We start from the raw sequence: 72,089 nt of genomic DNA on the forward strand, positions 1-72,089 counted from the left end.
TTGTCCTGCCCACCCCATACCCAGGGAACAAAATAGCGAAGTATCGTTCTGTCTCTGTAATTTCCCTTTTGGGTCGGTAATGGCGATGATCTGCTAGGGAGGGCAAGTAATGGATGTATGGTACCACATATTCCAAATAGCAGGACCCAGCCCAATTCTTGGGTAACCATGGATACGCCTTGTTGCCACATATAAAATACGTGCCGTTATAAGCGCCCCGGTTCTCCTCAGGTTGGTCAATTTTAAGTACCATGGTTAGATCGCCCTTTGGTCCGTTCTTGTTCGATATAGTGAGGTAGTTTGGCACAACGATACTACCTCCTGGCGTCTGGGTCTTATTTATTATATGGTTTCACTTACTATCTCCCATTGGGATTCCCTTGGAATCATTGTGTTGCAGATATAGTTTCCTCTGTGGTGTCTTAGCTCCTACGATATTAGTTAGGGCAAGGAATGGGGGCTGTTCTGTACGATTATACCATCGTTTGATACCATCCTTCGAAACTGTCAGAAACGTATCCACCATCCTTAGGTTGTCCGACATGTTTGTTAGTGGAATGTCGGTTATAGTCCCATGAAAGAGATTCACTCAGATTAAGAGGTATTGGTGTTAAAGGTATGCCTCCCTTGGAATGAGTAGGGATATGGGAGCACACCCAGCAGGAGGACATGTTTAGGCGTTGGGCATCGAGATGAGACATGCAAAGGAAGGTGTTCAAATGCAGTTCCCTGGATACCCGACCCACAGAGCGCCTTACCCCTTCTTTAGAGCATGAATTTAGGGCTGGGAATTCACTTTCGTTTCTGCGGCAAACAAAATCAAATTTGCATTTAGTCCGGTAACATGGTAAGCAACTGTTCATTTCCCGTTGTTCTCCCAATACCAGTGTTCGGTGGTGCTGCCGCAGGAGCCCGGTATAGTCGTCTATCCGGGTGACGTTCCACCTTCCGAATCCATCTGGGTCATTGCATCGAAGTACGTCTCCTGGGCATAGATGATATATGCGTTCAGGCCGGTTACAGGTTCTCTGTTTGTTCACTCCCAGGGTCAACCAGAGTACGAAATAGGAGATCCGCAGTAAGGCTTTCATGGCTGGTCACGGCACCTGTATAGGAAAGATTTCTTGAAAGAAAAGAGAAGTTAGCATTTTAAATTTGAGATGTGGGACTGATAGTTTTACAGTGGTGGAGGTGAACCCAAGCACTCTTCCCCTCTACTTTCACAGCGGTAGGGGTGGTGAGTAATACTTGATAGGGCCCCTCCCAACGAGGTTCCAGTCCTTTCCTTGTCCAATTCCTGATTAACACATACATTCCGGGCTCGATTTTAGATGGACTGATTATAGGAGGAAGATCGACGTAGGCAGCCCGTACACGAGAGTGGAGGCTTCTCAATGCCTTAGTTAATGACAAAATATAGTTAGTCATTTCTGTTGTCATGTGGTGAAATTGGACGGTCTTCGGAACGTTTTGATTCCACGGGGTCTTGAGGGGTCTACCATATATAATTTCAGCAGGACTTAACCGCATTGCCCCAGCCGGGGTAGTACGTATCTGAAATAAGGCGACAGGAAGAAGTTTGAGCCAAGTAGTACCAGTTTCTGCCTGCAGTTTAGCCAGTTTATTTTTCAAAGTCTGGTTAGCACGCTCAACCAACCCAGCGGCCTGTGGCCTGTAGGCACAATGTAGCTGTTGTTTGATGCCCATCTGGGTGCAGAATTCCTTATTAACCTGACCGACAAAATGAGGGCCGTTATCAGAACTCAATTGATTTGGGATTCCGTATCTAGGAATGATCTCTTTCATCAGAACTTTTACAACAGTGGAGGCTTTATTATCCGTTGTTGGATAGGCCTCTATCCATTTACTAATTACATCAACAATAACTAAAACATATTTATAACGCTGACATCTAACCAACTCAATGTAGTCCATTTGGAGGGTCTCAAAGGGACCTTCAGGTAAAGGGTTTTTTTCCCTTTTGCAAGACACTGCCTTTCCAGGGTTGTGTTTCTGACAAATAAGGCAACGACTGCTGATGCTCTGGGCTAGGGCTTGCAACCTAGGATGCCACCAAGTGGCCAGCATTGTATCGCTAGCAGCTTTGGCCCCACAATGAGTTGCAAAATGTATACATTCAATAACCCATACTGCTAATTCATCCGACATACAAGTCTGCCCCGCAGGGGTGAGCCACAATTTAGATACACAGTCATAAGTACAACCAAGTTGTTCCCACAATTGCTTGTCATAGTCAGGAGCGTCCTCCTGTAATTTAATGACGTCTTGGATGGTTGGCATTGGCTTTTCAGAGGGAGACTTGATCTGGTTTGAGCTTTTAGTCCGACTCATCATTCTAGGGACAACCACCCTCTGTGTCTGGGACACTTCCTTAGCTTCCTGATCAGCATATCTATTCCCTATATCTACTGGTGTCTGTCCTGTCGTGTGGGCGGAGCATTTTATAACTGAGATCTGTCTTGGTAATATAAGGGCTTGTAATAAATCTGAGACTAACTTCTGATGGGAAATCTGAGTACCTGCAGAAGTCAGAAACCCCCTGTTTTTCCATAACTGTCCGAAATCGTGAACTACCCCGAAAGCCTATCTCGAATCTGTATATACGTTCACTCTCAAGTCTTTCCCTAGAATGCAGGCTCTTATTAATGCAAACAATTCTGCTTGCTGGGCAGAATATGGAAATTCAAAAGCAGCAGATTCAATGGTTTTACCGTCCTGATTCACTATTGCATATCCAGAAAGTTTCTCCCCAAAGGAACCAATAGAGGCTCTCCCATCTACATACATGGTTATGTCCGGATCCTTTATTGGGACATCAGACAGATCGTCTCTGACAGAAGTATCTTCCTTAATTAAAGATAAATAATCGTGTCCTGGGTCAGTCTGTTCAAAGGGTGGTTCTGTGAGAAAACATGTTGGATTGATGGTAGTACAATATTTAAATCGCAGCTTAGGATTGTTCAGCAGATATATCTCATACTTATTTTGTCGAGCCATGGTAAGATGTTGAGTCTGTAGCTGGCCTAATAATGCAGTTACCGAGTGTGAACTGTATACAGTGATGTCCTGTTGTAAAGTCAGATTAGCAGCAGACTGTAGGCTGTTGTAAATAGTCGTTAAAATCTGAGTACAGACTGGGTGTCCTAGCGCTACGGGATCTAGTTTTGAAGAATAGTACGCCACCGGTCGATGCTTATCTCCGTGTTTTTGAGTTAAAACAGCAGTTGAGCAATCAATGAGGATAGTACAGTTCAACTGAAATGGTCTGTCATACAGGGGTCTCCCCAATGCGGGTGTTTGTGACAAAGCTTCCTTCAATCTTTTAAATGCTCCCAAGGCGTCGGAATCTAGTTGAAATTCGCCCTCTATGCTGGTGTATGGCGTTAATAATTTAGTGTCCAAGGCAACGTTAGGAATCCACTGTCTGCAATAGTTTACCATTCCCATCCACTGACGTACCTCCTTTGCAGTGCGAGGTACAGGGAATTGACAGATTGGTTCAATCCTGCTTCTTTATAAGCTTCGCTTGGTTGCTGAGAGCATGACTCCAAGAAACTTAACCCTCTGTTGGCCCACCAGTACTTTCGATTGGGATACCATGTACCCTAGCGAGGATAAGTGATTTAGCAGTTGGGCAGTGTCTTCCCGGTTACTATGCTCATCAGGGTTGGCTATCAACAAATCATCCACATACTGGACTAGAGCAGACCCTTGTTTTAAAGTCAATGTCTGTAATTGCTCCTGGAAGCATCTAGAAAACAACGTTGGGGAATTAACGAAGCCTTGTGGCAGTCGGGTCCACGTATATTGCTGTCCCTTGTAAGTGAAGGCAAAAAGATACTGACTTGATGGGTCTAGCGGCAAAGCGAAAAAGGCGTGTTGGAGATCGACTACTGCAAAGACTTTGGCTGCTGCAGGAACTTGAGCCAGAATGTGAGCTTTATTGGGCACTAGTGCATGCAGCAGCTGTACAATGGCATTGATTGATCGCAAATCCTGTACTAATCTGTACTGGTTTGGCTTGCCTGGCTTCGGAACTGCCAGTATGGGCGTGTTACACGGGGACTGACATTTGATCAAAATCCCTTGCGTTAACAACCCAGCGATCAGTTTGTCAATGCTTGGTATTGCCTGTTGCTTTCGTGGATATTGTCGAATAGAGGGTAGTACAACATTGCCCTGCAGGGCAACATGAATAGGAGTCATTTTAACGCATCCTACCTGTGTGGGATCCTCTGCCCACGCTTGCGGATTAACATATTCTGGTTTCTCATTGCCCACATGATGTCGCAATTGTGCCCTGTTAACCCTTGGTGTCTGGAAAAACAGAATAGTCCGGCCGCATGACAGGGTCTGTTTCTGTCGGTTATTTGGATCAGCTTGTTCGACTGTCTGTTTTACCATGGGTCCTAAATCTTTCGCATGATACGGGTAATTCACCTCCCGGGTAATATGTGGGACTCCCCTTATTTCAAGGTATCCTGGATCACATCCCATTGTCTTCGCAGCACCCCGAGTGATGTAACATGTAGTTGGTGCTTCCTTCCATAACTCTGAGGGGATCTCAACATACTCTGCTCTCCCTTCTGGACCTGTAACCATAGCCCGACGGATAACTTCCCATTCCGTTCCTACATAGCTTCGGTAAAAGTCCTCCAATTCCTTATTTTTCACACTCATATCGTAAGCCAAGGTTACATGAAGGGAACTCTCATCTTTGAAGTCTCGAGACCACCATTGTGGGGTAATGGAAACATAACACGGCATTTTAGGGGCCCATTGTTTCACAATCAGTCCCACGTCCCCGCACTCAATGCTCAGGCGGAATGCACATAGCAAGTCTCCAGCCATGAGGTTACAGTCTAGTCCACTTGTAATTATAAATTGGTGTTTTACTGAGTCATTTCCAAATTGTACTTCCACTGGTTCAGATATCGAGTATTGGTTCACTTGTCCCTGAAAACCAGACAGACTCTGTTTTTCCCCGGACTCAGGGAGATTGAGTTCCGATCGGACAGATGACATGGTTGCTCCGGTGTCTACCAAGAATGTATGTGTGTTTCCTTTAATCATTAGTGACAGAACGGGCTCCTGCTCTGACTGGATCCCGTTTACCACAAGGTTAGCTAGTCAATACTGGGGGAACGGATTGTTTTGGGAAAAGTCCGTATATCTTCCTCGTCCTCGATTCCCTTGCCGATTCCCTTGCCAACCTCCTCTTCGCTGCCCTTGCATATGGCCCCCTTTTCCTTGTCTCCGGGAGGGACATTGCTTGCTCCAGTGGTCTGGCTGACCACAATTAAAACAGGCATCTGACCCTGTTTTTCTCCCCCCTCCTCCTCTTACTTCAAAATCACGTCTCGGGGGAACGTCGGGTGGACCGTAATTAGGAGCGGTTGTTCCGTTAGGGTGTGTAATGTATCCATTCCCTTCTCCATCAACCCATCCTGGGACACAATACTGAGGCTCCATCTGATATCCTGTTCTGTCTGGGGTGTGTTTTGGCTCTTCCTTTTTTACCACATACTCAGTTTTGACTCTAACCTGGGCTTGACCTTCGTGGTGCTTATTTTCCGTCCAGTAGTATTTCACTGCCCTATCCATCTGATTGGGAGTATTCTCTGACCAGTTCATATTATTAGTCTTAATTGCTTGAGCAACCTGAGTCGGCAGGCAGTTCAGTAGTGTAGCGCAGTACAGTGGTGAGTTTCTTCCCTCACGGTATGCTACATCTCCTGACTGATTCTGGTATATTTCAGAGAATCTTTCCAAATATTCGTCTGCTCCCTCGCCCTTTTTAGGCCTGGTGTCCAAGATCTTATTTAGGTCAATTGGTTTTTGTAGGGTGGTGGTCAAGGCGTTGAGTATAGACTGTTCGCGATCACCATTCTGTGCCTGAGCGTTTGCCAATTCAGTATAATTCGCATACTGTATGTGACCCAAAAACCGAATGCGTTCAGCAGGGGTTAAAATTTGCTGCACTAATGCCCACAAGTCTCTTGGTTCTGCAGTATAAACGGAAATGGTAGTCCGAAGAAAGTCTACAAACAGGGTCGGTGATTTCTTTCTATCCGGCATCCCGGCGAGAATGGCCATCATCTCGTGGGGTCTCCAGGGACAGTACACATTTATCAATTGGGGGTTGCCGGGTGCTCCGACTTTAGCCAGGTCATAGGCGGGATTAGGCACCTGTTTCATCGGTAACTGACGAGGGGTCGATTCATACTTAACTAGTGTCTCAGTACGAGGTTCTGAGTCGAGTGATGTCAAGTCGTCTCCTGCTGCTCCACTGTCTGTGTCTCTAAGTTCCTGACTGTCCAGTCTCTGATCTCTCTGCTTTCTAAAACTAAGTGGGCTGGCTGAGAATTGAAATGTTGGAGCCAATAATTCCGTAGTTTTACTTCTGGTACGGGAGGAGACCGGGGAGACAATTTGAGGTCTTATCGCAGGGGTTTGAACAGCCAGTTCCGTCGGCACCGAAGGATAGAGATTACCGTACTCAGGAGGGGCATTAGGACCCTGGGGAGCTACACGGGACCTAACCTGAGGAGCACGAGGACCCTGGGGAGCGACACGGGACCAACAATTCCACTCATCCAAATCATCATCGTCTTCCTCAGCCAAGCAAAGGCCAATCATTGGATTACGTAATCCACTTTTCTCAAGCCCTTTTGGCTCACCCGAAGTCTTTTCAGACTTCTGTTTAGACTGCCTCTCATTTTTACATTCTCCTTTTAAGACCTCCACAGACTGCTCCCTCAGTGAGTGTTATTCCTAACTTCAACGCGTTATCTTGCCAACTTGCTAATACCGAAGCTTCTTTCAATTCTTGACAGTACTGTCTCCATAAAGCATATTAACCCTTTGGCTGGTTTAGCTGCATTATTTTTCCAAATTAATTCCTCTGCTTTTATGGCAGTATCTAGGTCTTTAGTTCATTTTATCTCTCGTTTCCCTTACGCTTAATGATCACCGACCTAAGTTTAATTACTCCCTCAGCACGTACGCTGACCCTCAGCCGAAGCTGACCCTCAGCACTTATGCTGACCCTCAGCACTTATGCTGACCCTCAGCACTTATGCTGACCCTCAGCACTTATGCTGACCCTCAGCCGAAGCTGACCCTCAGCCGAAGCTGACCCTCAGTGATGTCGAATCACTGACCTATCTCGGTGTATTCGCCAGACTGACCTAAATCTCGTAAGGACGCCACGCGAGTGTTAGCGATTGGACGATTCGTCGTCAGACTTAACAGATTCAGGAAAGCCGAAGTGGTAAAAGAAATCTTTACTCACCCCGGGCGCGCGCTCTCCTTCGTCCGTGTCGGTGACAATCCGCCTCTTGCTCCGCGAACTCTCGGTGATCGACCGTTGAGATCCTGCCGACTATGCCAAATGATGAACTCGATTCTTTTCCCTCAGTCTGGTTCAGCAAATTCTGAGTCGAATACACCGTTGCAGTTCAACAATAACTTTATTAGAGTCGAACTTGGAACTTGGTCTGCAGCATTGATCTGGACTCCCGATAGAGTCCCACCTATGCTGGCAGAACAAGACAAAGAACATACAGAAAATACACACGTTTATACAGTTCAATAGGGGTTGGAACATTGTTAGCATGAGGGTCAATACCAATCATAAGCCTGGCAAAGGTTGGCCATGAGGGGTTACCTCACTACAGGCCAATCATGGACAATACAGTTAGCTGATCACGCCGCAGTGACAGACATAGATGAATGTCTCTTCATCTCCTAGCTTGGAATGTTTTCCCCCAATCATCCCACATCCTTATCAGCTAACCTGGAATGGTCTCTGGCTTCACTAAGCTCATTATTTCTATTGATCACCCAGCTGCACAGAGACACCTACACCAAACTCCCTGCTCCCAACATGTCAATGATGAGCATAAGCAGACCCCAACATCTAACGAGTTACTCATCTCACTATTAGCCTTGCAGGGGCCCATTGTTCTAACCTAGGCAGCTTCTAATTAACCCTTGCTTGTCCTATTACTATTTTTCTACTTTGCCACTGAGACATTCTCATTCTACACTTTGCCACTTATACATTCTCATACTTTTGCCACTTAGACGTTCTCATTCGTGAGACATTCTCAAACACACAGCCTTTTGATCTGGAGTCAGACCTTTGCGCCACGCACTCTGAAGACGGGATCCGAGATGCTATTATATATATGAATGTTTCTTAAACACCGTTTCATTTATCCCACCTTGGTCAAATCTCCGCCAGGTCTCACCGGGTGTGAGACAGTATTGGAAGCAGCCTTCACCCCAATATCACGCTGGCATTCATCGCCTGCTCTCAGCGGACTGCAATAACAGGGCTGGGAGATATGGACTTTGTTCACATTATTCAGCAATGTGAATCGTTAAATATTTCATCATTTTTAATTGGATCAAGGTTTACAAAATGCTTTCGACCGGTTTCGAACCGGAGACGTTTTATGTGTTAGGCGAATGCAATTACCACTATACTAGAGAAACGTGATGATTGAAGCTCCGTGTTAGGGATATAACCCCTCAGCCAAACTAATTTCCGTATTACTGTCCAGGAGCTCATTTCACAGGGATACATTTACTGCGCTGTATTTCGGAAGGCTGCAGAGAATGATCGGTGGCGATGGTCAGGCAGGGAATCCCAGAGCATCGCGCCCACACAAACATTTCACTGTTTTTTTTTTGCATGTGCCTGATATCCGATGGCAGTGTAAATTATGGCGAATCAGGCATGCTCAGATGACATTGTTCACAGAGTGTTTTCTTGCAGCCAAATCACACATTAGAAAACTTGAAATGAGATTAAGAGATCGGAGCCATTTAAAGTGCTCCCAGTTACTGCAGATCAGGAATTAAAACATGGCACCCGCTTCAGGGCTATCAGAATGAGGCAATGAATTGTAAAGTGGGAAAAAAGGCGCAACATTCGTCTTTGGGTGGGCTCAAACCTCCAACTTTTACGATCAATCAGCCAAACGCTTGAACCGATTGCACCACAAAAACCGTCCGCTTCCTTTCCTTGCAAGATACACGAAAGCAGCGTATCACCTGGCCAAAGTTTAATGTTGCAGTCAGAGAGAATGCAATTGACCACTATCAGTGTTACTTTTCCAGAAATATAGGATGGGACATTGTTTGTGGAAACAGGCAAACGGTCTGGTCTCGTTCATAGCATCGATATCACCGCCAACCAGCTTTTGCTGTAACCGGCGCGCCCACCGATGCTTTATTTGTTACCAAGTTGCACTGTGGGAGAGCCTTCGCCACACTGACTGCAGCGGTTCAAGGAGGCGGTTCACCACCACCTTCTCAAGGGCAATTAGGGATGGGCAATAAATGCTGGCCTCGCCAGCGACACCCACAGCCCATGAACGAATAAAAAAATATTAGTTTCAGGTTCTGTATCAGTTTGAGGTACTTTATTAGTTTGATATGATGTATTACCTTGAGGAATTATATTAGTTTCAGATTCTCTATCCGTTTGTGGTACTGTATTAGTTTGAGATACTGTTTTAATTTGAGAAGCTCGATCAGTTTGAGGTGTTATATTAGGTTGGGGTATCTGTATTGTAAGGAAAGAGTTCGTCTTTACATTGAAGTAATATTAACGTTTAGCTTTTGCCTCTTAAGTAAGGAACTATAAATCTCTGTTGGGAGAATGAAACTACAATCATAAGACAGATTTGCTTCATTTTATATGCATGCATATGTTTAATATGGAGATTGGTAGATTCTGAAGTCCAAAAAATCTTGGATTGTAGCTGATATCATAATACTCGTAAGTTTAATTATCCTTTTTATATAAACAATTCTCTGACAATCATAACAAGGCCTTTAAATCATTCAGAGCTGGTGTGTATGTGTGTCAGACAGCATTGTGTGCTATTCGTCTTACCAGCTTCACAGGGAAGCAGGAGCGGTGTGACATCTGTCTGATTGCTACGTATCGTTCCAAGCTGACGCAGCGGGAAAGGGCTGTACTGGTGAGAGATAAACACCATTCTGCTTTCTGGTCAATGGGCAAGACCATATGTTTTAACTATCAAGTTCAAAAGTTATAGTTATAATTAATGCCTAAAGCAGAACACCTGGCTGTGCGGTAGGAGCCTGTTTGCACCACAAGGCGACATCTAGTGGAGGAGTGTAGTTAGGTGATGAGGGAAGTGATACTCTGATAACAGAGAAAATGCTGGAAACCCTCAGCAGGTCAGGCAACAGCTGTGGAGCGAGAAACAGAGTTAATGTTTCAGGTCAATGTCCTTTCATCAGAACCAAGTTGGGCAGTTGTGTTAGGTAATAATATGAAACATAGGAATTGTTTCACTCATGTGGGCTGATTTGGGTACTTTTCTGTCTTTGGAATTTGAAGATCCAAAGCAAATTCGATCAAATCCGGGACCTCTCACATATTTGGACTAACAACCGACAAAGCGAAAATCATACCCATTGACCAACGAGCCCACTGATAAAGACCAGTGCACTCAAGAGCCAGCCATCGGAAAACCCTTTTTGGTGGCTATCCTTGATCAGCAATTATGAGGACAGGTTGCATGGACGAGACTTGCATTCCCTTGAGTATAGAATATTAAGGGGTGATCTAATTGAGGTGTTTAAGATGATTAAAGGATTTGATAGGACAGATAGAGACTATTTCCACTGGTGGGGAGAGTCCAGAACAAGGGGGCGTAACCTTAAAATTAGAGCTGGGCCGTTCAGGGGTGATGTCAGGAAGCATTTCTTCACACAAAGGGGAGTGGAAATCTGGAACTCTTTCCCCTAAAAAGCTGTTGAGGCTGGGCGTCAATTGAAAATTTCAAAACTGAGATTGATAGATTTTGGGGCTAATTCGGGAGTTTAATGACTTTGACATTTTTTCCCTGTGACTTGTATAGTTTCGATCGATGAAATGTTCGTGAAAAGAGTCAGTGTAAAGAGAGTCAGCAGTTCATGTTTTCCTGAGACACTTCCTTCAGCCCTGAGACCGAAAAGTTTGTCGTTTCCGTAGTGTAGCGGTTATCATGTTCACCAGTTACATGCAGAAAGTCCCCGATTTGATCTCGGAGGGAAGCATTTTGTTGGGATTTGCTCCCCATAAACCTCCAGGGTCGAGTTTCTTCAAGTGTGAAAGGGGATACAAACCTTTTTAAATTTAACAGCGGCTGCACCAGATTCCTTGTATAATAAGCACGAAACATTTTTAAGCAGACTCCTAAAATACAGTATGTAAAATGGGAAGAGATAAAAGTTCATGAAATGCAAAGCGCAAAGATTTATTAACGTTTCAATTGTCAGTTCGCAAACAAGTTAGCATTCCCTTCAGTGTGTAACAGAACGTATTAATGGTGATTGAAAAGAACAATAAGTGTCTCACAGACTTGAATTATTTTTGCACAATGAACTATTCCCAACCACAAGGGAACACTGCATCAATCATATATATTTAAGTAAGTAATAAGTATATATACATATATAATCAATGCCTTCAGTTAACCTCGTGGCGCAACGGTAGCGCATCTAACGCCAAATCAGAAAGCTGCGTGTCCAAATCACTTCGAAGTTACTATTTATCTTACCATTCATAGGAGCCTGGATAATTTCGGAATTAATGCTTTTTAACAATAAACGGAACTTTGGTCACTAGTTCTGCGGTGCCAGGGAGGGAAGCGTCATTTCAAAATAAACTACTGGTAGCGGTGAGCAAGTTAAGGCACAGCAGGTGTTGGGACAAGTGAGTGAACCGTCTTAGTTCAGTTGGTTGTTGCTTAAACGCCCGGGTGCTTGATTCTGACACATTGATGGGCCCGACAGACAAGGAAGTAACAGTTTCCTCAGGCTTGCCCAGCTCAGTCGGTCGAGCATTCACCTCAGGATCGTGGGTGCCAGATTGAACTTTTACACTGCACTCATGAGCGGACCCCAGCGCTCCATTTTCGCTGAAATGGAGAATTTCTCCGCCACCTTTTTCTTGACATCACAATTGCTAGCGTGCGAGTGAAAAGGGCCCTCCGCTTCACTGTGAGTGCAAGAGACAAGTCTGTAGGTGCTGCGTGGCGTCCAATGAATGTCAATATTTTAAAGAAGAGTTAGCGATTCAGGTACACACACCTCGCTGGTAAGCAAGAGATTTTTTTTGTCAGAGGTTCCAGCCTTGCCTTCAGCTCTTGCCCTTTGCGAGGCAGTTGTTCCGTTTCAAATGTACAAACTGGGTGAGTTGGTGATCGGGGGGGCTGCAAGAGAGTCAGCGACCCCGGGTGAGACACAGAAAAATCCGCCCAAGCCCTGTCCCAATGTACGTTGGTGGAAGTAAACACGGGAGGGGACGGTGTGACGTTCCAGTCAAGCCCCCTGTCCGGGAACGCCTCGACATTAAAATTCTCATCCTTGCTTTCAAATCCCACCATGGCCCTCGCCCCCTCCCTATCTCTGTAAACTCCTCCAGCCCTACAACCATCCAAGATCATGTGGCTACAAGAGCAGGTCAGAGGCTGGGTATTCTGCAGCGAGTGACTCACCTCCTGACTCCCCAAAGCCTTTCCACCATCAACAAGGCACAATTCAAGAGTGTGATTGAACACTCTCCTCTTGCATGGATGAGTGCAGCGCCAACAACACTCAAGAAGCTCGACACCATCCAGGACAAAGCAGCCCCCTTGATTGGCAATCCATCCACCACCCTGAACATTCAGTCCCTTCGCCACTGGCGCACTGTGGTTGCAGTGTGTACCACCCACAGGATGCACTGCAGCTGCAGCAACTCACCTAGGCTTCTTCGGCAGCACCTCCCAAGCATGCGACCTCTACCACCTCGGACAACGGCAGCAGGCACATGGGAACAACACCACCTGCACGTTCCCCTCCAAGTCACAAACATCCAGACTTGGAAACATATCGGCCGTTCCTTCATCGTCGCTGGGTCAAAATCCTTGGAGCTCCCTACCTAACAGCACTGTGGGAGAAACTTCACCACACGAACTGCATCGGTTTAAGAAGGCGGCTCACCACCACCTTCCCAAGGGCAATAAATGCTGGCCTTGCCAGCGACGTCCACATCCCATGAACGAATAAAAAAAAATCTCTGTGCTTTTCCAATTCTGGCCTCTTGCGCATCCCCGATTTTAATCGCTCCACCATTGGCGGCTGTGCCTTCAGCTACCTAGGACCTAAGCTCTGGAATTCCCTCCATAAACTTCTCTGCCTATCCCTCCTTTAACACGTACCTTAAAACCTACCTCTTCGACTCAGCTTTTCGTCACCTGTCCCAATATCTCCTTATGTGTCTCAGTGTCAAGTTTTGTTTAATAACGCTCCTGTGAAGCACCTTGTGACGTTTTATTACGTTCAAGGCTCTGTATAAATGCAGGTTGTGTCCTTCGGTTATCGACCCTCCTGAAAATGGAAACAGCTTCTCCCCCTTCATTCTATCAAAATCCCCTCATAATTTTGAACACCTCGATTAAATCTGCACTTAACTTTTTTTGCTCGAAGGAGAACAATCCCAGCTTCTCCAGTCTCTCCACATACCCCATCCCTGGACACGACGCAAGGTGGAGGGTTGCACCCAGGTTTGTAAATTATTGCCAGTCGGGAGCTGGACAAATCAAAGGGAACCGACATGACAATTGTGAATCTGTAGATACGCTTTGGGAAACGGAATTGGAGGCGAATAAAGGACTGACCAGACAGGCGGCCAAGACGCAGCTGAGTCGGCATGTCCCCCTGGAACAGGTACTCTGATGTTGTGGGTGAAATTGAGAGGTCGGAGCCATTGAAAGGGCGCCCAGTTACTGCAGATCATGGGATGTGGGCGTCGCTGGCGAGGCCAGCATTTATTGCCCATTTATTGCCCATCCCGAATTGCCCTTGAGAAGGTGGTGGTGAGCCGACTCCTTGAACCAGTGTGGCGAAGGTTCACCCACGGTGCTACTTAGTAACAGACATAGCACCGTGGGCGCGCCGGTTGCAGGAGAGCTGGTTGGCGGTGAAATCGATGCTGTGAGCGAGACCAGACCGTTTCCATATTTCCACAAACAATGTCCCATCCTTTATTTCTGGAAAAGTACCACTGATATTGGTCAATTGCATTTCTGTGGCTCCAACATGTAACTTTGGCCAGGTGACACGCTGCTTTAGTTTATCTTGCACAAAAAAAAGCAGATGGTCTCTGTGGCGCAATCGATTAGTGCATTCGGCTGTTAACTGAAAAGTTGGTGGTTCGAGCCCACCCAAAGACGAAGTTAACACCTTTTTCTTCCCACTTTCGGATTCATTGCCTGATTCTGATAGCACTGAAGCCGGTGCCACGTTTCAATTCCTGATCTGCAATAACTGGGAGCTCTTTAAATAGCTTTAATCTCTTTTCAAGTTTTCTAATGTGTGATTCGGCTGCAAGAAAACACTCTGTGAACAATGTGATCTGAGCATGCCTGATTCGTCATAATTTACAGTGCGGTGGATATCAATAACATGAAAAAAACAGTGAAATGTTTGTGTGGGCGCGATGCTCTGGGATTCCCTGCCTGACCATCGCCACCTGTCCTTCTCTGCAGCCTTCCGAAATACAGCGCAGTAAATGTGTCCCTGGGAAATTAGCACCTGAACAGTAACACGGAAATTTGTTTGGCTGAGGGGTTATATCCCTAACGCGGCCACTGAGACATCAGGTTTCCGTAGTGTAGTGGTTATCACGTTCGCCTAACACGCGAAAATTCCCTGGTTCGAAACCGGGCGGAAGCATTTTGAAACCTTGTCCCCATTAAAAATGATTAAATATTTAACGATTCACATTGCTGAATGATGTGAACAAAGTCCATATCTCCCAGCCCTGTTCATGCAGTCCGCTGAGAGCAGGCGATGAAAGCCAGCGCGATATGGGGGTGAAGGCTGCTTCCAATACTGTCTCACAGCCGGTGGGATCTGGCGGAGATTTGATAAGCCCTCTCTTTTCACCCAATATATGAAACGGTGTTTGAGAAACATTCATATATATAATAACATCCAGGATCCTGTCTTCAGAGTACGTGGCGCAAAGGTCTGACTCCAGATCAAAAGGCTGCGTGTTCACATCACATCGGGTTCACTGTTTCTTTCACCGCTCACATGAGACTGGATAATTCCAGAATGAAGGTTTTAATTGCTTTTTCACCAAAAAAACAGATGTTTGGTCGAAACCCTGACTCAGTACCGACCCAGTGGCAGGGAGGGGAGCGCCTGATACCCTCATTTATTTCATGCAACAAACTGACACGAATACTGGTATTGATTCAAAATCGCCCTGCAGATGGACACACAGAAGAAAGAGAACCACAGAAACAGGCAGCAACTACTTGCATATATATATATATATATATATATATATATATATATATACATATATATACATATACATATATATATATATATATATATATATCGCCTTTAACGTGGTCAGACGATTTAAGTTAGGTGAACTTGTTTCTGCTTTCTGAAATGTACTTGCCCATCCTTCAGAGGTCACGGGAAATATATTTTTTGCCTTTCGAAAAAAGACGCGAAAAGCAGAGACATGTTTTGTTTTCAACACGGCTGGTGAAATGGCCGGACCATCATAAATTAGGAGTCACCTTTGAAACATTTAAAGGCGACTATCTAAAAATCACTGAGTGCAAATTTTAAATCACGGTTACGATTTATTCAGGTCTGAAAGAAATAACAATAAACATGGCAGTCAGCGCCCACGGTGAGACGGTGATGAACTTGTTTGCTGTGAAGTTCACCGCTGGGCTAAAGCTGATACCGTTTAAAAGACGCGAACCCACTCAATGTAAAGGATGAGCTCATAACCAACAGGTCCCGTCATCGTCAAACATCTCCTTTCTTGTTCAATAGAGGGAGCAGAGGCGTGTCCATCATCAGACACCAGCAACTTTAAGACATGGAACAGATAAAGGCACAGATGCAAGTTCCAAATCTTTTCAATGCAAAGTTATTTTACTTTACTTAAAGTGCCGTGAGGCTGAAAACGAGTCCCAGATGATTTGCGTTCACTCGTGACTTGTTTTCCAGTGTTTGTCCATCAGGTTTGCAATTCAATTTCTTTTCGATATTGAAGATATTTCAGGATGATTGCACATCATACCATGTGCAAAGCAACCATCTTGATAACTTCAATCATCACACACTCTTCATCGACGCTGCAGAGGCCCCAGCATCCCTTTCAATATTGTTTTTCTTAACTCACAGTTTTCAAAAGGGAATTGGATAAACGCTTGGATGGAAACTTTTTCAGGGCTATGGGGAAACAGCAGGCGAGTGGGACTAACTGGACAGCACTTTCAGAGAGCTGGCACAGACACGATGGGCCGAATGGCATTCGAATGGCGCTGTCCTATTCTATAATTCTATTAATAGATCAATTTCAACCTGTCACTGAGCCTCTCTAAATGGAGCGCAGTAATCGTGTCCCTGTGAAATGAGCTCCTGAACAGTAATACGGAAATTAGCGTGGCTGAGCGGTTTGAAACTCTGGCTGGGCTCCTGACAGGAAATTTCCTCTCTAAGTTTGATTAGTTGATCAATTATCTCCCGCCTTTCGATCTTTAATGTCTTTATACTTTTTTTGATCTCTTCTTCTCCTGTCATGCCCACAATATTAGTCTCCCTGGTAAATACTGAAGAAAAGTGATTATTTCATATTTCTGCCATTTCGCTGTCATTGCCTGTGAGTTTGTCGTGTGTATCCCTTAGTGGCCCTATTCCAATCCTAAATTTTCTTTGGCTGTTGATGTGTCCAGAATACTTTGCTTTTTTTGATATTCCTTTTTGTCCTTCTAATAGTTCGTTAGACTTCTTTCCCAGTCTTTTCACATTCCCCTCTCTACTTTATTGTCTAGTGTGGGCCTTTTTCTTTCGTTTCAATTTTGTCCTTATTTCTTGATTCAACCCTGGTGTGTCATTTCTGGCTAGTTTTTTCTTGCTTTGTCGTGGGATATGTTTCTCCTGGACTCTATTGATCAGCGTTTTTATTGCTTCCCACTGCTGTTCTATTTCTTTCTCCAGGTCATTAATATGTCAAACATTTCACCATTCAATACTTCTCAAGTCACATATCCATTCCAAAGCCAGTTGCTTTTGTGGGAGGAGTAAATCAACTTGGCAGAAAAATCAGCTGCAGCCCAATCCACAAATAAAATATTTCCACGTCTTGGTAAAAATCAGCACTGTCAGAAGTGGGATTCAAACCCACGCCTCCAGAAAAAACTGCGACCTGAACGCAGCGCCTTAGGCCGCTCGGCCATTCTGACTACCAACAGCATGCTTTATTCTGCATTATTTCTGCACTGTTGGCCAGTGAAAGCAGCATAAAAGTTTAAAATGTTCCTCGCTCAACGTTGGGCTCGCACCCACGATCCTGAGATTAAGTGTCTTATGTTCTACTGACTGAGCTAACCGGGCCTAAGTACTGATAACCGCCTTATCTGTTATTGCAGCAAGCAGGAGAAAAACTCCATTTCAAATGAGGGACAGGATAAACTGTCTCTTCGAAAGGCACGGACTTATCAAGGACAGTCAGCATGGATTTGTTCAGGGGAGGTCGTGTCTGACGAACCTGATTGAATTTTTCGAGGAGGTGACAAGGAGGATTGATGAGGGTCGCGCAATTGATGTAGTCTACATGGATTTTAGCAAGGCTTTTGAAAATTTCCCACATGGCAGATTGGTCAAAAAAGTAAAGGCCCATGGGATCCAAGGGAATGTGGCTTGTTGGATCCAAAATTGGCTCAGTGGCAGGAAGCAAAGGGTAATGGTCGACGGGTGTTTTTGCGGCTGGAAGGCTGATTCCAGTGGGGTGCCGCAGCGCTCGGTACTTGGTCCTTTGCTTTTTGTGGTATACATTAACGATTTGGACTTGAAATAGGGGGCATGATTAACAAATTTGCGGTTGACACAAAAATAGGCCGTGTGGTTGATAGCGAGGAGGAAAGCTGTAGACTGTCGGGGTTCAGGCAATTTTCTGATAACAAAGCACTCAATCTATCTCTGAACGAATTTTGAACGAATACGTTTGTTTGACCCGGCACAGGCACGATGGGCCGAATGATCTCCTCTTGTGGACTAACATAATACGATGATACTAAGTGTTGTCAGACAGAAAAGCAACACATTCCAAATAAGAGCAGAGAGAGGAAACTAGTCTAACAGCATAAGAGCACGGTGAGATATTGTATTTGAGAAGGATGAGGAGGGATAGTTTATCATGGTGGTGGTCACATAGGGTAACATTTGTGACTTTGATAAGGACCATTTCATGCTGCGACAAGGGCGGAAACCTAATTGGAGCGATTCAGCCCGGGCGCGGCCCCATCGTGAGCGGTGTGACGGAGAGGACGGGGGGAAGTGTCAGAGTTGGGGCTTACCGGTGGAAGCAGCATAGAAGTTTAAAACAGTACTCGCCCAACGTGGGTCTCAAACCCACTACCCTGAGAGTTTTTAATGAAAAGGGGGAGCAGCCACTGTGTGTATCTCTTGCTGTACTCGAAACAACATATTCCAAGTACGAGCAGAGAGGGGACACCATTCAGTTGCCCATTGTGTTATGCAAAATTCTATTGGTTTGCGTAATGCAGCGGTTATCACGTTTGCTTGATGCGCAAAAGTTCCTCAGTTCGTTCGTGGGTGGAAACTTTATGTTGGATCTTGGTCTCCATAAGCATCCTGATCGATTTTCTTCTCCTGCCAAAAAGGGAGACAGTGGCTGTTCCCTTATTCTTTGTAAGCTGCATATTTTACTTAATGAAACAGATAACTTTGAGTGAGAGAAAACTGATTCACATTGACGCTCATTTCAAGTTTTATTCCCTTTAATCTGGAAGGATATATTGGCTTTGGACAGAGTGGCTTTTGAAAGGAGTTAGTCGGGTGGGATCGAAAAACATTTTCCGCTGGTGGGGGACAAGAGAACCTAATCAACCATCTACCAAGTTCTCCTGAATTCTAAGGTGCAATGGGAAACCGACCAACAAAAGCCCTTTCATTGACCGTGGAGGTTCAGACAATTTTCTGATAACAAAGCGCTCAATCTATTTCTCTTGTCTATTTCCCGATGTTTCCGGATACTGTCTGCATCTCTGCCCTGTGTTTATCTCACTATGTGTCCACCTGCAGGGTGGTTTCTGAACGAAGACGTGTGTTTGTCTTCTGTTTATTACATTAAATAAATGAGGGCATCAGGTGCTTCCCTCCCTGACACGGGGGAACCAGAGGCAGACTTTCGAGCAGGGTTCTGTTCATTGTGAAGACGCAAAGAAAAGATTATTTGCGGAATTATACAAACCACCTCTAAGGGAAAAGAGCTGTGACCCCGACGTGATTTGAACACATAACCTTCTGATTTGAAGTCAGAAGCGATACCGTTGCGCCACGAGGCCTGGGTGCTCAAAGGTGTGCTTGTTTATATCAATGTTTATCAACAACCGCTTTATTTCTCCTCTCTTGGTGGAATGCATTGGCTTACAAATCCCCGCCCACTCCCACCGGATGTCAGGCAGAATCAGATGGAGCCTTCACCTGTCAGCGGCAGCATGGCGCTCGCTTCCATCGCCTGCTGTCAGCGGACTGCAGCAAATCCAATTACATTCATCCTGCACCCAGAATTATCACATCACAGGAAAAAGATGTTGGAAACTGCTCAAAATACATAACAGGACGGGAAACTTCTGAAAAACACGTGGACTTTCGATGTTTGGACTTTGGTTAGAACTGCAAAAAAGAACGTGTGAAAATATAAACTATGGGTGTGATGTTTATATGTCAAGTGAATGTTTGTAAGCGGATTTCTCCCTTTACTGTCGCAACTATGGGTTGTTAATCCATCAACAATAATTTCCGCTTGATTTTAGCCCGAGTGGTTACAAAATAGCTAGTTTAATAGATTGACTTACAACAGATTTTCACTACAGCTGTCTCCAACATTACATTCAACAGTATTATTATTATAATACAACTGTCTACAGATTACATTAATAACAAGTAATCAACACAACCTGACCTGTCTGCGAATCCAGGTATATCAGACCTGACCTTTGCGGACTGCCTGTGGCAATCGACTTCTGACTCTCCCCTATTGAGAGCTCTAACATTTGAGAAGGGACCATGTCCTATCTTTGTACGATTCAGCTGCATTGTTCTGCACGTAAGCACCACTGATCTTAACTCATGGTCGTAAACCATCCCACTTTGCTGACTCTCAGAAACCACCAAGGATTGTTTAATGTCTGAGTGTTTATTTAGCCTTTCTCTGTCATCAGGTTTAAGATGCTTATACTAGGTTAGCACAAGCTGGAGTTCAGGTGTCCAGGACACCCAAGTTTCTCTCGACATCAACATTTAATAGTTTCTCATCATTTCAAAAATATTCAGTTTTTCTGTTCTTCCTACCAAAGTTAATAACCTCACATTTCCCCACATTATAATCTATCTGCCACCTTCTTGCCCACAAACTTAACCTGTCTATATCCCTTTACAGACTCTTTGTGTCTTCCTCACAGCTTACTTTCACACCGAGCTTTGTATCATCAGCAAACTTGGATACATTAAACTCGATCACTTCATCAAGTCATTAAAAGTCTTTTATAGGCTTTTATATCTTAAACGAGTAGTAATAGGAGGGGTGGTCCGATTAGGGGCCAAAAAGGATATCTGTGCATGAAGGCATAGGGCATGGCTGAGGTACTAAATGAGTATTTTGCATCTGTCTTTACCGAGGAAGAAAATGCTGCCTAAATCACAGCAAATGGGGAGGTTGCTGAGATACTGGATGGGGTGAAAATTGATAAAGAGGAGATAGTAGAAAGGTTGGCTGTACTTAAAGTCACCTGGTTCGAATGGGATGCATCCTAGGTTGCTGAGGGCAGTAAGGGTGTAAATTGCAGAGGTCCTGGCCATAATCTTTCAATCCTCCTTAGATACAGGGTTTGGTGCCAGAGAACTGGAGGATTGCAGATGTTCAAAAAAGGGTGTAAGGATAAACGCTGCAGTTTAACCACGGTGGTGGGAAGCTTTTAGAAATGATAATCTGGGACAAAATTAACAGTTATTTGGACAAGTGTGGATTGATAATAGAAAGCCACTGTGGATTTGTTAAAGGCAAATCGTGATTGAGTTTTGTGATGAGTTAACAGAGAGGGCTGATGAGGGCAATGTGGTTGATGTTGTGTATATGGCCTTTCAAAGGCGTTTGATAAAGTGCCACAAAATAGGCTTATCAAAAGGGGCGATAGTGGCTGCTTCCTTATTCTTTAAAAGCGCTTTCTTTTATTTCACTCAACAGATAACTTTGAGTGAGCGAAAACTGATCCACAGTGACGCTTATTTCAAGTTTATACCCTTTGAATCTGAAAGGATATATTGGCCTTGGAAGGAGTGCAGCACAGATTCACCAGATTGTTACCAGGGTGCAATGTGTTAAATTATGAGACGATGTTACATGAACTAGGCTTAAAATCATACAAGTCACACAGCAAAAAGTTTTCATTTTTGATACACACACTAATGACCTGGACTTGGGTATACAGGGTATAATTTCAAAGTTTGCAGATGGCACGAAACTCGGGAATGCAGTAAACAATGTGGTGAATACTATCAGACTTCAGGAGGACATAGACAGCCTGGTGAAATGGATTTTATTAATGGAGGCATAGAATACGAAAGCAGCAAATTTATGCTAAACGTTTATAAAACACTGGTTTGGCTGCAGCTGAAGTATTGTCTTCCATTCTGCGCACCGCACTTTAGGAAATATATCAAGGCCTTGGAGAGGGTGCAGAGGAGATTTACTGGAATGGTAACAGGGATGAGGGACTTCAGATTTGATAGAGTTGTTCAAAATTATGAAAGGTTTTGATCGAGCAAATAAGGAGAAACTGTTTTCAGTGGCAGAAGGGTCGGTAACCAGAGGACACAGATTTAAGGTAATTGGCAAAAGAGCCAGAGGCGACATGAGGGAACATAATTTACACAGCGAGTTGTTATGATCTGGAATGCGCTGCCTAAAAGGCCGGTGGAAGCAGTTTCAATAGTAACTTTCAAAAGGGGATTGGATAAATACTTGAAAAGGAAAAAAATTGCAGGGCTTATGAGGAAAGAGCTTATGCGTGGTGAGACTACTTGGATAGCTTTTTTACAGAGCTAGCACAGGCACGATGGGCCGAATGATCTCCTTCTGTGTTGTAACATATTAAGTGTTGCTGGACGGAGAAGCAACACATTCCAAATCAGAACAGAGACAGGAGACTAAGTCAGTTCCCCATTGTTTTTAATGAGAAAGTAGCGGTTTCCGTAGTGTAGCGGTTATTGCGTTTGCTTTCAAGCGAAAGGTTCTCGAGCGTAAACATTATGTTGAAACTTGCTCTCCATAAACATCCAGGGAGGAGTTTTCTTTCTCCTGCCAAAAAGGGGGACAGTGGCTGCTCCCTTATTCTTGAAAAGCTGCATCTTTTACTTCACGAAACAGATAACTTTGAGTGAGAGAAAACTGATCCTCAGTGACGCTCATTTCAAGTTTTATTCCCTTTAACTCTAAAAGGGTACATTGGCCTTGGAAGGAGCGCAGCTCAGATTTACCAGAATGTTAGCAGAGCTCGAAGGGTTAAATTATGAGGAGCGGTTACGTACTTGTATCCCCTGGAATATAGAAGTCTTTTTATGATTTTGAAAGGTAGATCGACAAACCCTTTCCGCTGGTGAGGGAGTCTAAGACAATATCACAATATGACAATAGCTGTTTTACGAGTGAAAACGGCCCTACGCATCACTGTGAGTGTAAGAGACGAGCCTCTTGGTGCTGCGTCCTGTGCAGTGAATGTCAAAACTTGTAAAAGTTGCAGAAAGTGTGAGGGGTTCAGATACACAAATCTCTAATGGGAATGAGATTTTGTCAGAGGTTGCAGCCTTCCCTATTTCTCTTGCCCTTTGCGAGACACCTGTTCCGGTTTAAATTTACAAACTGGGTGAGTTGGTGATCACTGTACAGCAGACTCAGCGGTCCCGGGTGAGAGAGAGAGAAATCAGCCCGGGCGCGGCCACAACGGGCGCGGTGACACTGCACGGGAGGTCGGGGGTGGAGTCAGAGCTGGGGTTCGCCCCTGAAAGCAACATTAAAAGTTTAAAAGCTCGAATCCACGATTCTGAGATTAAGGGTGTTATGCTCTACCGACTGAGCGAGCCGGGCCTGAGAAACCCAACCACTCTTGTCTGTCATTGCAGTAAACTCGCTCCTGGGTGTCCATGTGTAGCAATCCCAAGATATGCAATTTACACAAAATGGTGAGACGGACTGTGAGTGAAAGATCTCAGCTGGGACTCCACAAAATGGCCTCCCGACATGCAACGCAAAATGGCCGCCTTGTACCAATTGCAATATCACAGAATGATGCATCCCAGAAGCAGGCCATTCGGCCCATCGTGCCTGTGCCGGCTCTTTTACAGAGCTATCCAGTTCGTCCCACTCCCCTGATCGTTCCCTAAACCCAATAACGTTTTACTTTTCGAATATTTATCCAATTCCCTTTTGATATTTACTATTGAATCTGCTTCCACCTCCCTTTCAGGCAGTAAATTGTAGACATAACCACTCGCTGCATAAAAAATAATCCTTCCTCATGTCACCTCTGACTCTTTGGTTAATTATTTTTAATCTGTGTCCTTTGGTTACCGACCCTCCTGCCACTGGGAACAGTTTCTCCTTATTTACTCCATCAAAACCCCTCAAATGGCCGCTCTGACCCCTCAAAGTTGTCCCATCTCCCCAAAACACAAGCATCATATTGAAATTATAACAAACCCTCGAAGCCGGTACAGTGGTTCACGTTTCTGACGTTAATCTCCTCTCGGCCCCTGTTTGTCTCACACTGGGTTAACGTGTTTGTATAACATTGCAGGCTGGGCTACTTTAACCCCAGGCTTTAACCTGGTTAAATCACAACGGTCAAAATCGAACAGGAACATGTTAAACCGAGGCCTCAAAACCAGGGCCCAGAGAGGAAATTAAACCCCAGGGCAATAAACAGACAAAACTCTCGTGGGCCCTGTTTGGGTGCAGCCTGTGGAGGAGGCCTCGGCTGTTCCCTCTGGGGGAGGCATCGGTCAACCCAGAGTGATCCCAGAGTTGCAGTCTTTATATTTAGACCACCACCACAACAACTACAACAACAATTTTATTGTTATGGTGGCCATCTTGGACAAAATTGCCGCAAGTACGGCAGCCATCTTGGTTGAAATGGCGGTAAATACCGCGCAGAGTGTCCCCAGTGATTACACAGTGACCCCAGAATGTACCAGTAACCCCCACTTTGAACCCAGATTGCACCCAGTGATCCCGGAGTGCACCCAGGGATCACATATTGCACCCAGTCACCCCAGAGTTGTCACAGGGTGCACCCAGGCATCCTAGATAACACCCAGTCACCCCAGAGTGATCCCACAGTGGGAGTCTTTACATTTAGACCAGCACCACAACGATTACTACTATAACAACAACTTGTATTTATAATATATTTTATTCTACATATAGGTATTTACACACGGCCAGCATGGCGGCAACTTGGACAAAATGTCGGCAAGTACGGCAATTCGCAGGTTGTCCTCAGTGATGCCACGGTTGCCCCAGAATGTCCCAGTGATCCCACAGATACCCGAGACTGCACCCAGTCACTCCTGAATGATTCCAGAGTTCACATAGGGAACTTAGAATGCATCTAATCACACCAGAGTGATCCCAGATTGCACGAAGGGAACCCAGAGTGCACCCAATTATACCAGATTGATCCTCGATTGCACGCAGTGATCCCAGCGTACACCCAGTTAACCCAGATTGATCCCAGAATGCACCCAGGTATCCCAGGGTGCACGCAGTCACCCCTGAGTGGTCCCAGATCGCATCCCAGCCATTCCAGAGTGCACTTAGTCAACACAGAATGATCACAGAGCGCGCCCAGTGATCCCAGACTGAACCCACTCATTGCAGAGTGATCCCAGAGTGGCTGTCTTTATATTTAGACTGCCACAACAACGATTACTAGAACAACAACAACTTGTATTTAAATTATATATACCATATATATATTGGTGTATTTACTCATGGCCAGCATGGAGGCAAGAACGACAGCCACCTTGAACAAAATGGCGGCAAGTACGGCGGCCATCTTCGACAAAATGGCGGCAAGAACGGCAGCCATCTTGGAAAAAATGGCGGCAAATACGGTGGCCATCTTGGACAAAATGGCAGCAAGTCAGGCGGCTATCTGAGAGTCATAGAGTCATAGAGTCATACAGCATGGATAGAGGCCCTTCGGCCCATCGGGTCCGCGCCGGCCATCAGCCCTGTCTACTCTAATCCCATATTCCAGCATTTGGTCCGTAGCCTTGTATGCTATGGCATTTCAAGTGCTCATCCAAATGCTTCTTGAATGTTGTGAGGGTTCCTGCCTCCACAACCCTTTCAGGCAGTGAGTTCCAGACTCCAACCACCCTCTGGGTGAAAAAGTTCTTTCTCAAATCCCCTCTAAACCTCCCGCCTTTTACCTTGAATCTATGCCCCCTTGTTATAGAACCCTCAACGAAGGGAAAAAGCTCCTTAGTATCCATCCTATCTGTGCCCCTCATAATTTTGTACACCTCAATCATGTCCCCCCTCAGCCTCCTCTGCTCCAAGGAAAACAAACCCAATCTTCCCAGTCTCTCTTCATAGCTGAAGCGCTCCAGCCCTGGTAACATCCTGGTGAATCTCCTCTGCACCCTCTCCAAAGCGATCACATCCTTCCTGTAGTGTGGCGACCAGAACTGCACACAGTACTCCAGCTGTGGCCTAACCAGTGTTCTATACAGCTCCATCATAACCTCCTTGCTCTTATATTCTATGCCTCGGCTAATAAAGGCAAGTATCCCATATGCCTTCTTTACCACCTTATCTACCTGTTCCGCCGCCTTCAGGGATCTGTGAACTTGCACACCAAGATCCCTCTGACCCTCTGTCTTGCCTAGGGTCCTCCCATTCATTGTGTATTCCCTTGCCTTGTTAGTCCCTCCAAAGTGCATCACCTCGCACTTTTCCGGGTTAAATTCCATTTGCCACTGTTCCGCCCATCTGACCAACCCATCTATATCGTCCTGCAGATTGAGGTTATCCTCCTCACTATTTACCACCCTACCAATCTTTGTATCATCAGCGAACTTACTGATCATACCTTTTACATTCATATCCAAGTCATTAATGTAGACCACAAACAGCAAGGGACCCAGCACCAATCCCTGTGGTACCCCACTGGCCACAGGCTTCCAGTCACAAAAACAACCTTCGACCATCACCCTCTGCCTTCTGCCACTAAGCCAGTTTTGTATCCAAAGTGCCAAGGCACCCTGGATTCCATGGGCTCGTACCTTCTTGACCAGTCTCCTGTGGGGGACTTTATCGAAGGCCTTACTGAAATCCATGTATGCCACATCCACTGCGTTACCCTCATCCACACGTCTAGTCACCCCCTCAAAATATTCAATCAAATTAGTCAGACATGATCTTCCCTTGACAAAGCCATGTTGACTATCCCTGATTAATCCTTGCTTCTCCAAGTAGAGACTAATTTTGTCCTTCAGAATTTTTTCCAATAATTTTCCTACCACTGATGTTCGGCTCACTGGCCTGGTTTTTCCCTACTCCCCTTCTTGAATAATGGTATTACATTAGCGGTTCTCCAGTCCTCTGGCACATCCCCTGTGGCCAGAGAGGTTCTGAATATATGTGTCAGAGCACCCGCAATCTCCTCCTTTGTCTCACACAGTAGCCTGGGATACATTTCGTCCGGGCCTGGGGATTTATCCATTTTTAGGCCTGCTAAAACCGCCAATACCTCCTCCCGCTCGATGTTAATATGTTCGAGTATATCACAGTCCCCCTGCCGTATTTCTATGTCTACGTCGTCCTTCTCCATGGTGAAAACAGATGCAAAAAATTCATTTAGAACCCCTCCTACATCTGCCGGCTCCACACACAGATTGCCATTTTTGTCCCTAATGGGCCCTATTTTTTCCCTAGTCATCCTCTTACCCTTAATATACTTATAAAACATCCTAGGATTTTCCTTTATTTTGCTCGCCAGTGTAATTTCATGGCCCCTCCTTGATCTCCTAATTTCTTTTTTAAGTATCCCCCTGCACTTTTTGTACTCCTCTAGGGCTTCCTCCGTCTTTAGCCTTTTGTATCTGCCAAAAGCCCTCCTTTTTTTCCTAATCCATTCTCGTATATCCCCTGACATCCAAGGTTCCCTGGAGTTCTTGGAACCACCCTTGACCTTTACGGGAACATGTTGCCATTGTATGGTCTCAATCTCCCTTCTGAAAGACTCCCATTGCTCCGATGCGGATTTTCCTACAAGCAGCTGATCCCAGTCCATTTTGGCCAGATCCTGCCTTATCCTATGAAAATCGGCCTTCCCCCAATTTTGAACCTTTATTTCCGGCCCCTCCCTGTCCTTTTCCATGATCACCTTAAATCTCACCGAATTATGGTCACTGTCACCAAAGTGCTCACCTACTAGCACTTCTTCCACTTGGCCGGCCACGTTCCCGAGAATTAGGTCCAGTACCGCCCCCTCTCTTGTAGGACTTTCTGCATGCTGGCTCAAAAAGCTCTCCTGGATGCACGTTCAGAATTTTGTACCCTCTTAGCCTTTTACACTCTGAGTATCCCAGTTAATATTGGGGAAGTTGAAATCCCCCACGATTATTACCCTATTATTTGCACAATTTTCTGAGATTTGCCTACATATCTGTTCCTCGATCTCCCCCTGACTGTTTGGGGGCCTATAGTACACTCCCATCAAAGTGCTTGCCCCCTTTTTGTTTTTACGCTCCACCCATATGGCCTCATTAGAGGAACCTGCTAATATATCATCCCTCCTTATGGCAGTAATTGATTCTTTAATTAATATTGCGACCCCCCCTCCTCTTATACCTCCCCCTCTGTCTCGCCTGAAGATTCTGTACCCCGGAATATTGAGCTGCCAGTCTTGCCCCTCCCTCAACCATGTCTCTGTGACAGCATCAATATCATACTCCCATGTGTTTATCAACACCTTCAGTTCATCCACCTTATTCGCAAGACTCCTTGCATTAAAATAGATGCCATCCAGCCTTGCCCTTACATATTTGCCCTGTCTTCCAAGCTGACTTGTTTTTTTCTCTATATTTGGCTGCACATCACCCCCTATTGTAGCTCCACTCTGTATCCCATCCCTCTGCCAAGTTAGTTTAAACCCCCCCCAACATTGCTAGCAAACCTCCCCGCAAGGATATTTGTCCCGCTCTGGTTCAGGTGCAACCCGTCCGACTTGTACAAGTCCCACCTTCCCCAGAAGCAGGCCCATTGATCCAGGAAACTGAAACCCTCCCTCCTGCACCAACTCTTTAGCCACGCATTCATCTGTTCTATCCTCCTATTTCAATACTCACTAGCCCGTGGCACTGGGAGTAATCCAGAGATTACAACCTTTGAGGTCCTGCTCTTTAATCTGCTACCTAGCTCCCTAAATTCTTGATGCAGTACCTCATCTCCCTTCCTACCTATGTCGTTGGTCCCACTGTGGACCACGACCTCTGCCTGCTCACCCTCCCCCTTGAGAATGCCCTGTATCTTGGATAAAATGACGGTATGTACGTCGGCCGTTTTCGACAAAACGTCGGCATGTACAGTGCAGAATGTCCCAAGTGAGCCCACAGTGACCCCAGAGTGATCTGTGAGTTCACACAGAGATCGCAGAGTGCACCCAGTCAGCCCACATTGATCCCAGAGAGGCAGTCTTTATATTTAGACCAACACAACAACAAGTACTACTACAACAACAACTTGTATTTATGATATATATATTTCATATATATATAATATCTCTGTGTATTTAAAAGGCCAGCATGATGGCAAGTATGGTAGCCATCTTGGACAAAATGGCGGCAAGTACCTTGCAGAGTGTCCCCAGTGATACTACATTGACCCCAGAATGTCGCAGTGACCCCACTTTGGCCCCAGTCTGCACCGATTCACCCCAGAGTGATCCCAGAGTGCACACAGGGATCCCAGAGGACAGCCATGCACCCCAGACTGATCCCAGAGTGAAGCCAGGGACTCCTGAGTGCACGCAAGTATCCCACACAGCACACAGTCACCACAGAATGACCCCAGAATGCAGACAGGGAACCTAGAATGCACCCGGTCAACCCAGATTTATCCCAGAGTGTCCCCTGTGATACCACAGTGACCTCTGAATGTCCCAGTGACCCCAGCGTGATATCAGAGTGCACGCAACGATCCCAGAGTGCAAAAGGCACCCCAGAGTTATCCCAGGGTGCACACAGGGATCCCAGAGTGCATATAGACACCCCAGAGTGATCCCAGAGTGCACACAGGGAACCCAGAGTGCTTATAGACACCCCAGAGTGATCCCAGGGTGCACACAGGGATCCCAGAGGACACACATGCACCCCAGACTGATCCCTGAGTGAAGCCAGGGATTCCTGAGTGTACCCAAGTATCTCACACAGCACCCAGTCATCACAGAATGATCCCAGAATGCAGACAGTGATCCCAGAATGCACCCAGTCAACCCAGAGTTATCCCAGAGTGTCCCCTGTGATACCACAGTGACCTCTGAATGTCGCAGTGACCCCAGCGTGATCTCAGAGTGCACGCAACGATCCCAGAGTGCATATGGACACCCCAGAGTGATCACAGGGTGAACCCAGGGGTCACAGATTTCACGCAGTAATCCCAGACTGCACACAGTCAACGCAGAGTGACCCCAGAGTGGCAGTCCATATATTTTGACCACCACAATAACAACTTGTATTTATAAGCTATATATCATATATATATTTGATATATTTATGTGTGCATTTGCATGATGGCAATTACAGCAGCCATCTTGGTCAAAATAGCCGCATGTACGGTGGCCATCTTGGACAAAATAGTCGCAAGTAGCACAGCCGTCTTGAACATAATGGCGGCAAGTAAAGTGGCGATATTGGACAAAATGGCGGCGATTACGGCAGCCACCTTAGGCGAAATAGCGGCAAGTTCCTCAAGGCTGTTCGACAGGAACAGGAGGAGGCCATTCAGCCCCTCGAGCCTGTTACATAGGAACATGAAGAGCCATTCAGACCTTCGAGCCTGTTATACAGGAACAGGAGGAGGCCATTCAGACCTTCGAGCCTGCCATACGGCAAATGAAGCATACCGAGCACAAAGGAAGATGGTAATGCTTGTTGGAGGCCAATCATCTCAGCCCCAGGACATTGCTGCAGGAGTTCCTCAGGCCAGTGTCCTCGGACCAAACATCTTCAGCTGCTTCATCAATGACCTTCCCTCCATCATAAGGTCAGAAATGGGGATGTTCGTTGATGATTACACAATGTTCAGTTCCATTCGCAACCCCTCACATAATGAAGCAGTCTGAGCCCGCATGCAGCAAGACCTGGACAACATCCAGACTTGGGCTAATAAGTGGCAAGTAACATTCGCGCCAGACAAGTGCCAGGCAATGACCATCTCCAACAAGAGAGAGTCCAACCACCTCCCCTTGACATTCAACGGCATTACAGTGTGTACTATCCACAGGATGCACTGCAGCAACTCGCCAAGGCTTCTTCGATAGCACCTCCCAAACTCGGGACCTCTACCATCCAGAAGGACAAGGGCAGCCATCACATGGGATCAACACCATCTGCACGTTCCCCTCGAAGTCACACACCATCCCGACTTGGAAATATATCGCTGTTCCTTCAGCGTCGCTGGGTCAAAATCCTGGAACTCCCTTCCAAACAGGATTGTGGGAGAACCTTCACCACACGGACTGCAGCGGTTCAAGAAGGCGGCTCACCACCACCGTTTCAAGGGCGATGAGGGATGAGCAATAAATGCTGGCCTTACCACCGACGCCCACATCCCATGAACGAATAAAATGAAATGAAGGCCATTCAGCTCCTCGAGTCCGTTACACTGGAACTGGAGGCCAATCAGCCCCTGAAGCCTGTTACATAGGAACAGGAGGATGCCATTCAGCCCTTAGAGCCTTTTACAGGGGAACTGGAGGCCAATCAATCACACAAGCCTGTCAGATAGCAACAGGGGGCGTCGATTCAGCCCCTCAAGTCCGTTGTACGGGAACTAAATGCCATTCAGCACCACGAGCCTGTCATACAAGAACTGGACACCATTTATCCCCTCAAACCTGTTAAGTAGGAACAGGAGGAGGCTATTCAGCCCCTCGAACCTGTTGTACAGGAACTAATGGAGGCTATTCAGCCCCTCAAGCATGTTACAGAGTAACAGGTGGAGTCCATTCAGCCCATCGAGCCTGTTATATAGAAACAAGAGTAGACCCTTCAGCTCCTCGAGCCAGTTCAGACATTCAGTTCAATCATGGCTGATCTGTTTCTGAACTCCATCGACCCGCCTTGGTTCCTTAATCCTTAATACCCTTGTCTAACAAAAATCTATCAATCTCCGTTTTGAAATTTCGTATTGACCCCACGGCTCAACAGACTTTTGTGGGGAGAGTTCCAGATTTCCACTACCCTTTGTGTGAAGAAGTGCTTCCTGACATCAACCCTGAACGGCCTAGCTCTGATTTTAAGGTTATGCCCCTTGTTCTGGATTCCCCACCAGAGGAAGTAGTTTCTCTCTATCTACCCTATCAACTCTTTTAATCATCTCAAACACCTCAATTAGATCACCCCTTAATCTTCTATATTCAGGGGAATACTCGCCTTGTCTATGCAACCTGTCCTCATAATTTAACCCTTTTAGCCCAGATATCATTCTGTTGAATCTGCGCTGCAGCTCTTCCAAGGGCAATATATCCTTCCTGAGGTGCAGTGCACAGAACTGAATGGCGGTCCTTCAGATGGGCTCTAACCAGAGCTCTGTGCAGCTGGAACATAACTTCCACCTCTTTATATTCCAGCCCTCGAGAAATAAAGGCCGACATTCTGTTAGCCTTTTTAATTATTTTTGTAACTGTCCACTAGCTTTTAATGATTTCTGTACTTGGACCCTTAAATCTCTCTGCTCTTCCACAGTTCCGAGCTCCTCACCATTTAGAAAACTCTCTGATCTATCTTTCTTAGATCCGAAGTGGATGACCTCACATTTCCCCACATTGAACTCCATTTGCCACAGTTTTGCCCACTCACATAATCTCTCAGTGTCCTGGGAATGCGTGGTGCATTCGTTTGGTTGGAGAATGCTTTATATCAGATCGTTAAGTTAAAAAAGATTACAATTGATTTTTATTTTGTACAGTTTGAACAAGATCCTTATTCACTGATCAGTAAAATGTCTGTGTTTTTCTGATAGTGGAGACAGTTCAAAGATAGTTACCTTTTTGCCTAATTTAATGAAGTGAAATTTTGCTGATTTAAAATCAGCTGTATTTCTAAGCTTCAAAAGCAGCTCCTCTGTTAGGTGAGGCTTCACTCCCAATGTCTCAATGTTTCCGCTTGTCCTGATATCAGTGTAACATTTGAAGGGCTCCAGGTAATGAACAGTGAAACCCCTTCAGATTATCTCAGCCCACTCGTTCTATCCAGTGCCTAATAGTGCCTGCTCTTCAGAGGGTGACAGATTCACACTAAACTGGACCTTGTTTTAGACTTTAACTGCCAAACAAGTTGATGAAACAGAAAGAGAATAAAAAAATAGTTGCAGTAAGACAACAGTTTTACTGCGAAGCTCAACCAGATCCTTATTGGAAAAGAAAATATTAAATAATTCACAAATACTATACGGAACTTTCGAACATCCTGGTTCTTTGTTGTCTTTTTCTCACAAACTATGGAAGCTGTCGACTTGATTAACATTCTCAGAGATTCCAAACAGACTCACCAGTTTGAAAAAGATAGACTGATGAATACCTTCAAGACAGTGACTGGGAGCCAGTCATTTTAAGCAATGGTCTGTTTAATTCAAAGAAGCTGAAAATCAAAACTGTACGAGAAGAAATGACCCCTGAGGTTTGTATCTGAATCAAATGTTTGACTTTACGAGGTGCAGGCTGCCTTTAAGAGGTGAAGCCTGCCTTTAAGAGGTGCTATCCGCTCACGCAATATCGGGGCCCCCCTGCTGGTGAGAAGCCACTCAACAGCACAGCCAGGACTGACTGCTCGCAGGAATCAGGTAAATCACCAGGCAGCACCAATCTCACGGGTTGTCTGCATCTCAATGACCGGGTGCAGGTTAATCGCGCCCGGATTCGGGGGTTATCAGTGCACATCTTTATATATATATATATATATATATATATATATATTTACATACATATGTTACATAGAATACAGCACGGCACAGAAACACGCCATTCAGCCCATCTGGGTAAAGAAGTTCCCCTGAATTTCTTACTTGACAACAACAACTTCTGGAGTAGAAAATACAATACAATATATAATCTAATAATATATTGAGATATGTTTAACATCGAATGTACGGCACATTTCAGAGGCCACTCGGCCCGACTGCTCCTCCTTTTTACAACAATTACTTCTTGTATGTATGATACAACATAATATGTCTTTATTTAAATATTACATAGACTACAGCACGGCACTGAAATAGGCCATTCGGCCCTTCTGGGTAAAGAAGTCTCTTCAGGATTCCTTTTATTACTCCAACAACATTATATATGTTTGTACACGACATGGAATTACATCGAATATACAGCAGGGAAACAAGGGACTTTCGGCCCATCTGGGTAAATAAATATCCCACAGTGTTCCCACTGTGATCCAGTGATCCCACAGTGCACCCAGTGTTAGTGCCCCATTGATCCATGGTGTCGCAGTGAACCACAGAGCACCCAGTGATCCCACAATGATCGCAGAATGACCCAGTGATCCCACAGTGCACCCTGTGATAGTACCCTATTGATCCACAGTATTCCAGTGATCCACAGTGCACCCAGTGATCCAACAGTGATCGCAGAGTGCCCCACCGTGATCCCACAGTGCATCCAGTGAGAGTGCCCCAGTCATACACAGTGTCCCAGTAATCCACAGTGCAACCAATGATCCCCTAAAAGGTGTTGGTCTGTCTGTCTGTCCTGGTTAGTGTTTGCTGCAGGGTCCAAATTGCCCCTGTGCTCATTTTCTCTTCTGTTCCTGGAGCAGGGGACAAAAAGCCCGGGCATTTTTTGCGACTTCACCCTTTATGTTGCAGTTTGCAAAGGCGAATGAACATTACCTTTGCTCTTTTCTCTTGTTTTAATTAGCAGTGGACAAAAAGCCTGTAGTTTGTGGTCAACTTACAGTTAGTGGCTTTTTCCAATTAACTGAAGAGTTCAAATAATTTCATGATGTTTAAAACAGCCAAAGTAAATATGTTTTTTAAAAAAGAAGTTCGGAACTCTCTTCCGCAAATGGCAATTGATACGAGATCAATTGCTAAATTTAGATCTGAGATAGATAGCTTTTTGGCAACCAAAGGTATTAAGGGATATGGGCCAAAGGCGGGTATATGGAGTTAGATAACAGATCGGCCATGATCTTTTCAAATGGCGGAGCGGGCACGAGAGGCTGAATGGCCTACTCCTGCTCCTGTTCCTATCTTGCTCTGATATTATTAATATTGAATTCCGGCAGGCATTTGGTAAGGTTCCACACAAGAGACTGTTGACAAAAATGAAAGTGCATGGAACTTGAGGCAATGTATTGACATGGGTAGAGAATTGGTTCGGAGATGGGAGACAGAGAGTGGGGATAATGGGTACATACTCCAATTGGCAGCATGGGACTAGTGGTGTCCCCCAGTGTTCTGTAACTAGGGTCTCAGCTTGTCACCATATTTATCAATGACTTTGATGAAGGAACAGAGAGTCGTATATCCAAGTTTGCTGATGACACTAAGTTAGGTGTTGCATTAAGTAGTGTGGATGCGATTGGAAAGTTGCAAAGGGACATTGATAGATTAAGTGAGTGGGCAAAACTATGGCAGATGGAGTTCAATGTGGGGTAATCCACTTTGGACCTATGGTCAGGGTATTTTCCAAATGTTAAGAAGCAGAGAGAATTAACGGAGTGTTAGCCTTTATCTCAGGGGGCTGGAATATAAAGAAGTGGAAGTTATGTTCCAGTTATATAAAGATCTGGTTAGACTGCGTCTGGACTAACTGCGTTCAGTTTTGGACACTGCACCTCAGGAAGGATAGATTGGCCTTGGAGGGGGTGCAGAGCAGATTCACCAGAATGTTACCGGGGCTAAAAAGGTTTAATTATGAGGACAGGCTGCATAGACCGGGCTCGTATTCCCTCGAGTATAGAAGATTGAGGGGCGGTCTGAGCGAGGCGTTTAACATGTTTAAATGATTCGATAGAATAGAGAGAGAGAATCAGTTTCATCTGGGGAATCAAGAACGAGGGGGACATAACCTTAAAATTAGAACCATGCCATTCAGGTTCGAAATCAGGAAGCACTTTTTTACACAAAGGGCAGTAGAAGTCTGGAACTCTGACCCCCAAAAGGCTGTGGATGCTGGGGGTCAATTGAAGCTTTCAAGACTGAGATCGATAGATTTTTGTTGGGTCAGGGTATCGAGGGATAGGGAGCAAAGGCGGGCAAATCGATTTGAGGTACTGATCATCCATTATATAATTGAAGGGCGGAACAGGTTCAAGGGGCGAAATGGCCTCCTCCTGTTCCCAATGGAGATATTGAGAATATGCTTTGTTGAGGCTGTGACGTCTGGGTCAAACCCCTGTCCAAACAAGGCAGGCCACATTTGGGAGTTTAATAACTTTAAAATGAACATTTTTCTTTCGTGACTTGTGCAACTTCGATCAATTGAATAGTTCTGAAAGAGAATCAATGCAGTCATTCGAACTTCTGGCTGATGATCATAACAGAGGTTTCTGAAGTGTTGTGGTTATCATGTTCGCCTCACACGCGAAAGTTTCCAGGGTGGAAACATTATGTTGGGGCAATTTTTTTTTTCTCTGTGAAAGAGCCGGTCCTGTTAAATTTAACACAAATTCGTGTTCTCACGAGCACTGAACATTTTAAACCGAGCCCTTAAAAATACAGTGTGTAAAATGAGAAGGGATAAAAAGTTCATCGCACAAAAGAAATTATTAAAGTTTTACAACTTCCCTCAGTAGCCTTTCATTCTGCAAAATAACGTTATCGGCGATTAATGTGTTCAAAAGTTGCTTTCCTGACCGGGAATCGAACCCGGGCTGCAGCGATGAAAGCGCCAAATCCTAACCACTAGACCACCAGGGAGCGCTATTTGCAACATTATCAGATGTAACATGGATTTTCCTTTCTCTGTGATTAAGCTTTTAATTCTGTTTAGTTCCTTATTGCGAATATTTCCGTGATTAAATAAGAATAATGCACAATAGGCCCATGAAAACCCGGGGAGGTAGCATCCCGCTCACCGAGCCTTTATGGCAGCATTTATCTTACCAAGCACTGGAGTGAGTGAAACTGTCTCCGGGGCGGTCTCAGTGTGGAAAGGAATGCGAGTGAACGAGCTATTTGTCGGTTAAGATGGCCGAGTGGAGTTAGGCGTTGCGTTCAGGTTGCGGTCTCCGCTGGAGGCGTGGGTTCAAATCCCGCTTATGACAGTGGTTATTTTGACTCCTATTTCATTTGTTGCTTGAGCTGCAGTTGAATTGCTCTTCCCGCAATAACCAACCCGGTCTCCATCCACGGCACGTTTTGACGCCCACCGTCTCATCCCCAAACCGAGCTTTAAACGAAAATATGCTAGAAACACAAGGCGATAATTCAACAACTGTGGAGAGAACAGACACTTGGGGAAATGTACCATCAGTACAGGAGTAGGCCATTAAGCCCCTCCAGCCCGCTCCGCCATTTGATAAGATCATGGCTAATCTGTGGTCTAACTCCATATATCTGCCTTTGGTCCACATCCCTTCATACCTTCGGTTGGCAAAAAGCTATCTATCTCAGATTTAAAATTCGCAATTAAGCTAGCATCCATTGCCGTTTGCGGAAGAGAGTTCCAAACTTCTATCACCTTTGGTGTGCAGAAGTGTTTTCTAATTTCACTCCTGAAAGATCTGGCTCTAATTTTTAGACTGTGCCCCCTAGTCCTAGAACCCCAACCAGCGGAAATAGTTTCTCTCTATCCGGAAAATGTCAATGACACAGTCAATGGAAGGTGCAGTTCACGAAGGCGACTCACCAGCACCTTCTCAAGAACAGTTAGGGATGTGCAATAAATGCTGATCTTGCCATTGACACCCACATCCCATGAATGAAGACAAAAAAAAGTCGCCTGCATGGCCGAGTAATTTCGTGCTGCTGAGCGACGGGAAGAATGAAACCATCGGCTTCAGTCCTTTGAACGAACTGTATACACTTGCCGTCGAGCTCAATCCCCACTTGGTCCTCTGCCCCGAATATCCACTGCATCAGAAAATCCTCCATAACATAGAATCACAGCATGGAAACATCACAGAAGGAGGCCAGTCGGCCCATTGTGCCTGTGCGAACTTTTTGAAAGAGCTACCCAATTAGACCCACTCCCCTTCCCTTTCCCCAAAGCCCTGCAAAATTTTCCCCTACAAGGATTTACCCAGTTCCCCTTTGAATGTTCTTCTTGAATCTGTTTCCACCACCCTTTCAGGCAGTGCATTCCTGATCATGACAACTCGCTGCGTAAAAACATTCTCCTCATCTCACCTCTGTTGCCAATTACCTTAAACCTGTGTCCTCCGGTTACCATCATTTCTGGCACTGGAAATATTTTCTCCTTATTTATTCCATCAAAACCGTTCATGATTTTGAACACCTCTGTTAAATCTCCCTTAACCGTCTCTGTTCAAAGTGGAACAACCCCAGCTTCTCCAGTCTCTCCACCTCACTGAAGTCACTCATCACTGGCACCATTCTAGTAAATCAACTCTGCTCCCTCTCCAAGGCCTTGACATCCTTCCTAAAGTGTGGTGGGCAGAATTGTGTGGTGGCCAGCTGGGGCCTAACCAGTGATTTATAAATGTTTAGCATAAGTTCCTTGCTTTAGTACTCTAGGCCTCTATTAATAAAGTCAACGATTCCGGATATTTTTTTTTACAATCTATTCAACTTGTCCTGCCACCTTCAAAGATTTGTGTGCGTATGCCCCCAGGTCGCTCTGTTCCTGCAACCCCTTTAAAATTGCACCATTTAGTTTGAAGAGCTGGCACAGGCACGATGGGCCGAATGGCCTCCTGTGTTTCAATTATTCTATGTTTTTGATTACACCTCCATGAAGCGCTTTGGGATATCCCCCAGAAGTGGGAGTCAGCAGTTCACTTTCTCCCTTCACACTTCCATCTGACCTGGGCTGGACTGAATAGATGTTTTCGTTGTGTAATGATTATCATGTTGGCGTCACACACGAAAAACTCCCGGTTTAATCCCGGGTCAGAAACAATTTGCTGGAACTTGCTCCTCACAAACTTCCAGGGGCGAGCTTTCTCTCGTGCAAATTGGGCTGCAATCCTTTCACATTCAACAACGGCTGCTCCAGATTCCTGGTCTCATAAACACTGAACACTTTTAAGCAATGCGTAAAATGAGAAGGGATGAAAGTTACAAAAGTTAGCGTAGTTTCGACAGTCACTCGGCAAACTTGTTAGCATTTCATTCAGTGCGAAACAGAAAGTTGTGGGTTTATTAATGGTGATTAAAAGATTCACCTTTTTTAAAATTCGTTCACGGGATGTGGGCGTCGCTGGCGAGGCCAGCATTTGTTGCCCATCCCTAATTGCCCTTGAGAAGGTGGTGGTGAGCCGCCTTCTTGAAGCGCTGCAGTCCGTGTGGTGACTTTTCTCCCACAGTGCTGTTAGGAAGGGAGTTCCAGGATTTTGACCCAGCGACAATGAAGGAACGGCGATATATTTCCAAGTCGGGATGGTGTGTGACTTGGAGGGGAACGTGCAGGTGGTGTTGTTCCCATGTACCTGCTGCTCTTGTCCTTCTAGGTGGTAGAGGTCGCGGGTTTGGGAGGTGCTGTCGGAGAAGCCTTGGCGAGTTGCTGCAGTGCATCCTGTGGATGGTGCACACTGCAGCCACAGTGCGCCGGTGGTGAAGGGAGTGAATGTTTAGGGTGGTGGATGGGGTGCCAATCAAGCGGGCTGCTTTATCTTGCATGGTGGCGAGCTTCTTGAGTGTTGTTGGAGCTGCACTCATCCAGGCTAGTGGAGAGTATTCCATCACACTCCTGACTTGTGCCTTGTAGATGGTGGAAAGGCTTTTGGGAGTCAGGAGGTGAGTCACTCGCCGCAGAATACCCAGCCTCTGACCTGCTCTTGTAGCCACAGTATTTATATGGCTGGTCCAGTTAAGTTTCTGGTCAATGGTGACCCCCAGGATGTTGATGGTGGGGGATTCTGCGATGGCAATGCCGTTGAATGTCATGGGGAGGTGGTTAGACTCGATCTTGTTGACTTGAATTATTTTGTGCAATTAAGTGAACTGTTTGGTAAAAATAGACTCCCTGACTGGGAAGCGAACCCAAACCATAGTGATGACAGTCCCGAATCTTAACCACTGGAGCACCAGCGAGTTTTGTTTACAGCATTATCGGATTTAACGTGGATTTCCCTTTCTCTGTGATTCAGCTTTTAACCCTTTTTAGCTGCTGATTGCGGATATTCCCGTGATTAAATAGGAAAAACTACAATAGGCTCAGGAAAACCCGGGGAGGTTGCATCCCGCTCACCGAGCCTTTCCAGCAGCATTTATCTCACCAAGCACTGGAGTGAGTGAAACTTTCTCCGGGGTTGGGGGGGGGGGGGTTCTCAATGTGGAAAAGGTGGCGAATGAAGGAACCGTTCATCCGTCAGGATGGCCGAGATGACTAAGGCGCTGCGTTTACGTCGCAGTCTGCTTTGGAAGCGTGGGTTCGAATCCCATTTCTGGCATGGGTTATTTTGACTCCTGTTTTATTTGTTGCTTGAGCTGCAGTTGATTTTTCGGCCCAGTTGATTTGCTCTTCCCGCAATCAGGAACCCGGTCTCCGTCCACGGCACGTTTTGACGCCCACCGGCTCATCCCGAAGCCATTCGAAGTAAATGCCTTCCATGACTGCTGCTTACAAATGTATTTACATGTATCTGTATTATTTATTCACTTATTGGGGTGTATATAATGTCAATGTATTTTCTGGATATTTATTTCTCTATGTCTTATTTCTTATTACACACAAATACATAACACAGATACACAGCGATATAATGATAACCACCACACAGTTACACCCAAATGTATTTATAAGTGTCACAGATGCAATCATATATATTTATAACAAGATATATCATATTGTAAAAATAATTAAAATAAATTTATAAATGGCACACATAACATAAACACTCACTTTGTAAAGAAGCATGACATCCATTTGTACACATCCATTGTTTAAATTTTCACACCGTCCTGTTCGCAGTCCTGAACAAATTCCACACACAGAAACTCTCAGAGTTTTTTCAGATGCTGCCCGCCCTATTGTGCATTTTGAGCAGTTCCTTTCCTGTGATGTGATGATTCTGGGTGCCGGGTGTGTGTAATTGGATTTGCTGCAGTCGTGCTGCCGCGGACAGGTGAAGGCAGCTTCTGAGGCTGCCTGACACCCGGTGGGAGTGGGAGGGGATTTGATAATCTGAAATAAATGAAACGGTGTATGAGAAACTTTCAAAAAGGTAAACATCCAAATCTTTGCTATCAGACCTTGTAGCGCAACGGTAGCGAGTCTGACTCCAGATTAGAAGGTTGTGTGTTTAAATCACGTCGGGGTCACAGTTGTCCTTAGTGTTGTTAGGAGGCTGGATAATTCCCGCTTCCTTATTACAATCCCGTTTTCACAATAAACAGAATCCTGCTCTGAATTTCGCCTCACGAGTTCCCCACTGTCAGGGAGAGAAGCGTCTGATTCCCTCATTTATTTATTGCAAGAAACATACACAAACACAATTATTAATTCAAAATCAGCCTGCAGCTCCACACGCACAGAGATAAACACAGCCAGAGAGACAGACAAACACCGGGAAATAGACACACCGGTTTCACAGAGAATTGCCTGTACCTCCACGGTCGAATGTAAGGTATTTTGTTGTTCGCTTTCGTTCCACACCTTGGAATTCAGGAGAATCTGGTACATGGTCTGTCGGACAAGGCACGGGCGCGATGGCCCGAATGGCCTGCTTCTGAGCTGTATCCTTCTCCGATTCGAAACTCAGCCCCTCGGGGGGAGCCAGCAGCTGCCTCACTGCAATAACAGACCAAATTGAGCCATTTCAGCAGGCCCGGCTTGTTCAGTCGGTAAACCATGAGACTTTTAATCTCAGGGTCGTGGGTTCGAGCCCCACGTTGGGCGAATTCTGTTTTAAACTTTCACGCTGCTTTCCCGAGTGAACCCTCCGCTTGCTTCACTGTCAGTGCAAGAGACGATTCTGTCAGTGCCGCCTCGTGTGCAATGGTCAAAACTTTAAAAGGAGCAGAAGGAAATTTTGGGTTCAGATACACAAACCTCTCTGATGAGCCTGAGATTTTGTCAGAGGTTGCTGCCTCACCTACATCTCTTGCTCTCTGACGAGGCACTTGCTCCAGTTTCAATTTACAAACTGGGTGAGTTGGTGATCGGGTGCAGGAGAGCTGGTTTGTGATCTGAGTTGGAGACTCAGCGGCCCCGGGTGAGACAGAGAAAAAAAAATCAGTCCAGGCCCGGCCCCAATCTGCGGATGTGGAACAAAATACTGGAGGAGAGTGCGGTGTGAGGTCCCTGTCAAACCAACTGCCCGAACAAAGCTGGCCACAGTCACAGAATCAGAATGGCTACTTCCTGAGGGGGGAGGCCGGTTCATGTGGAAAAGGATCCGGTCGAGCATGATCTGATTCATAAGGTATGGGGAGGGAAATTAGGGAGCTCCTTCGGAACGTTAATTACTTGAAAATGAAGACTTTTTCCTGTGTTGCTTGTGTGGTTTTGATGAATGAAATGTTTGTAAAAAGGCATCCGTGGAGAAGGATTGAGAGCTTTTAGGACTAGAGGGGAAATGAGGAGATTTTTTTTTCACACAGAGGGTTGTTACGATCTGGTAGCCACTCCCTGAAAGGGCGGTGGAAGCAGCTTTCATAGGAACTTTCAAAAGGCAATTGGACAGGCACTTGAAGAGAACTGATTTGCAAGTTTACGGGGAAAAGGCTGCGTTTTTTGGACTAAACTGGACAGCTCTTTCAAAGAGTCGGCAGGGCAACACAGCCGAATGGCCTCCTTCTGTGCTGTAATATTCTATGATTCTATTCCATTATTTTAGTGTGGGACAGGAGAGATGTTGTTTAAAGAGAAGTAAAACTGTCCCAATCAGAGCAGAGAGAGATGACTGGTCAGTTCCCCTCTGTCCGGTATCAGTCACCAGCGGTTTTTTTGTGGTGTAGTGGTTAACAGTTCGCTTTACACGTGAACGGCCCTGCTTTCGATCCTGGGCGGACAATTTATATTGCAGTTGCTGTTCAAATTCTATATTAATGACTTAGATGAGGGGACCGAGTTTAATGGATCCAAGTTTGCTGATGATAAAGAGATAGATGGGAAAGTAAGCCGTGAGGAGGACGGAAAGGGAGGTGGACAGGTTAAGTGATTGGGTAAGAAAGTGGCAGTTGGAGTATAAGGTGGGAAAATGTGAAATTGTCCACTTTGGTAGGAAGAATACAAAAGCAGAATATTTTTCAAAAGGTGAGAGTCCAATAAATGTTGATATTCAGAGGGAGTTGGGTGAACTTGTAAACAAATCACAGAAAGTTAACATGCAGGTACAGCAAGCAATTAGGAAGAAAAATGGTATGTTGGCCTTATTGCAAGGAGGTTGGAGTATCAGGAAGTCTTGCTGCAATTAAATAGGGTTTGGGTGAGAACACACCTGGAGTACTTTGATGTAGTCGACATGGATTTTAGCAAGGCTTTTGACAAGGTCCCAATTGGCAGACTGGTCAAAAAAGATGTAATTGCACTAAAGAGGGTACAGAGGAGATTTACGAGGAGGTTGCCATGGCTGGAGAATTTTGGCTGTGAAGAAAGATTGGATAGGCTGGGGTTGATTTCTTTGCAACGGAGGAGGCTGAGGGGTGATTTAATTGAGGTGTACAAAATTATGAATGGCCGAGATAGAGGCGATTGGAAGGACCTATTTACCTTTGCAGGGAGGTCAATAACCAGGGAGCATAGATTTAAAGTGATTGGTGGAAGGATTAGAGGGGAGCTGAGGGGAATTTTTTTCACGCAGAGGGTGGTGGGTGTATGGAACGCACTGCCTGAAAGGGTGGGAGAGGCAGAATCCCTCGTTACATTTAAATAATACTTGGATATGCACCTGAAGTGGCGTAACGTAAAATGCTACGGACCGAGTGCTGGAAAGTGGAATTAGACTGGGTGGCTTATTTTCGGCCGGCGCGGACGCGATGGGCAGAATGGCCTCCTTCTGTGCGGTAAATTTGCCATGATTCGACAAAATTTGCGTTTGTTTTTTGTAAAAGCAAAATTCCCGAACCGAGAATCGAACCCAGGCCACAGCTGTGAAAGTCCCGAATTCTAACTACAAGACCACCAGGGAAGCCATGGCAGATTTTCAAATATATCTGGGAGTGTTTACATTAGGTACAAATAACATTTCTGGTTTCGTGACTCTGTTATTTACAAATGTATTATTGTATTATTTGTATCATTTATTTACTTATTGGGGTGTATATATTGTAAAGCTACTTTTGGCGCTGATATGAGTCTGTATAATTCCGCAATTAATGCTTCATTTGCGTTTTCACAATAACAAGTCTGTCTCACTTGTTCCCCAGTGTCAGTGAGGGAAGTGTCTGATGCCCTCTTTTATTTAATGTTAAAAACAGTAGACAAACACTCGGATTCGTTCAATATCAACCTGCAGGTCGACAGAGACACAGAGATAATCACAGCCAATGATATGGACAGCCAGGGTCGAGTTCACTGAAACGACAGACAAGAGTGGTTGCAACTTCCAAGCCCGGTCAACTCAGTCGGTCGCACATGAGCCGCTTAAACTCAGGGTCGTGGGTTCGAGCCCCACCTTGGGCGAATGCTCTTTTAAACTGTTTCTGTTGCTTTCAGGGGCAAACCCCATCTCTGACTCCCCCCTGACCTCCCGTGCAGTGTCACCGCGCACATTGTGGCCGCGCCCGGGCTGATTTCTCTCTCTCTCACCCGGGACCGCTGAGTCTGGTGCACCGTGATCACCAACTCACCCAGTTTGTAAATTTAAACCGGAACAGGTGACTCGCAAAAGGCAAAGAATGGAGGGAAGGCTGCAACCTCTGATAAAATCTCATTCCCATTCGAGGTTTGTGTATCTGAACCCCTGACACTTTCTGCAACTTTTAAAAGTTTTGACATTCACTGTACAGGACGCGGAACCGAGAGACTCGTCTCTGACACTCACAGTGATTCGAATGGCCGTTTTCACTCGTTAAACAGAGATTGTGACATTGTGATATTGTCTTCGACTCCCTCACCAGCGGAAAGGTTTTGTCTATCTACCTTTCAAAATCCTAAAAAGCCTTCTATATTCCAGGGAATACAAGTGTGTAACCGCTGCTCATAATTTAACCCTTCGAGCCCTGCTAACGTTCTGGTAAATCTGGGCTGCGCTCCTTCCAAGACCAATATACCCTTTTGGAATAAAAGGGAATAAAACTTGAAATGAGCATCACTGAGGATCAGTTTTCTCTCACTCAAAGTTTCGTGAAGTAAAAGATACAGCTTTTCAATAATAAGGGAGCAGCCACTGTCGCCTTTTTTGGCAGGAGAAAAAAACTCCTCCCTGGATTTTTATGGAGAGCAAGTTTCAACATAATATTTATGCTCTGGAACCTTTCGTGTGTTAAAGCAAACGCGATAACCGCTACACTACGGAAACTGCTACTATTTCATTGACAACAATGGTGAACTGACTTACTCTCCTGTCTCTGTTCTGATTTGGATTGTGTTGCTTCTCCGTCCAGCAACACTTAACATGTTACAAAACAGAAGGAGATCATTCGGCCCATCGTGCCTGTGCTAGCTCTTTGAAAGTGCTATCCAATGGTCTCACCACCCATAAGCTCTTTCCTCAGAAGCCCTGCAATTTATTTTCCTTTTCAAGTATTTATCAAATCCCCTTTTGAAAGTTACTATTGAATCTGCTTCCACCGGCCTTTCAGGCAGCGCATTCCAGATCATAACAACTCGCTGTGTAAATTATGTTCCCTCATGTCGCCTCTGGCTCTTTTGCCAATTACCTGAAATCTGTGTCCTCTGGTTACCGACCCTTCTGCCACTGAAAACAGTTTCTCCTTATTTGCTCTATCAAAACCTTTCATTATTTTGAACACTTCTGTCAAATCTCCCCTTAACCTTCTCTGCTCCAAGGGGATAATCCCAGCTTCTCCATTCTCGCCATATAACTGAAGTCCCTCATCCCTGTTACCATTCTAGTAAATCTCCTCTACACCCTCTCCAAGGCCTTGACATCTTTCCTAAAGTGCGGTGCCCAGAATTGAACACAATACTCCAGCTGCAGCTTAATCAGTGTTTTGTAAACGTTTGTCATAACTTTGTTGCTTTTTTACTCTATGCCCCTATTAATAAAGTCCATTTCACAAGGCTGTCTATGTCCTCCTGAAGTCTGATAGTATCCATCACATTGTTTGATCGATTCCCAAGTTTCGTGCCATCTGCAAACTTTGAAATTATACCCTGTACACCCAAGTCCAGGTCATTAATGTATGTAAGAAAAATGAAAACATTTTGCAGTGTGACTTGTGTGACTTTAAGCCGAGTTTATATAACATCTTCTCATAATTTAAGGCATCGCACCCTGGTAACAATCTGGTGAATCTGTGCTGCACTCCTTCCAAGGACAATATATCCTTTCAGATTCAAAGGGTATAAACTTGAAATAAGCGTCACTGTGGATCAGTTTTCGCTCACTCAAAGTTATCTGTTGAGTGAAATAAAAGAAAGCGCTTTTAAAGAATAAGCAAGCAGCCACTATCGCCCCTTTTGACAAGCCTATTTTGTGGCACTTTATCAAACGCCTTTTGAAAGGCCATATACAAAACATCAACCACATTGCCCTCATCAGCCGTCTCTGTTAACTAATCAGAAAACTCAATCACGATTTGCCTTGAACAAATCCACAGTGGCTTTCTTGTCCAAATGACAATTGATTTTGTCCCGGATTATCATTTCTAAAAGCTTCCCACTACCGTGGTTAAACTGACTGGCCTGTAATTGCTGCGTTTATCCTTTCACTCTTTTTTGAGCAAGGGTGTAAAATCTGCAATTCTCCAGTTCTCTGGCACCAAACCCTGTATCTAAGGAGGATTGAAAGGTTATGGCCAGGACCTCTGTAATTTACACCCTTACTTCCCTCAGCAACCTAGGATGCATTCTATTCGGACCAGGTGACTTATCTACTTTAAGTACAGCCAGCCTTTCTAGTATCTCCTCTTTATCAATTTTCACCCCATCCAGTATCCCAACTACCTCCCCTTTTACTGTCATTTAGGCAGCATTTTCTTCCTCGGTAAAGACGGATGCAAAATATTCATTTAGTACCTAAGCAATGCCCTATGCCTTCATGTGTAGATCTCATTTTTGGTCCCTAATCGGTCTTACCCCTCCTCTTACTACCTGTTTACTATTTATATACCTATAGAAGACTTTTAATGACTTGATGAAGGGATCGAGTTTAACGTATCCAAGTTTGCTGATGATACAAAGCTAGGTGGGAAAGTAAGCTGTGAGGAGGACACAAAGAGTCTGCAAAGGGATATAGACAGTTTTAGTGTGTGGGCAAGAAGGTGGCAGATGGAGCATAATGTGGGGAAATGTGAGGTTATTCACTTTGGTAGGAAGAACAGAAAAACAGTATATTTTTGAAATGGTGAGAAACTATTAAATGTTGATGTCCACAGAAACTTGGGTGTCCTGGACACCTGATCTCCAGGTTGTACTAACCTAGTATAAGCATATAAAACGTGATGACGGAGAAAGGCTAAATAAACACGAAGACATGAAGCAATCCTTGGTGGTTTCTGAGAGTCAGCAAAGTGGGATGGTTTACGACCATGAGTTAAGATCAGTGGTGTTTACGTACAGAACAATGTAACCGAATCGTATAAAGATAGGGCATGCTCCCTTCTCAAATGTTAGAGCTCTCAATAGGGGACAGTCAGAAGTCCATTTCCACAGGCAGTCCGCAAAGGTCAGGTCTGATATATCTGGATTCGCAGACAGGTCAGGTTGTGTTGATTGCTTGACATTAATGTAATCTGTAGACAGTTGTATTATAATAATAATCCTGTTGAATGTAATGTTGAAGACAGCTGTGGTACAACTCTGTTGCAAGTCAATCTACTAAACTTGCTATTTTGTAACCACTCGGGCTAAAATCTAGCGGAAGTTATTGTTGATGAATTAACAACCCATAGTTGCGACAGTAACGGGAGAAATCCGCTAACATTCACTTTATATATAAACATCACACCCATAGTTTATATTTTCACACGTTCTCTTTTGCAGTTCTCACCAAAGTCCAAACATCGAAAGTCCACGTGTTTTTCAGAAGTTTCCCGTCCTGTTATGTATTTTGAGCAGTTTCCGACATATACAAACATCACACCCACAGTTTATATCTTCACACGTTCTTTTTTGCAGTTCTAATCGAAGTCTAAACACCGAAAGTCTAAGTGTTTTTTAGAAGTTTCCCCTCCTGTTCTGTAACTTGAGCAGTTTCCCACATCCTTTTCCTGTGATGTGATAATTCTGGGTGCAGGATGAATGTCATTGGATTTGCTGCAGTCCGCTGACAGCAGGCGATGGAAGCGAGCGCCATGCTGCCCCTGACAGGTGAAGGATGCTTCTGATGCTGCCTGACATCCGGTGGGAGTGGGCGGGGATTTGGAAGCCAACCCATTCGACCAATCTCGGAGCTCAAAAGCGGTGCTTGACAAACATTGATAGAAACAATCACCCATTAAAACATCCAGGCATCGTAGAGCAACGGTAGCGCGTCTGACTCCAGATCAGAAGGTTGTGTGTTCAAATCACGTCGGGGTTACAGTTTTTTCCCTGAGAGCCGGTTTGAACAATTCTGTAATTCAAGTTTTCTTTGCGTCTTCACAATTAACAGAACCCTGCTCGAAAGTCTGCCTCCAGCCGGGAGGGAAGCACCTGATGACCTCATTTATTTAATGCAAATAACAGAAGACAAACACACATCTTCGTTCAAAAACCACCCTGCAGGTGGACACACAGTGAGATAAACACAGGGCAGAGATGCAGACAGCATCCGGAAACATAGGGAAATAGATTGAGCGCTTTGTTATCAGAAAATTGTCTGAACCTCCACGGTCAATGAAAGGGCTTTTGTTGGCCGGTTTCCCATTGAACCGGAGAATTCGGGAGAACTTGGTGGATGGTTGGTTCGTATTCCCTTGTCCCCCACCATTGGAAAAGGTTTGTCCATCCCACCGGACTAACTCCTTTCAAAAGCCACTCTGTCCAAAGCCAATATATCCTTCCAGATGAGAAGGGAATACAACTTGAAAAGAGCGTCACTGTGGATCAGTTTTCTCTCACTCAAAATTATCTGTTTAATGAAGTAAAATATGAAGGTGACAAAGAATACGGCAACAGCCACTGTCTCCCTTTTTGGCAGGAGAAAAAAATCGATCTGTCTGTTTGTGGAGACCAAGTTCCAACATAATGTTTCCGCCCGGGATCGAACTGGGGACCTTTCGCGTGTAAAGCAAACGTGATAACCGCTACACTACGGAAACCGATGGCATGGTATGTAACACAATGGGAAACTGAATGGTGTGCTCTCTCTGCTCGTACTTGGAATGTGTTGTTTCCATTGCAGCAAGAGAAACAGACAGTGGCTGCTCCCCCTTATCTTTAAAAACTCTCAGGGTCGTGGGTTTGAGCCCCACGTTGGGCGAGTACCGTTTTAAACTTTTATGCTGCTTCCACCCGCCCCCCTCCGTCTCACCGCACACGATGGGGCCACGCCCGGGCTGAATCTCTCCAATTAGGTTTCCGCCCCTGTCGCAGCAAGAAATGGTCCTTACCAAAGTCACAAATGATGCCCGATGTGATTACCACTATGATAAACTAACCCTCCTCATCCTTCTCAAATACAATATCTCACCGTGCTGTTATGCTGTTAGACTGGTTTCATCTCTCTGCTCTTATTTGGAATGTGTTGCTTTTCCGTCTGACAACACTGAGTATCATTGTATTATGTTAGTCCGCTAGAGGAGATCATTCGGCCACTCGTGCCTGTGCCGGGTCAAACACACGTATTCGTTCAAAAATCGTTCAGAGACAGATTGAGTGTTTTTTTATCAGAACATTGCCTGAACCCCCACAGTCTACAGCGTTCCTCCCCGCTATCAACCACACGGCCTACTTTTGTGTCACCCGCAAATTTCTCAATCATGCCCCCTATGCTTAAGTCCAAATCGTTAATGTATACCACAAAAAGCAAAGGACCAAGTAACGAGCCCTGCGGCACCCCACTGGCAACAGCCTTCCAGCCGCAAAAACACCCGTTGACCATTACCCTTTGCTTTCGACCACTGAGCTAATTTTGGATCCAACAAGCCACATTCCCTTGGATCCCATGGGCCTTTACTTTTTCGACCAATCTGCCATGTGGGAATTTTTTCAAAAGCCTTGCTACAATCCATGTAGACTACATCAATTGCGCTACCCTCATCGATCCTCCTTGTCATCTCCTCGAAAAATTCAATCAGATTACTTAGACACGAACTCCCCTGAACAAATCCATGCTGACTGTCCTTGATTCGTCCGTGCCTTTCGAAGTGATAGTTTAACCTGTCCCTCATTTGAAATGGAATTTTTCTCCTGCTTGCTGCAATAACAGATAAGGCGGTTGTCAGTACTCAGTCCCGGTTAGCTCAGTTGGTAGAACATGAGACTCTTAATTTCAAGACCGTGGGTTCGAGCCCAACGTTGGGCGAGGACCACTTTAAACTTTTATGCTGCTGTCACTGGCCAACAGTGCAGAAATAATGCAGAATAAAGCAGGATATCGGTAGTCAGAATGGCCGAGCGGTCTAAGGCGCTGCGTTCAGGTCGTCGTCTCTTCTCCAGGCGTGGGTTCGAATCCCACTTCTGACAGTGCTTACTTTTACCAAGACGTGGAAATATTTTATTTGTGGATTGGGCTCCAGCTGATTTTTCTTCCAAGTTGATTTGCTCCTCCCACAAAAGCAACTAGCTTTGTCATGGATATGTGACTTGAGAAGTTTTGAATGCTGAAATGTTTGACATATTAATGACCTGGAGAAAGAAATAGAACAGCAGTGGGAAACAATAAAAACGCTGATCAATAGAGTCCAGGAGAAATATATCCCACGACAAAGCAAGAAACAACTAGCCAGAAATGACACACCAGGGTTGAATCAAGAAATAAGGACAAAATTGAAACTAAAGAAAAAGGCCCACACTGGACAATAAAGGAGAGAGGGGAATGTGAAAAGACCGGGAAAGAAGTCTAACGAACTATTGGAAAGGCAAAAAGGAATATCAAAAAAGCAAAGTATTCTAGACACATCAACAGCCAAAGAAAATTTAGGATAGGAATCGGGCCACGCAGGGATACACACGACAAACTCACAGGCAATGACAGCGAAATGGCAGAAATATGAAATAATCACTTTTCTTCAGTATTTACCAGGGAGACTAATATTGTGGGCATGACAGGAGAAGAAGAGATCAAAAAAATATAAAGACATTTAAGATCGAAAGGGGGGAGATAATTCATTAACTAATCAAAGCTAGAGAGGAAATTTCCTGTTCGGAGCCGAACCAGAGTTCCAAATAGCTCAGCGACGCTAATTTCCATATTACTGTTCAGGAGCTTATTTCACAGGGACACGATTACTGCGCTCCATTGAGGGAGGCTCAGGGAAAGGCGGAAATTGATCTATTAATAGAATCATAGAATAAGACAGCGCCATTCGGATGCCATTCGGCCCATCGTGCCTGTGCCAGCTCTCTGAAAGTGCTGTCCAGTTCGTCCCACTCGCCTGCTGTTTCCTCATAGCCCTGAAAAAGTTTCCATCCAAGCGTTTATCCAATTCCCTTTTGAAAAGTTAAGAAAAACAATATTGAAAGGGGTGCTGGGGCCTCTGCAGCGTCGATGCAGAGTGTGTGATGATTGAAGTTATCAAGATGGTTGCTTTACACATGGTATGTTGTGCAATCATCCTGAAATACCTTCAATATCCAATACAAATTGAATTGCAAACCTGATGGACCAAAACTGGAAAACACGTCAAGAGTGAACGCAAATCATCTGGGACCCGTTTTCAGCCTCACGGCACTTTAAATAAAGTGGAATAACTTTGCATTGAAATGATCTGGAACTTGCATCTGTGCCTTTATCTGTTCCATTTCTTGAAGTTGCTGGCGTCTGATGATGTACACGCCTCTGCTCCCTCCATTGAACAAGAAAGGAGGTGTTTGACGTTGACGGGACCTGTTGGTTATGTGCTCATCCTTGACATTGAGTGGGTTCGCATCCTTTATGGGCGTCAGCTTTGGTCCAGCGGTGAACTTCGCAGTAAACAAGTTCGACACCGTCTCACCACGGGCGCTGACTGACATGTTTATTGTTATTTCTTTCAGACCTAAATAAATAGTAACCGTGATTTCAAAATTGCACTAAGTGAATTTTCGGTAGTCGCCTTTAAATTGTCGATTTTGAATCAATTCCAGTGTTCGTGTCAGTTTGTTGCATGAAATAAATGAGGGTATCAGGCGCTCCCCTCCCTGCCACTGGGTCGGTGCTGAGTCAGGGTTTAGACCAAACATCTGTTTTTTTTTGTGAAAAAGCAATTAAAACCTTCATTCAGGCATTATCCAGTCTCATGTGAGCGGTGAAAGAAACAGTGAACCCGATGTGATGTGAACACGCAGCCTTTTGATCTGGAGTCAGACCTTTGCGCCACGCACTCTGAAGACAGGATCCTGGATGTTATTATGCATATGAACGTTTCTCAAACACCTTTTCATATATTGGTTGAATAGATAGGGCGAATCAAATCTCCGCCAGATCCCATCGGGAATGAGATAGCATTGGAAACAGCCTTCACCCCCAATATCACGCTGGCATTCATCGCCTGCTCTCAGCGGACTGCAATAACAGGGCTGGGAGATATGGACTTTGTTCACATTATTCAGCGATGTGAATCGTTAAATATTTAATCATTTTTAATGGGGACAAGGTTTCAAAACGTTTCCGCCCAGTTTCGAACCGGGGACTTTTCGCGTGTGAGGCGAACGTGATAACCACTACACTACGGAAAGCTGATGTCACAATCGCCGTGTTAAGGATATAACCCCTCAGCCAAAATAATTTCCGTATTACTGTCCAGGAGCTCATTTCACAGGGATACATTTACTGCGCTGTATTTCGGAAGGCTGCAGAGAAGGATCGGTGGCGATGGTCAGGCAGGGAATCCCAGAGCATCGCGCCCACACAAACATTTCACTGTTTTTTTTGCATGTGGCTGATATCTGATGGCAGTGTAAATTATGGCGAATCAGGCATGCTCAAATGACATTGTTCACAGAGTGTTTTCTTGCTGCCAAATCGCACATTTGAAAACTTGAAATGAGGTCGGAGCCATTTGAAGTGCTCCCAGTTACTGCAGATCATGAATTCAAACCTGGCACCGGCTTCAGGGCGATCAGAATGAGGCAATGAATTCGAAAGTGGGAAGAAAAAGGCGTGATTTTCGTCCCTGGGTGGGTTCGAACCACCAACCTTTCGGTTAACAGCCGAACGCGCTAACCGATTGCGCCACAGAGACCATCTGGCAGTTTTTCTTGCAAGATACACTAAAGCAGCGTGTCACCTACACAAAGTTCCATGTTGCAGCCACAGGAATGCAATTGACCATTATCAGTGTTACTTTTCCAGAAATAAAGGATGGGACATTGTTTGTGGAAACATGGAAACGGCCTGGTCTCGCTCAAAGCATCGATATCACCGCCAACCAGCTCTCCTGCAACCGGCGCGCCCACCGGTGCTTTGTCTGTTGCCAAGTCGCACTGTGGGAGAACCTTCGCCACACGGACTGCAGCGGTTCAAGAAGGCGGCTCACCACCACCTTCTCAAGGGCAATTATGGATGGGCAATAAATGCTGGCCTCGCCAGCGACGCCCACATCCCATGAACGAAAAACAAAAAAGTATTCTGAGCGTTCAGGCGAGGTCGTGTCGGACTGACCTGATTGAATTTTTCGAGGAGCTGACAAGAAGGATCGATGAGGGTAGCGCAATTGATGCCGTCTGCATGGATTTTAGCAAGGCTTTTGAAAAATTCCCACACGGCAGATTGGTCAAAAAAGTGAAGGCCCATGGGATCCAAGGGAATGTGGCTCGTTGGATCCAGAACTGGCTCAGTGGCAGGAAGCAAAGGTTAATGGTCGACGGGTGTTTTTGCGGCTGAAAGGCTGTTTCCAGTGGGGTGCCGCAGGGGTCGATACTTAGTCCTTTGCTTTTTGTGGTGTACATTAACGATTTGGATTTTAACGTCGGGGGCATGATAAAGAAATTTGTGGGTGACACAAAAATAGGCCGTGTGATTGACAGCGATGCGGAAAGCTGTCGAATGTGGGGGTTCAGGCAATTTTCTGATAACAAAGCACTTAATCTATCTCTGAACGAATTTTGAACGAATACGTGTGTTTGACCCAGCACAGGCACGATGGGCCGAATGATCTCCTCTTGTGGACTAACATAATACGATGATTCTTAGTTTTGTCAGACGGAAAAGCAACACATTCCAAATAAGAGCAGAGAGAGGAAACTAGTCTAACAGCATAACAGCACGGTGAGATATTGTATTTGAGAAGGATGAGGAGGGATAGTTTTTCATGGTGGTAGTCACATGGAGTATCATTTGTGACTTTGATAAGGACCATTTCATGCTGGTACTGTGTGTGAGTGTGGGATTCGTTCTGTATCTGTCAGTCTCTGGTACTGTGTGTGAGTGTGGGATTCATTCTGTATCTGTCAGTCTCTGGTACTGTGTGTGAGTGTGGGATTCATTCTGTATTTGTCAGACTCTGGTGCTGTGTGTGAGTGTGGGATTCATTCTGTATCTGTCTGTCTCTGGTACTGTGTGTGAGTGTGGGATTCATTCTGTATCTGTCAGTCTCTGGTACTGTGTGTGAGTGTGGGATTCATTCTGTATCTGTCTGTCTCTGGTACTGTGTGTGAGTGTGGGATTCATTCTGTATCTGTCAGTCTCTGATACTGTATGTGAGTGTGGGATTCATTCTGTATCTGTCATTGTCTGGTACTGTGTGTGAGTGTGGGATTCATTCTGTATCTGTCAGTCTCTGGTACTGTGTGTGAGTGTGGGATTCATTCTGTATCTGTCAGTCTCTGGTACTGTGTGTGAATGTGGGATTCATTCTGTATCTGTCAGTCTCTGGTACTGTGTGTGAGTGTGGGATTCATTTTGTATCTGTCAGTCTCTGGTACTGTGTGTGAGGGTGGGATTCATTCTGTATCTGTCAGTGTCTGGTACTGTGTGTGAGTGTGGGATTCATTCTGTATCTGTCAGTCTCTGGTACTGTGTGTGAGTGTGGGATTCATTCTGTATCTGTCTGTCTCTGGTACTGTGTGTGAGTGTGGGATTCATTCTGTATCTGTCAGTCTCTGGTACTGTGTGTGAGTGTGGGATTCATTCTGTATCTGTCAGTCCCTGGTACTGTGTGTGAGTGTAGGATTCATTCTGTATCTGTCAGTCTCTGGTGCTGTGTTTGACTGTGGGATTCATTCTGTATCTGTCAGACTCTGGTACTGTGTGTGAGTGTGGGATTCATTCTGTATCTGTCAGTCTCTGGTACTGTGTGTGAGTGTGGGATTCATTCTGTACCTGTCACTCTCTGATGTTGTGTGTGAGTTTGGAATTGATTCTGAATCTTGTCAGCAGTGTGTGTGAGCGTTTGTGATTCATTCTTGATATGCAGTCTCTCATACTGTGTGTGAGTGTGGGATTCTTTCGGTACCTATCAATCCCTGGTACTCCATGTGAGTGTGGGATTCATTCTGTATATACAGTCTCCAGTACTGTATGTGGGAGTTGAATTCATCCTATATATGCAGCTACTCATACTGCATGTCAGTGTGGGATTCATACTGTACCTGTCAGTCTCTGGCACTGTGTGTGAGTGTGGGATTAACTGTCTGTCAGTCTCTTGGAATGTATGTGAGTTTGGGATTCCTTCTGCATCTGTGAGAGTTGGATTCATTCTGTGTCTGTGTGTCTCTGGTACTGTCTCTGAATGTGAGATTCATTCTGTATCTGTACGTAATTATTCTCTCAGATTATATTATCGTGTTCAATATTGTAGCTTTAATATCTCAATGTTCAAGTAGTTTTACTTATTGTTTAATTGGTAAATATGGACAAACTTTAGGATTTGATGCTGGAGGTTTTAATCAGATTATTTGTGTGCTTTTTGGAGTACTATTAAATCTGTATCTCTGTGAGTACTGTTGTGGATGATAATGTATCTTTAAAACTGATAAGGTGACATTTTTGAATTGGTATGTAATGTGTAGATCAGTCTGTAGAAATGGAATTGATACCGTATCTTTCAGTCGAATATTGTATGAGATTTTTGGACTGGTATGTAATGTGTATCTCTGTCTGCACTAATAGAATTGATACTCTATCTTTAAATCTCATTCTACGAGTACATTCTGAACAGGTATCTAATTTGTTTCTCAGCATTACTATCTTTCAATATTTCTCAATCTGATACTCTACCTGAGTTTTGGACTTGTATGCAATTTGTGTCATATGATACACTTTTCGAATGGATATTGCATGTATTAAAGTCATGTGTGTGAGAGTTCTGGGCTAGTATTCAATTTGAATCTCGGGGTACATTATTGGGATTCATTCTGTACCTTTGAATCGGGTACCATGTGTGATTTCTATCCGGTATTTAATTCGTAGCTAATGTTGCTCTATTGTGAGATTGACACAGTGCCTTTCACTCTGAGAGTGTGATTTTGGACTGGGATTTTTCTATCTACCTGTCAGCGGGACTGAGTTAGGGGGAAATGGAACAGTGTCAGCCTCACCGACTCTGCTTGACTGTTGGATTGAAAATGTGTCTCTGGAAATTGTGATCAGTGTGGGACTGACTACTTCTTCTGTCTGAGACTGTGGAACTGATGACCTGTCTGTGTCTCTTGCTCTGTGAGTGATAATATACTTACTGTGTGTGAGAAGGAGCTGGCTGCACTGTTCCTTCTGCCTCGGGTGGAGGAAGCATCACATTTATTCTGGATCGTTCAAGGGTTTGCCTGTAGAAAGAAAATTATCTCTTGTTACTCAGGAACATGTGAGGTAGAAAATACAGAAGTGATCTGTTTAATATCTCTGTTAATGATCATTTTGAATATCCACAAATGCAATCCAGTGATACAAACAGTGTCAGTGTCTGACTCCACTGCAGTACTGCAGCACTCAGCTTCTGCATACCAGGTGTGTTGGGCTGTTTTACAACAATTTAATGACATCCAGACAGGGCCCAACCCCTGCACTGATCCATGAATGGGACGACCCGATGGGGCAGGGACCTTTGTACAGGTCATGTTTCTAATCCCCTCTCCCATGGCACTAACCGTTCAACCGAAACCAAACAGCTCTTTGTATCACTCCCCACATCCTTACTGTCCGGCTCTGTTTCCACTCTTCACTGTCCAATCACAATAAACAGGGTGAGACTGGAACAAAACGAGGACCATTCACTACTGGTTTGGGGAGAGAAAGCAGCAATGATTTTAATAGCAGGTCCTTCCCATTCTCTCTCCCTTACCCTGGACACACCCTGTACACACACAGCCCGAGAATGACCTCTCCCTTCCCCCCTGTCACTCCATGTTCCTGGACCAGTTCCTGATCCACTCCGCCTCTTAAAAACAGCCCCCGGACTCCGCCTGAACTTCCTCCGGACCCAATGCCAATCACTGAGCCCATCTGCGGACACGGTCCCGAAGCGATGAGCTGCTGTAACGAGGCTGCTCTTTGCTCCCTTCCCCCGGGGGGCCGTGATCTCTCCATTCCCGGCTGTTTTAAACCATCTTCTTCCGCTCACTGAGGGAATGGCGCCCACAATTCCCAATCCAAAAATCGATGGAAACTTTCCCCAATTGGATTTTTTCCGAGTCTGAGCAAAGGAAGTGGGGCTGGGGGAAAGGTCAGAGGGAATGGGGTCCACAGGCAGTGCAGGAACAGGCACCAGAATGGGAAACAGATGGGACACCACCAGTGCCTCACGCTGGAATCCAGACCGACTTTACAATCTCCAACTATGAAACTAGATGTTTCCATCCCTGCTGTTTCTCTCGGGGTCTTTTGATGGTAAAGAGCCTTTCAGAGATAAAGTGAGCGGCTGTGAAATCAGCCAATGGATTCTCTTCATTAATGGCCCCTATAATGTGTGACTGAGAGAGGATTTCTCAAACCAATCCTGGAGAAACATGGGAGGAAAGTGGGAGTCGGTGTATTTGCTGGGACCGTGTAGGGCTAATATCAGGCAGCAACAGTCGCAGATTAATTTAACCCGAGTAAAACTGTAGGTCACTGAGAGTAATATCGAACAGCCCTGAGCTGTAAAACTGCAGATAGTACAACAGGCATTAGAGGGTTAAATGTGACCCATTGTTTCTGTCCCTCTCTGTACTGTCCCTGAGTGTGGGATTAATAGTGTTTCTGACCCTTGTACAATATCAGTGAGAGATGAGATTGCATCTTCTGTCTCTCCAACGCGATCTTTCTGGATAAAACGGCACTTTACCGGTCAGTCTGGATCAAATACGGTTAACGTCTGTCTGTCACTGTGTCTCACCGCTCTCTCTGTCTCTCTCACCGTGTCTGCCTCCCTCTCTCTCTCTCTGGTGCTGTATATGAAGGTGGATACTGCTATTGAGCGTGATTTGTACACAGATAGGAAGTGTAAGACAGATACTGTCTCTCTCTCTCTCTCTATTGCTGGACATGATACTGTCTGATATAAATTAGAGAGAATGAGATGTCCGGGCCGGGCCTCACTCTAACTGGGGATGTGTTCGTCTCCAGTCCCAGTTCATGGTCATAATCATTTCACAGATTCAGGGCGAGAGTCTCTGTGAGACGGTAACACTGGCGGAGAAACTCCGCGTCATAACTCAAACCCCAACACATGAGATTCTCCAAATAAGCTGGAATAAGGTGTTTGTAAAAAGCTGAACCCGTCTGGGAGGGGATGTGTGGGGAGATAGAACAGGGAAACAGACTGAAATGGAGGAGCCGAGTTGACTTGTTATTGAATGGACTGTATTTAGGCAGGAATATTAACGATTTCTCATTGTAACGGGGCTTATTTGAAAGCTTCGGGTTTTGGGAATCCTTGAATATGAAGCCCGGGTCTGTCAGGGTTTGTGCGGAGCGCTGAGGTTCGGTTCTATTATCGATAAACGGTTTGAAACTGTCGGATGGAGAGAACTGGAGGTGGAGCTGGAAGATCAGAGGCCACTCTCCGCTCTGTCACTCTGACTGTCTCCTCCCCTCCCGATTTCTCTGTTTAATCCCCCACATGGAACCAAAGCGGGTCGGTGGACTCTAAACACGGTTTACTCGTTAACAGGACGAAAGGCGAGTAATGTTCCTGATCTCCTGGGCACCAGGCAATTCACTGTTATTTGTTTCTGTACAGAGTTACATTTCAGTGATTCCCCAGTGAGTTTGATGCGTTATGTAAATAATCCAACAAAATAGAACAGAAGCGGAGCGAAGCGCTGAATTCCACAGATGTAGAAAGGTTAGTCGAGCAGTTCTGGTGATTCTTTCCGAGCCCAGCATGACAAGTAGTTTAAATAAATACAATAAATCTGGTGATGTGTGGGCTGGGATCTATAAGTCACCGTTTAAAGTACCGGACTGTGGTCACTGCCCCGACTCCAGTCCCATTAATACCTCATCTCGTCCACAACGAGACAAAAGCAGCTCAAAGCCACACTGGAAGCATGATATCAGGGTCTCCCTTCAGACAGTAACCAGCCCTTTCACAGATACAGAGGGTGGCTCTGAAAAGAGCCTTTACATCGAGTTACATTGAAACTACAGCACAGAAACAGGCCATTCGGCCCAACTAGTCTATGCCGGCGTTTATGCTGCTCATGAGCCTCCTCCTTCCTTACTTCATCTCACCCTATCGGCATATCCTTCTATTCATTTCTCCCTCATGTGTTGATCTATCTTCGCCTTTGATGCCCCTATGTTATTTGCCTCAGCTGCTCCACGTAGTTGCAAGTTCCACATTCTAACCACTCTCTGGGTAAAGCAATTTCTCCTGAATTCCCTATTTGATTTATTAGCGACTATTTTATATTTATTACCTGAAGTTTTGGACTACCCACAAGTGGAAACATTTTCTCTACATCTATCCTAACAGACCCTATCATTATCTTAAAAACCTCGATCAGATCAACCCTCAGCCTTCTCTTTTCTACTGAAACGAGACCCAGTCTGTTCAGTCTTTCCTGATAAGAATATCCTCTCATTTCTGGTATCATCCTTGTGAATCTTGTTTGCACCTTCTCCAATGCCCCTATGTCTATAATATGGAGACGAGACCTGTTCGCAGTGTTTCAAGTCTGGTCTAAACAAGGTTCTATACAAGTTTAACATAACTTCTTTGCTTTTCAACTCTATCCCTCTAGAAATGAATCCGAGTGTTTGATTTGTCTTTTTATGACCTGATTAACCTGGGTCGCTACTTTGAGTAATTTGTGTAACTGTACCACTAGATCCCTTTGCTCCTCTATCCCGTTTAGACTCTTATTATCCAAGCAGTGTGTGACCTCTTGATTCTTCATTCTGCAAGTTTATTAATGCCCTCTTGCATTTTGATGCATTTTTCCTTTGTATTAACTAAATCCCCCAAATTGTTGTCGTCCACAAATTTTGGAATTGTACTTCCGATTCCCGAATCCAAATCGTTAATGGAAATTGTGAAGAGCAGTGGTCCCAGCAACTGGAACTCCACTTCCCACCTTTGGCCAGTCTGAGTAGCGAGCCTTAACCTCTATTCTCGGCTTTCAGTTTTGTAGCCAACTTACTATCCATTCTGCCAGCTGACCCTGACTCCACGTGCTCTGAACTTAGCCATGAGTCTACAATGTGGTACATTATAGAAGGCCTTCGGAAAATCCAAATATATCACCTCTACTGCATTAAACTTGTCTACACTTTCTGTTCCTTCTTCAAAGACTTCAATCAGGTTGGTCCTGTCCTTTGGGTTATCAGATTAAGCCTTGGCCGGTTTACTTGCTCTTGGAGCTCACAATGCTGGTTTTCTTCGGCATCAGCACGGCCTGGATATCAGGCAACACCCTGAGCGATGGTCACACGTCCCAGCAGCTTGTTGAGCTCCTCGTCGTTGCGGATGGCCAGCTGCAGGTGTCTGGGGATGATGCGGGTCTTCTTGTTTGTCCAGGGCCGCGTTGCCGGGCAGCTCGAGGATTTCAGCCGTCAGATACTTGATGCACAGCAGCCAGATAGACCGGGGCTCCGGCACCCACACGTTCAGCATAGTTCCCCTTTCGCAGGAGCCTGTGAACACGGCAAACACGGAACTGCAGTCCGGCCCGGGATGAGCGAGACTTGGCCTTGGACAGAGCTTTACCGCCGGTTTTTCCTCTTCCAGACATTTCCACAATCTCACAAACACTTTCACAAAGAATGAAGAAATCCTCCCGCACTCGCCCTTCTTATACCTTCTGGAGGATTACAGTGGGGGCACTTGTGATGAGTCTCTCTCAGAGTGTTTACACTGCCCGCTCACCCTCACTGATATTCTATCTTTGAACTGCTGTAATATTGACCTTTAGTCATACTGCTGCTCCTCCTCCTTTCCCTATTTCCCTGTCCTTTCCAAAGATCTTATAGACTTGAATATTAAGCTGCCATTCCTGCCCAATTGGTAGTCAGGTCTCTGTAATGATTTAATGTAATTATTTAACTTTACTCAATGGCTGATGTGAGCTGTGGTAAAATGTATTTCCAGCTGGTCAAGTATTGCAGGTATCGACTGTCTCTTCAGTCCGATATCAGGTGAAGAATTACTGGCTGGTGTGGAATTTCCATTGATTGGGGGTTGGCGACATCTACTGGGCGGAAACAGGAACTGCAACAGAGCGAGAAAGGATCCGTCAGAAACCAGTTCAAATGAAGAACAAAATCCACAGTCTGCAGTGTCTGGTCAGGGTCTGATGTTTGGGAACTATTTTATTGTTAATTATTTTTAGCGATGGTGGTATTGTGGTGAGCATAGCTGCCTTCTAAGCCAATTGGTCCGGGTTCGATTCCCGGCCATCGCAATTAAGTGTGCTTATTAGTTTATTTCGATCAGAAACTCTTAAGTTTACAATCGAATTTGATGCATATCAGTTGGATATTGTTTCCAAAACATAATCGGGTGCAATTATAGTAAAATATTTTCAACCTTCATTTCTTTTCCCTATAGAAGTAAAAGAGGAAAAACATGCTGGAAATACTGAGTTACCAGGGGTCTAATGAGAGTGAGGAAGGGAAATGATGTGTTCGCCTTTATTGTAAGGGTGTTGGAATATAAGAGTAAGGAGGTCTTGCTGCAATTGTAGTATGAGGAAATATTGTGTAAAATTGGCCAATATTCGGTGGAGTTTAGAAGAATGAGAGGTGATCGCATTGAAATGTATAAAATTCTTAGACGGCTTGACAGGGTAGATGCTGAGAGTCTGATTCCCCTGGCTGGAGAGTCAAGAACTCGAGCTCATAGTCTCAAGATAAGATGTCGGCCATTTAGGACCGACATGAGGAAACATTTCATCACTCAAAGGATTGTGAATCTTTGGAACTCTCTACACCCCAGAGGGCTGTGGATGCTCAGTCGTTGAGTTATATTCAAAGCTGAGATCATTAGGTTTTTGGACTCCGGTGGAATCAAGGGAAATGGGGATCGGGCGGGAAAGTGGAGTTGAGATGGAAGATCAGCCATGATCTTACTGAATGGCGGAGCAGGCTCGATGGGCCATATGGCCTATTCTGATGCTACTTCTTATGTTCTTATGTAGAGAGCTTTATTTCCAAATGTGCTGACGACAATAATTTAGGGAGCACAGTAAACATTGTAGATGAGAGCAGAAATTTGCAAAGGGACATTGAAAGATTAAGTGAATGGGTGAAACTGTGGCAGATGGAGTTCAACGTGGGGAAGTGTGAGGTTATCCCTTTGGACCATAAAACTATAGATCAGTGTATTTTCTAAATGGCAAGAAGCTAGGAAATGTGAGGGAGGAAAGAGATTTAGGGGTCCAATACAGAAATCACTAAAAGTGATCACTAAATCACTAAAACAATGTTAAAATGGAGATTAAATTTTGATCTTTATCTCAAGGGAATTGGAAAAAAAACAGTGGAAGTTATGTCACCGTTATACAGCGCTCTGGTTAGGCATCATTTAGAGTACAGTGCTCAGTTCTGGGCACCGCACTCTCTATAATGGCTTGGAATGAGGAGGGGTTTTTCATTAAAGGAAGCTCACTGAACTGCAGGGTTTTTGAAGACTTATGATCAGAAATGGGAGCGGAGCTCATTTACTGCTTCACACTGTTCCAACACATTGAGGAGAACAGCATCAATGAAGATAAAGGGAATGAAATGAAATGTGTCACAGAGTTACATCTCGCTGCTCTGTCTGACCATTTTAGTCACTGCTTCCCTGCAGAGGGATTTGAAAATTTGAAGGAAACGCGTTGGGTGAAAGATCCTTTTGCTTTCGAAAATCCTGAATGAAGAATGAAGATAAACTTGATGCCTGAGCAAGAAAACGAGCCGGTGCGACTCACCGGTGAGCACACTGAAAACACGCCACAAGTCATTCAGTTTGTCATCTTTTTGGATCAGTGCTTTCAAAGAATATCCTCTGTTAAGTAAGATTTGTGTTCTGTTGTTGCTGCCGTTCACAACAACCTACATGTGCGAACTGGGATTTTCGACTGTGAGAAGGTTAAAAACAAGAGAAAAAACTGACTCAACAGAGCACGTGATATGCGTGTAGTACTTTCATCCTGTGATCCAGATTGGAAGGAGATCACGAACAACGGTCACATTAAGTAAGTGAAAATCAACCTGATCATTGTTACTGTATTTATAATGAATTTAAAATGTATTTCAAGCAACGTCGGTGTCTAATTTTAGTTGCTACTTGAAGTGAAGTGAAGAGCGAGCATGGACTGACCTTTATTGGGATTTGATGAAAACACCAGTCTGAAGTTATTATTATTTGGGGGTCCTGGGGGAAGTGTTTTTCTTCCACTGGGTCATGAGAAAATAGTTTGAGAAACTCTGTTCTACATTGTACGGTCAGTATCTGTTCATCAAACCCGCTCTGAATTTCTCAGTCCGTATTTCCAGAAACTATTCTGTGGACGACGCGGCCAATAAAACACTGACCCACAACCTGCGACTAATGGCGGCCGCAGGGCCCACAATCCAACGCGCCACAGGAACCTCTCTATCTCTCCAAGGCGCTGATTTCTCCGGCCGGCTGCCCTTGCCTCGCCTGCGCGCTGCGCCCCTTCGAATGGAGATAGACCGTATTCTACCGCGCGCGGCATTCTGGGTAAGGTCATCCGCCATTGTAAACCCATCTTGCTGATAATTCTGTGATGGGGTTTAGAAGGGCGAGGTTCATCCAAAGAAAAGCAAAATAATGCGGATGCTGGAAATGTGAAATATAAAGAGAAAATGCTGGAAATCCTCAGCAAGTGAGGCAGCATCCGTGGAGAAAGTCATCCTTAGGTTTCTGGTTGGAACTAGCGAACGTGCTTTTGGAGGAAGCAGCAATGAGCTCAAGGCCGTTCTGTTAACTTTACATGCAGCCGACTGCTTAACCTGTTGGTGCTGAGGGACAGAAGGCCTCTTTTCATTTCTCAAACCGAAAAGCTTTTTGTGTCTGCCCGAACACTGCTGTTTTGCTCGAGCATTTGCCTCTGCTCACCAGCAGGGAGTGCGTTTGAGTAACAACACGTCAGACCTTCTCAAGGGCAATTAAGGATGGGCAATAAATGCCGGCCTCGCCAGCGACGCCCACATCCCATGAATGAATAAATAAAAAAAACGATTTCATGACAAAAAGTCTTCTGTCTGTCAATGAGGGCTCTCGCTGCTCCCTCAAGCTGGGGGCGGCTTTTCCTTCCCGGTGACCTTGTCTGCTTTCCGCAGGCTCTGACTCTTCTCAGCATCATTCACGATTACTGTGCCTTCCCGTACTGCTGTTGCTCACTTGCTGATGTTCGATACCGCCGATTGGAGCAAAGTATTGATTGTATTCAGGGAGGGGCTAACCCAAGGCAAGATTTCTCTGCTGGTCATGGAGCTGCATGGAGGCGAGTTCAAAGCAGCTACTGTGAAGGGCAGGGACCGAGTAAATCTCCGTCAGGCCCACGTGACTGCACGAGTCGGGGTGATTAAAACGGTGAACAATCACCAAACAGAAGGATCTATGCTGCTTCCCTTCGATCGCTCAGCGGGTAGAACAGAGGATTGTCGTGGAAAACAAAGCAGAGTCACCCTGAGGTTGCTGGTTGAATTCCGGCTCCAAGTAGCGAATGTGATTTTGGAAAAAGCAGCAGTTAGATCAAGGCCGCTCACTGTGGCTTCCCGTTCTGCTGTTGCTCACTTGCTGACACTCGATACCGCCGATTGGAGCAAAGTATTGAATATATTCAGGGAGGGGGCAATTCGTGGCGCTGCTTGGAGGCGAATGTGATGCGACCATTATGAAGGGCAATTGTTTGATGCTAAGTGGGAAATTAGCTCAAATGGTAGAGCGCTCGCTTAGCAGGTGAAAAATAGCGGGATCGATACCTGCTTTCTCCACTCACGATTTTTACCTTGGGGAATTGTCCCGAAACAAAAATGGTGTCAGTTGTCAGTGAGGCCAGAACCCACGAAAATCCGAAGCTTTGATGAAGAGAGGTCAAGGGGCAGTAAATCTTTTGGTGTGCTGCAGGAAGCAAAAGTTATTGATTTTGGTGAGTAGCAAAGATGGAAAGGTGAGGTGAGACATGGAAAAATCTTCACAGGTCCTGATATCTTTTCTGTGGATTGAACTCAGCATTTACAAAGTTAATAAAACTAATGCACTCCCTGCTGTGTGATGAGCGCACGAACGGTGGAGACTGCCAAGCAGCACTGTCCAATTAGGTCAGTTTGTAAGCTATCTAAAGTCATAAATTAATGGACAATTTGTAAAAACAATCTAGTCAGGTCGAAGTTAACCAGACAATCTTCTGATTTGTCATTAGACACGATATCCACTGCTCCACTGGTCTCGGGTGTGCAGAGAAAGTTGCAGCTCACATTCCCACAGCGCTGCGATATGAGCAGGCACCGAGTCAGTCTCGGTCATAAACCCGTGACTCCACTGGTCAGGGAATGCGAAAAGGCGCAGGATGAACAATCACCAAAAGAGAGCGATTTGCTGCTTCCCTTCGATAGCTCAGCTGTTCGGAGTTGAGAATCACAGTTAATTAAACTCAAAGCAAATTCATCCTGAGATCACTGTATCAATTCCGGTTTGAAGGAACGTGTCTGCTTTGGGAGGAAGCAGCAATTAGCTCAAGGCCGCTCCTTTAACTTTCCAGGCAGCCGACAGCTCAACATGTTGACACCTCTTTTCCTTTCTCAAACCTTAAAGCTTTCTGTGCCTGCCCGAACACGGCTGTTTTGCTCGAGCACTTGCCTCTGCTCACCGGCAGGGAGTGCCTTTGAGTAACAACACGTCAAACCGCACTCACTGACAGGCAAAACAGTCTTCGATCGGTCAGTCAGACAGACTGGGCTCTCGCTGCTCCTTCAAGCTCGGGACGGCTGTTCCTTTCCTGTGACCTCGTCTGTCTTCCGCAGGCTCGGGCTCTTCTCAGCATCATTCACGATTACTGTGGCTTCCCGTTCTGCTGTTGCTCACTTGCTGATGCTCGATACCTCCGATAAGAGTAAATTATTGATTGTGTTTCGGGAGGGGGCCAACCCAAGGCAAGATTTCTCTTCTGGTCGTGGAGCCGCTTGGAGGCGAGTGCAAAGCAGCTACTGTGAGGGTAAATTTACAAGAAACAACCTCAAATATGGAATAAAGTGGGGAGTAGCAACATGGACACAGAATTGGCCAAGGGACAGGAAGCACAGATTAGTGGTGAACGGTTGTTTTTCGGACTGGAGAGAGGTGTAGAGTGGGATTCCCCAGGGGTCGGTGCTGGAACCACTGCTTTTCTTGATATATATTAATAACTTGTACTTGGGTGCAGAGGGCACAATTTCAAAATTTGCAGATGACACAAAACTTGGAAAGGCAATGAACAGTGAGGAGGATATTGATAGACTTGAAGAGGATATAAACAGGCTGGTGGCATGGGCGGACACATGGCAAATGTAATTGAACGCAGACAAATGTGAAGTGATGCATTTCGGTCGGCTAAACGAGGAGAGGCAATGTAAACAAGAGGGCACAATTCTAAAAGGAGTACAGGATCAGAGGGATTTGGGGGTACGCATGCACAAATCATTGAAGGTGGCAGGGCAAATTGAGAAAGCGGTTAAAAAACATACGGGATCCTGGGCTTTATGAATAGAGGCATAGAATACAAAAGTATTGAAGTCATGATGAACATTTGTAAAATACTGATTCGGCCACAACTGGAGAATTGTATCCACTTCTGGGCACCGCACTTTAAGAAAGATGTGAAGGCCTTACAGAGGGTGCAGAAGAGATTTAGTAGAATGATTCCAGGGATGAGGGACTTTAGTTACGTGGATAGACTGGAGAAGCTGGGGTTGTTCTCTTTGGAACAGAGACGGTTGTGAGGAGATTTGATAGAGGTATTCAAAATCATGAAAAGCGTAGATGGAGCAGATAGAGAGAAACGCTTCCCGTTGGCGGAAGGGTCAAGGACCAGAGGACAGAGATTAAAGTGGTTAGGATCTGGAATGCACTGCCCGAGGGGGTGGTTCAATCATGGATATGAGAACATTTGCAGGGCTACGGGGCTGTGGCGAGGGAGTGGGACTAGCTGGATTACACTTGCATAGAGCCTGGGCGGACTCGATGAGCCCAATGGCCTCCTTCCATGCTGGAACCTTTCGATGATTCTGGACGATTGCTCGCTGAGCATGCGCGAGATAGCAGGACCGATTCTTCCACCTGAGGGAGATGTCCATGACCGAGTATTGCCGACCGGCACACTCCAAGGTGCAGGAGTCCACGCTGCTCGACTCACCGAAACGAGGTGCGGCGTCGCAAAGGCTCTATGGGGAAAGGCTACTGTGCAAGATCGTCTCACGTGGTATTCTATAAAATGTATTAAAAATATGTACCGTGGTTAAATTGTAATATTGGGATCATTTAATGTACGATCTGAATGTTATTGCTTTGAAATTGTGATATTTAATTTGATCTCTGTGCATTCTTAAATTTTATGAAATAAAGTATATTTTGTTATAAAGTAAAAGTTTGCAGCAACCTTTCATAGAATCATAGAATCATAGAAGTTTAAAACATGGAAACAAGCCCTTCGGCCCAACATGTCCATGTTGCCCAGTTTATACCACTAAGCTAGTCCCAATTGCCGACACTTGGCCCATATCCCTCTATACCCATCTTACCCATGTAACTGTCCAAATGCTTTTTAAAAGACAATTGTAAACAATTTTACAACACCAAGTTATAGTCCAGCAATTTTATTTTAAATTCACAAGCTTTCGGAGATTTTCTCCTTCCTCAGGCAAATGTTTCAAGATCTCCTTGAAGCCTACGCATTTATACATATTGAACAATACATGGTGTTTACAGACTGCCCCTGCAACTGCCCGTTGCGAAGGCAATCACCGTGTTCAGACAGAGAGGTGTTACCTGCAGAACCTCCGAATACACATTCAACAAAAAAACAAACAGGGAAAAAAAACAGAGAAAAAAAAACACAGAGAGAGGCAGAAACAACCGGAAGGCAGAGAGAGCCAGCAAATGACCCATTATATTAAAAACAGATAACATTTGTTCGCTGGTGGGGTAACGTGTAGCGTGACATGAACCCAAGATCCCGGTTGAGGCCGTCCTCATGGGTGCGGAACTTGGCTATCAATTTCTGCTCGACGATTTTGCGTTGTCGTGTGTCTCGAAGGCCGCCTTGGAGTACGCTTACCCGAAGGTCGGTGGATGAATGTCCATGACTGCTGAAGTGTTCCCCGACTGGGAGGGAACCCTCCTGTTTGGCGATTGTTGCGCGGTGTCCGTTCATCCGTTGTCGCAGCGTCTGCATGGTCTCGCCAATGTACCATGCTCTGGGGCATCCTTTCCTGCAACGTATGAGGTAGACAACGTTGGCTGAGTCACAGGAGTATGAACCATGCACTTGGTGGGTGGTGTCATGTCGTGTGATGGTGGTATCTGTGTCGATGATCTGGCATGTCTTGCAGAGGTTACCGTGGCAGGGTTGTGTGGCGTCGTGGACGCTGTTCACGCAAATGGGTCATTTGCTGGCTCTCTCTGCCTTCCGGATGTTTCTGCCTCTCTCTGTGTTTTTTTTTCTCTGTTTTTTTTCCCTGTTTGTTTTTTTGTTGAATGTGTATTCGGAGGTTCTGCAGGTAACACCTCTCTGTCTGAACACGGTGATTGCCTTGGCAACGGGCAGTTGCAGGGGCAGTCTGTAAACACCATGTATTGTTCAATATGTATAAATGCGTAGGCTTCAAGGAGATCTTGAAACATTTGCCTGAGGAAGGAGAAAATCTCCGAAAGCTTGTGAATTTAAAATAAAATTGCTGGACTATAACTTGATGTTGTAAAATTGTTTACAATTGTCAACCCCAGTCCATCACCGGCATCTCCACATCATTTTTAAAAGACAAAATTGTACCCGCCTCTACTACTGCCTCTGGCAGCTCGTTCCAGACACTCACCACCCTTTGAGTGAAAAAATTGCCCCTCTGGACCCTTTTGTATCTCTCCCCTCTCACTTTAAATCTATGCCCGCTCGTTGTAGACTCCACTACATTTGAGAAAAGATTTTGACTATCTACCTTATCTATGCCCCTCATTATTTTATAGACTTCTATAAGATCACCCCTAAACCTCCTACTGTCCAGGGAAAAAAGTTTCAGTCTCTCCAACCTCTCCCTATAAGTAAAACCATCGAGTCCTGGTAGCATCCTAGTAAATCTTTTCTGCACTCTTTCTAGTTTAATAATATCCATTCTATAATAGGGTGACCAGAACTGTACACAGTATTCCAAGTTTGGCCTTACCAATGTCTTGTACAACTTCAACAAGACATCCCAACTCCTGTATTCAATGTTCTGACCAATGAAACCAAGCATGCTGAATGCCTTCTTCACCACCCTATCCACCTGTGACTCCACTTTCAAGGAACTATGAACCTGTACTCCGAGATCTCTTTGTTCTATAACTCTCCCCAACGCCCTACCATTAACGGAGTAGGTCCTGGCCCGATTCGATCTACCAAAATGCATCACCTCACATTTATCTAAATTAAACTCCATCTGCCATTCATCGGCCCACTGGCCCAATTTATCAAGATCCCGTTGCAATCCTAGATAACCTTATTCACTGTCCACAATGCCACCAATCTTGGTGTCATCTGCAAACTTACTAACCATGCCTCCTAAATTCTCATCCAAATCATTAATATAAATAACAAATAACAGCGGACCCAGCACCGATCCCTGAGGCACACCGCTGGTCACAGTCCTCCAATTTCAAAAGCAGCCCTCGACAACCACCCTCTGTCTTCTGCCGTCAATCAAATTTTGTATCCAATTGGCTACCTCACCTTGGATCACGTGAGATCTAATCTTATGTAACAACCTACCACGCGGTACCTTGTCAAAGGCTTTGATAAAGTCCATGTGGACCACGTCCACTGCACCGCCCTCATCTATCCATTTCGTTACCCTTTCAAAAAACTCAATCAAATTTGTGAGACATGATTTTCCTCTCACAAAACCATGCTGACCGTTGCTAATCAGTCCCTGCCTCTCCAAATGCCCGTAGATCCTGACTCTCAGAATACCCTCTAACAACTTACCCACTACAGATGTCAGGCTCACCTGTCTGTCGCTCCCAGGCTTTTTCCTGCCGCCCTTCTTAAACAAAGGCACAACATTTGCTACCCTCCAATCTTCAGGCACCTCACTTGTAGCGGTGGATGTTTCAAATATCTCTGCTAGGGGACCCGCAATTTCCTCCCTGACCTCCCATAACGTCCTGGGATACATTTCATCAGGTCCCGGAGATGTATCTACCTTGATGCGCGTTAAGACTTCCAGCACCTCCCTCTCTGTAATATGTACACTGCTCAAGACATCACTATTTATTTCCCCAAGTTCCCTAACATCCATGCCTTTCTCAACCGCAAATACCGATGCGAAGTATTCATTTAGGATCTCACCCATCTCTTGTGATTCCGCACATAGATGACCTTGTTGATCCTTAAGTGGCCCTACTCTCTCCCTCGTTACTCTTTTGCCCTTTATGTATTTGTAGAAGCTCTTTGGATTCACCTTTGCGTTATCTGCCAAAGCAATCTCATGTCCCCTTTTTGCCCTCCTGATTTCTCTCTTAACTCTACTCCGGCAATCTCTATACTCTTCAAGGGATCCGCTTGATCCCAGCTGTCAATGCATGTCATATGCCTCCTTCTTCTTCCTGACTAGGGTCCTAATCTCCCGAGTCATCCAAGGTTCCCTACTTCTACCAGCCTTGCCCTTCACTTTATAAGGAATGTGCTTACCCTGAACCCTGGTTAGCACATTTTTGAAGGCCTCCCACTTACCAGACGTACCTTTGCCTGCCAACAGACTCTCCCAATCAACTTCTGAAAGTTCCTGTCTAATACCATCAAAATTGGCCTTTCCCCAATTTAGAATTTTAACTTTTGGGCCAGACCTATCATTCTCCATAGCTATCTTAAAACTAATGGAATTATGATCACTGGTCCCACTTCTGTCACCTGCCCTTCCTTATTTCCCAAGAGGAGGTCAAGTTTTGCCCCCTCTCTAGTCGGGCCATCCACATACTGAATGAGAAATTCCTCCTGAATACACTCAACAAATTTCTCTCCATCCAAGCCCCTAATGCTGTGGCTGTCCCAAACAATGTTGGGAAAGTTAAAGTCCCCTACTATTACCACCCTATTGTTCTTGCAGCTGTCTGTAATCTCCTTACATATTTGCTCCTCAATTTCCCGTTGACTATTTGGGGGTCTGTCGTACAATCCTATCAAAGTGATCTCTCCCTTCTTATTTTTCAGTTCTACCCATATCGACCCCATGGGCGAACCCTCGGATATATCCCCTCTCACTACTGCCGTGATGTTCTCCCTAATCAAGAACGCAACTCCCCCTCTTCCTACCTTTGAACCAGGTAGGATTCGAACATACTAATCTTCTGATGTGCAATGGCACACTATGGTTTCCATTGGTCCACTGGCACACGTCGTGTAAAGTAAGTAGCAGTGTAAACTCTAACAGCGCTGCTGCATGAGCAGGTACCGAGTCAGTCTCGGTCAGGCCCAGCCGACTGCACGAGTCTGGGAGTTCAAAACGGCGAACAATCATCAAAGAGAAGGATCTTTGCTGCTTCCCTTCGATTGCTCAGCTGGTGGAATAGAGGACTCTCGTGGAAAACAAAGCAGAGTCACCATCAGGTTGCTGGTTTAATTACGGCTCCAAGTGACGAATGTGATTTTGGAGTAAGTCCGCTCACTGTGGCTTCCCGTTCTGCTGTTGCTCACTTGCTGATGCTCGATACCACCGATTGAGCTGTGTCGTGGCGAGTGTGAAGCAGATACTGGAAGGGCAATGTGTGAGTATTA

At 45.2% G+C, this 72,089-nt stretch overlaps 8 non-coding genes across 8 annotated transcripts; 3 read left to right on the forward strand and 5 right to left on the reverse strand.

Annotated features, from left to right (window-relative positions):
• The first annotated feature begins 14,696 nt into the window (after window positions 1-14,696).
• Window positions 14,697-14,769, forward strand: trnav-aac (transfer RNA valine (anticodon AAC)). The gene has a single exon. It is a non-coding gene; the product is annotated as a tRNA-Val (tRNA).
• Window positions 14,770-17,232: 2,463 nt separating this feature from the next.
• On the reverse strand, window positions 17,233-17,315 carry trnal-cag (transfer RNA leucine (anticodon CAG)). The gene has a single exon. It is a non-coding gene; the product is annotated as a tRNA-Leu (tRNA).
• An 18,932-nt stretch (window positions 17,316-36,247) lies between these two features.
• On the reverse strand, window positions 36,248-36,319 carry trnae-uuc (transfer RNA glutamic acid (anticodon UUC)). The gene has a single exon. It is a non-coding gene; the product is annotated as a tRNA-Glu (tRNA).
• Window positions 36,320-41,350: 5,031 nt separating this feature from the next.
• On the forward strand, window positions 41,351-41,423 carry trnak-uuu (transfer RNA lysine (anticodon UUU)). Its single transcript has one exon. It is a non-coding gene; the product is annotated as a tRNA-Lys (tRNA).
• A 7,399-nt stretch (window positions 41,424-48,822) lies between these two features.
• On the reverse strand, window positions 48,823-48,895 carry trnav-uac (transfer RNA valine (anticodon UAC)). Its single transcript has one exon. It is a non-coding gene; the product is annotated as a tRNA-Val (tRNA).
• A 1,283-nt stretch (window positions 48,896-50,178) lies between these two features.
• Window positions 50,179-50,261, forward strand: trnal-cag (transfer RNA leucine (anticodon CAG)). The gene has a single exon. It is a non-coding gene; the product is annotated as a tRNA-Leu (tRNA).
• A 2,120-nt stretch (window positions 50,262-52,381) lies between these two features.
• Window positions 52,382-52,455, reverse strand: trnav-cac (transfer RNA valine (anticodon CAC)). The gene has a single exon. It is a non-coding gene; the product is annotated as a tRNA-Val (tRNA).
• Window positions 52,456-52,886: 431 nt separating this feature from the next.
• trnan-guu (transfer RNA asparagine (anticodon GUU)) lies at window positions 52,887-52,960 on the reverse strand. Its single transcript has one exon. It is a non-coding gene; the product is annotated as a tRNA-Asn (tRNA).
• Window positions 52,961-72,089: the final 19,129 nt, after the last annotated feature.

The sequence above is a fragment of the Heptranchias perlo genome, unplaced genomic scaffold (genome assembly GCF_035084215.1).
Source record: "Heptranchias perlo isolate sHepPer1 unplaced genomic scaffold, sHepPer1.hap1 HAP1_SCAFFOLD_50, whole genome shotgun sequence".
In the NCBI taxonomy this organism is placed as follows: Eukaryota; Metazoa; Chordata; class Chondrichthyes; order Hexanchiformes; family Hexanchidae; genus Heptranchias; species Heptranchias perlo.